This window comes from Mauremys mutica, chromosome 12 (assembly GCF_020497125.1).
Source record: "Mauremys mutica isolate MM-2020 ecotype Southern chromosome 12, ASM2049712v1, whole genome shotgun sequence".
NCBI lineage: Eukaryota > Metazoa > Chordata > Testudines > Geoemydidae > Mauremys > Mauremys mutica.
The window spans coordinates 38,282,552-38,344,745 of NC_059083.1; the positions used below are offsets into that span (position 1 = coordinate 38,282,552).

The 62,194-nt window shown below is 46.7% G+C and overlaps 3 protein-coding genes across 3 annotated transcripts; all 3 read left to right on the plus strand.

Annotated features, from left to right (window-relative positions):
• Window positions 1-17,594: 17,594 nt before the first annotated feature.
• On the plus strand, window positions 17,595-21,374 carry LOC123346760 (CMRF35-like molecule 3). Its single transcript, XM_044984223.1, has 2 exons — window positions 17,595-17,804; window positions 21,034-21,374. Exons 1-2 carry the CDS (start codon window positions 17,765-17,767, stop codon window positions 21,372-21,374), a joined length of 381 nt encoding a protein of 126 aa, XP_044840158.1. The 5' UTR covers window positions 17,595-17,764.
• Window positions 21,375-36,897: 15,523 nt separating this feature from the next.
• Window positions 36,898-48,911, plus strand: LOC123346761 (CMRF35-like molecule 7). The gene is made up of 7 exons (XM_044984224.1): window positions 36,898-36,937; window positions 38,619-38,960; window positions 41,938-42,058; window positions 42,492-42,601; window positions 46,395-46,447; window positions 48,283-48,423; window positions 48,762-48,911. Exons 1-7 carry the CDS (start codon window positions 36,898-36,900, stop codon window positions 48,909-48,911), a joined length of 957 nt encoding a protein of 318 aa, XP_044840159.1.
• A 7,843-nt stretch (window positions 48,912-56,754) lies between these two features.
• LOC123346762 (protein CD300H-like) lies at window positions 56,755-60,509 on the plus strand. The gene is made up of 2 exons (XM_044984225.1): window positions 56,755-56,951; window positions 60,160-60,509. Exons 1-2 carry the CDS (start codon window positions 56,912-56,914, stop codon window positions 60,507-60,509), a joined length of 390 nt encoding a protein of 129 aa, XP_044840160.1. The 5' UTR covers window positions 56,755-56,911.
• Window positions 60,510-62,194: the final 1,685 nt, after the last annotated feature.

Here is a 62,194-nt window from a genome sequence, read left to right on the forward strand (position 1 = left end):
GTTCGAACTCCCCGCGCGCTCTGGTCGACTCCGGAAGTCCACCACCGTGAATGGCGGTGGCGGAGTCGACCTTGGAGCCACGGAGTTTGACCCCGCCGCGTTTGGATGGGTAAGTCAGTCAAACTAGGGTACTTCGAGTTCAGCTACGCTATTTGCGTAGCTGAACTTGCATACCCTAGTTGCATACCCTAGTGCATACCTTGCGTACCCTAGTACCCCCCTTAGTGTAGACCAGGCCTAAGTCAGAGCCAGACAGTCCTGCTGTTCTACAGGCCTTCCTGTCCTGCAAACTTTTTTCTGCCCCGGAAGGTGAATTCCATTGCATTACACTGTATTAAACCCACACTTGCAAACAAAAAGAAAGCAAAAAACACCCCCACACGCTCACCACTCTTCCAGTCTGACATGGTCCAATTTTAAAGTGCTAGCACTGCATTTCCCATCACATCTGACCTGCACAACTCTTGCTATTCTATTGGGCTTTCCAGTCAGACAGGGAGATATACTGTACATGTCAATCACATGACAGAATAACTGATATTTTCATCTTGAAGTTGTTGTCCATTGTTTCCTTCACACTGTGGCAGAAGCAGTTTACAAACCCCAGCTCTGGAAGGGGTTTGTGATATTAAAAAAAATAAAGACACAATCATACAGAATTTAATCAGAAAAGCCAAAAAGTCACGGCAAAAGATGCAGTGTGTGCAAGTCTCTAATCAAATAACAACATCTAGCACTTTTCTTCCACAGATTTCCAAGCACTTTCCAAAGGAGGTTAATATCATTAACACCATTTTGTAGATGGGGAAACTGAGGCACAAGAGGTGACATGACTTGCTCAGGGTCACCCAGCAGGCCAGAGCCAGGTATAGAACGCAGGTCTTTTGAGGATGAGGCCAGTGCTTTAACCCTAGGTAACACTGCCATCTCTAAACAGAACAGGAGTTTTACCCTTATTCAGCTGAAAATTGGCTGACAGTTTTAACCTGATCATTTAATTAGCTCAATTTAATTAATAAAGAAAGAGTTTGTTTTTAAAATGCCAACCACAGTGGCCCTGTTAGGGTCACTACAATCGCACTCACTGCCGTCGCACTCTGTAGGTTTTTGCTGAGCTCAGATCTTTGTTAGGAACTATGCTGAGGCCAGCAAACTCATGTCTCGGTCACCTGGGCCTAGATCCTCAGATGCATTTAGGTGCTTAATACTCATTGAGGTAAAGGGGAGTTACACATCTAAATGTCTTTAAAGATCTAGGCCCTAGCACACATTTAAACCCAGCTGTGCAGAGAGGAAAGCTGGAACTGCTTTAGATTGCCAAATTTTCCTTTGCAGAACGGTTTCTGTTTATTTAGTTTGATGCTGAAATCCAGCGTCGCAAGGTGTCAGCCTCAGCTCTGCAATGGACTCAATGTGCTTCTTTGACGCAAGTCACTGTACTTGTGCCTCAGTTTCCCAGTTGTAAAAAACAGATAGGGGTTGGCTAATACTTGCTCCCCTCTCAAGTTGTTGGAAGGGGTGGGTAAGAGCTACATCTAATCTTTATATAACAAAGTCTGACCATTAAGAGTAGAAACAAACATTCTCTTCTCCTTTGCCTAGTACACCAAACCTCGTCCTCTACATGCTGATCCCATCCATCCTGCTGGTTCTGCTTTTCATTTTGTTCATTGCTGTAAAGTTTAGAAGAGCATCGCAGAGGAGGAGCCAAGGTAAAAATTCTCTGATCAATTTTGCTAGTAAGTGTCACTTCATTCTCCAGATGGTGCAGCCTGATTATTTTGCTTCCTTCCTAAGGACCATACTGTCCCTGTCACCAAAATAACAGCACAAGACACACTCTCTAAATTCCCACGTACTTAGTCAGTTACTCCATGCAGCAGGTCACGTGGCCCTACAATCTGGCAGATCCCCACGGCACGCCCAGCCCCAGCCACAGTGATGGAGCAGGTACCTAGCTCAGGCTCAGTACAGCAACAGGCTAGTTCAAAAGCAAACAAGTCAGTTGTTTTTGACCAAGGAGAAATCAGTTGTTTAAATAAGATTCATTAACACTCAGCAAAAGAAATAGAGAAATAAATTCCCCTTAATTACCTGCTCCTAAGAACTGCTCCTCCAGCCTGTAGTGATTCCCAGCTTTTCCTGCAAAGCTATCCACCCACAAGCCCCATGCTGCCTCAGGTTCTGGTAATCCTGTGACTTTCAATCCGCTGCAGCTGGGCTTGCCAGGTTCTGAGGGGTACTAATAACACAATCATAGAACTGGAAGGGACCTTGAGAGGTCACCTAGTCCAGTCTACTGCACTCATGGCAGGACTAAGTATTATCTAGACCATCCCTTATTATACAGAGATATAACTATCTCATAGAGCTGGAAGGAACCCCAAAAGGTCATTGAGTCCAGCCCCCTGCCTTCACTAGCAGGACTAAGTACTGATTTTGTCCCAGATCCCTCAGTGGCTTCCTCAAGAATTGAGCTCACAACTCTGATTTTAGCAGGCCAAAGCTCAAACCATTGAGCTATCCCTCCCCCACAACAGGGGCTTGTCTAACCTGCTCTTAAAAATCTCCATGATGGAGACACCACAACCTCCCTGGGCAATTTTTTCCAGTGCTTAACCACCCTGACAGTTAGGAAGTTTTTCCTAATGTCCAACCTAAACTTCCCTTGCTGCAATTTAAGCCCATTGCTTCTTGCCCCGTCCTCAGAGGTTAAGAACAACAATTTTTCTTCCTCCTCCTTGTAACAACCTTTTATATACTTGAAAACTGTTATCATGTCCCCTCTCAGTCTTCTCTTCTCCAGACTAAACAAACCCAATTTTTCGATCTTCCCTCATACGTCATGTTTTCTAGACCTTTAATCATTTTTGTTGCTCTTCTCTGGACTCTCTCCAATTTGTCCACATGATCATCCTTCCTCAAATGTGGCGTCAAGAACTTGACACAATATTCCAGTCAAGGCCTAATAAGCACAGAGTAGAGCAAAAGAATTACTTCTCATGTCTTGCTTACAACACTCCTGCTAATACATCCCAGAATGATGTTTGCTTTTTTTGCAACAGCGTTACAGTGTTGACTCATATTTAGGTTGTGGTGCACTATGACCCTCAGATCCCTCTCCGCAGTACACCCTCCTAGACAGTCATTTCCCATTTTGTATGTGTGCAGTTGATCCCAGAATGATGTTTACTTTTTTTGCAACAACACTATGCTGTTGACCCATATTTAGGATGCGGTCCTCTATCATCCTCAGATCCCTTTCCGCAGTACACCTTCCTAGACAGTCATTTCTCATTTTGTATGTGTGCAACTGATTCTTCCTTCCTAAATGGAGTACTCTGCATTTGTCCTTATTGAATTTCATCCTATTTACTTCAGACCATTTCTCCAGTTTGTCCAGATCATTTTGAATTTTAATCCTATCCTCCAAAGCACTTGAAGCCCCTCCCAGCTTGGTATCATCCACAAACTTTATGTGTACTCTCTATGCCATTATCTAAATCATTGATGAAGATATTGAACAGAACCAGACCCAGAACTGATCCCTGTGGGACCCCACTCATTATGCCCTTCTAGCATGACTGTGAACCACTGATAACTACTCTCTGGGAACAGTTTTAAAATCAGTTTTGCACCCACCTCAGAGTAGCTCCATCTACATTGCATTTCCCTAGTTTGTTTATGAGAAGGTCATGTTAGACAGTATCAAAACCTTTACTAAAGTCAAGATATACCACATCTACTGCTTTCCCCACACACAAGTCTTGTTTCCCTGACAAAGAATGCTATCAGGTTGGTTTGACATGATTTGTTTGACAAATCCATGCTGACTTGTACTTATCACCTCATTATCTTCTAGATGTTTGCAAACTGATTGCTTAATTATTTGCTCAATTATCTTTCTGGGTTCAGAAGTTAAGATGACTGCCTGTAATTCTCTGGATTGTCCTAATTTCCCTTTTTATAGATTGGCATGAAATTTGCCCTTTTCCGGTCTTCTGGAATCTCTCCCGCCTTCCATGACTTTTCAAAGATAATTGCTAATGACTCAGATATCTCCTCAGTCAGCTCCTTGAGTATTCTCTGAGGCATTTCATCAGGCCTTGGTGACTTGAAATCATCTAATTTGTCTAGTAATTTTTAACTTGTTCTTTTCCCATTTTAGTCTTTTATGATCATACCTCATTTTCACTGGCATTCACTGGTAGACGTCCAATCAGCACTAACCTTCTTGGTGAAAACGGAAACAAAGAAGTCATTAAACACCTCTGCCATTTCCACATTTTCCACAATGATTTATTCATTTCAGTTTAAGAGTGGCTTAGATGGATTTAGTTTAAGCCAGTTTTGTATTCACTTAAGCTAAACTGAAGCAAGTCATTCTCATACTGAAATACGAGTCTACCCAGAGTTCTGCCCTGGTTTATCTAAATCAGGTTTTGAACTGATTTAATTTAAACCAAAGCAATTTTTGCATGTAAATGAAGCCTAGAAGACCACAGTTTATCGGACAATGCTAATCTTCCCTCTCAGCTTCAGCTGAGCTGCAGCCACACTGCACTGTTAGCCCCCTATGTGGGGGTACAGCACAGGGTTCTCTTATTTTCTAATTCTGGGACGAGATCAGCAGCAACGCTGCAGCAGCCAGTTACAGACAGAGAAATGTTACTGACCTTTCACTTCCCCCCCATCTGTAGCTCTCTGTCTCTCTCTCATTTGCATGCTGCATGAAAGAGGAATTCTCAAAGGAGAAAGGTCCAGATCCTCAAAGGGATTTAGGTTTCTAACAAATTAGGAGCCTAAATAACTTCAAGACTCTGGGCCAAACTGCTAATCCTGAAAGGGAAACAGTCCCCAGAGAGTTGGAGAGCTCTAAAAAGACAGTGGGGATGTCTCTCCTTGCCAGACACATCCACAGAGCCCTAACCTCATGGTGTTGGTGATGAGAGGCTTCCTGAGCCATGGGAGCAGGAATGTATCCCACCAAGGAGCTGACGCTACCACCTTTCTTGGGTGCTGCAAAGCACTATGGATCTGTGCACCACGTGCAGAGCTGATCTAGAGGGCTGGGTCTGTGTTTGTCCTCAAAAGCTGACCTGGTTCATTTAGATCTACAAAGCTGGGTCCACGTGACACAGGACGGTCCCACAGGACGGTCCCAGAGTGAGTTACATACACACCCAGTCTAATGATTGACAAATTCCTTTTCAAAAGCTCCAAGATGGAAACTGTAGTAATACTCGGTCCTAGGAAGGCTTTCTTCCCTGACATTGCATTTAGGGTGCAGGATACTACCGCGGCAAGTGTCTTAGAAAGGCCTAGCCATAAATAAAAATAGCTTTACAGCAGCTTGATACATTCTCTGTTTCTGATTCTTTCAGACCTTGAGGACACACCAGGACAAAAGGATAAGAACGTCTATGCCTGTATCACGGTAAGATAGGCTCTCGGGTAAGTGGTGATGAGCACAGTACTATAACTTATACAGGACAGACTAGTGGATTGTTTAGAGTATTTCACACATTACTGAACCCCTGAAAAGGTGACACACCATTACCATTCACTTAGTGCTACTAGAATCTGTCCTAGGAAAGGTACAATGTCATAGGCTAGAGTCAATCTACACTAGCACAGAAGGTGTCTCCCTCCCTCTAGTGGCTGGTTCACATAAGAAGTTAAGCACGTGCTACCACTACCAGCCACGGGAGTTACTATTGTAGCTCAGCGTGACACTTCCCGGCAGTACCCAGGATTGTGGGGGCACCTCGCTACCCCCTGCCCTTAGCATGAGGAAGGCCTGTCTGTGCCTGTCGTGGGTCAGCTCCGCAATCCACCAGCCACAGGCAACACAATCCCTCCCCTCTAGGCCCCACAGGCCTCGCTATTCTGCTACAGGTTAGCGGTAGGTACATCCCAAACCTTGAACCCTCCAAGCATCTCCCTGGAGTGTCCAGCCCCTGATTCGCTGGAGACTCGCGCTCACAGATTCACCACTTCCAAAGAACATCGCACCCCAGCTGGCCAGTTCCACCTCAGGTCACCGCTCCACTGAACAAACAACACTTAGAGACGTTTAGTTAACAAAGCAGAGAAATTCAAGGAACAGCAAACGGAGGCGTACAAGGGTTAGCCCGGGCTCGACCCCCTCCGGGGCGGTGGAGAGCCACACCGCCTCACTACAGCAGGTATTGGAAACAAACGGTTACATATAAACCAAAATCCTAACGCATTCTGCAGCCTAGACTTAATGAACAAGCTACTCTCATGTCTCGTAGAGTGTTGCTCACCCTAAATCTGTCCAGCACCTTACACCCAGGTTGGCTGTGTTCCCCTTTCAGGAGACAAGTGCGCTGTCAGTTTGCCTCCCAGGTGAAGGATGTCACTGTACTCCAAGGGACAATCTTTTGTCTTTATTCATAAACAGGACACTCCTCTGACCCCGGCTGTTTGTTTATTCCTGTAGATTTCCTTGCTTGTAGACTTCACAGTCTCTCAGTCCTCCCCAGCTCTGGGTGTAAATAGGCACACAGTGTGTGGCATACGATACACAATATCCAAATGGACAGACAAGGAGATAGGTGCCTATTACCTCCTGCCTGCAAGAAACATCTCCGAGGTGTGTCACCTGCTGGTGACCTGCCTTAATTCCAAGACCTTAAGAACATAATTTCTGTATAGATACATAACTTCTTAAATATTTTGCAATGATTGAGGCCAAAACAGAGATGTCACATGCCATCCGTCAGTGAACTATCTTGCATATATCTGACCCAGGGGATCCTTGTAAACCCTCTGCACCCCCGGTGCCCTCTGGAACTTGGCACCAGAGTTCCTTGGGTCACACTCACCTCAGAGAGACTTGTGCTTTTAGCAGGAAATTCCCAGCCCTGCTGATTAACCGGTGGAAAGGGGGAGGGGTCATTATTTAGATCCAGACAGAAAGGGCGCCATTTTTAACATGGCTGCAGCTTAGGGCAGTACAGGGAAGGAATCACTTCCTGCCAACTCCACCCCTCTAGCTACTTAGTGTGGCATTTTGGTAAGAGGGGTCCCTTGGAGTTTCCTGTTTGCTCTGAGCACCTCCCATGTCTGTTCCAGAATCCTGGGCACAAGCCTCCCTTCAGTGCATCAGATCCTGCTGCCACTGGCCAGATGGCAATCTGTATGAATGAGCAGCACCTGCCCAGCTCAGCCGATCCAGCATCTGTGTATGAAAGCATGATCCTGCAGAGGAGTCAGGTAGGAAGGAAAGCCAGTGACAGCACACTGCTGCTGGAGGGTGTACTCCCCCGTTCTGAGACTCCCTCACTTCCAGGCCTGGAGGACACTGTTCCAAAAGGGAATCTGCTCCAGTTCAGGGGCAAAACCTTCCCTCTTCCTCTTTCTTACCAATAACCAGCCCCGTTCAATAGCAGCAACTCATGAACCCTTCAGCCAGGCACAACCTAATGAAAGCCAGGGGTCACTTGGAGGAATCAGCTGTGGTTTGCAAGGTTCTGGTCTTCTGCCTGGGCCTGCTCCAAGTTACTCCATCTCCTCTTCTTGTTGTTTCTTCTCTCTGATTCATGGTGTCCTTATTTCAGGTTTCAGGACAGAGAAAAGCAGTTTTTTCTGGCCCACAGGACTGCTCAGCCACAGGTCAGCAGGACACCTACGTCACTATGTGCCCAAACACACCCCTCCCCCCATGATGTGTCATCAAGCAAAGTATGGGAGAAAAGCTGCAGGCTGAAGCCCTTCCTACTCACGGGATATTTAGCAGCTCGTCCTTATTTTCCTACTGTCCCATGAAAGCTTCCGGACTGGCATTCCCTCTGCCCTCCTTCTGCTGAGCAATCTGCCAGTGGCAAGATGTGGTGGGGAGGTCCCACTTCCAGCACGACTGTCTTCAGAAATGTACTGGGGGCCAACAGCTACTACAAAGTGCTTCTCCTTTCCTAGACATCAGCTTGAAACTGCACAAAGTCTTGGTGGCTCCGGTTCCTGAAGGGCCGGAGGTTTTCCTCTGGCGCTCGTTGTGACATCTCTCTGCTCCAGCACCACATAATTGCTCATAAATGTTACTTGGTGCAAAGGAGCTTGGTTCTGGGGTCAGAACCTCAGGATGATGAGACAACTCTTTGGCTGGAGGTGATATGGGGAACAGGGCCTCAGGGAGGCTGTGAAAATAACAATGGGAAGATGAGGCAGAAGGAAACAGATTTGTCCTTCATTTCCCCAGTCAGCGTGGAGTTAATTGTGCTGGAATCTTTTTACAGCAATCCCATGTTAGCACAGTGGCTTAGAACAAGAAGGGCACATGGATTCCCCCATCTTATACAGGTTATAGTGAAAAGATTGAGAGCCTATTCCCAGACGTTCTTTTTGGACATCTTCGTCTTTGATCCTAAATACCCCGTGGGACACATCTAAAGAATTTGGACACCAGACCAATATCATTCTGGAGTGTAGGAACAGGAGTGTTGTATGAAAGACACGAGAGATAATGGTTCCACTCTACCTGGCACTAGTTAGCCCCGAGCTGGACATCGTGTCCAGTTCTGGGGGCCACACTTTAGGAAAGAGGTGGAAAAGCTGGAGAGAGTCCAAAGAGCTACAAAAATGATTAAAGGTTTAGAAAAATCTCACCTCTGAGGAAAGGTTTAAAACCACTAGGTGTGGTTAGTTGCAAGAAAAAAAAAAGCAGATGGGGAACCAAACTTCAAATACGTTAAGGGCTGTTATAAAAAGGACCGAAATCAATTGTTCTCCATGTCCACTGAAGGCAGGACAAGAAATAAATGGGCTTAATCTGGAGCAAGAGAGATTTAAGTTAGGCCTGTCTACACTGCGGTGGGGAGGGGAGTGAAGACATACCCTTAGATAGTAGGAAACTATACGGATAGTTAAGTAGTGGACTAGGTTACCAAGGGAGGTTGTGGAATCCCCAGCACTGGAAGTTTTTAAGAACAGGTTGGACAAAAACCTGTCCGGGATGGTCTAAGTTTACTTGGTCCTGTCTCGGGGCTGGGCTTGATGACTTCTCAAGGTCTCTTCCAGCCCTACATTTCTATGACTCTGTGTTACAAGAACTATAATTTGATTTGCTGGGCATGCAGCAAAAGTCACCTGTTGGATAAGGTTTGTGGAGCGGATTGAGGGCATGTTTCCAGAACGATAAAGGGGTGGAAAGGAATGTTTGCAGTTGGCTAGCTGGACAGCCAGGTTGGGTTTGCTGAGCTGATTTTTTTGTTCCTGTTTGAATGTTTGCTTTTAAATGCAGCTGGAGATATCATGCGGTAACATTTATTAAGTGTCTAGAGCCTTTGACAGGTGTCTTTTTTTATGAAACTCTAAATAAACAAGAACCACACAGACAGTTGTCAACACACTTGAGTGGCATGGCTAAGCATTTCTGCGGGTACATGTCAATGGCCAGACTTTGGGAAAGGATTTCAATGCCTGGAGAAGATTTCATCTTCAGCTAATTTGCAATCACTAGGCATCAGTGTCATCCTGATGTTGCACTGGTGATCTAGACATTGCTTCAGGCCGTGGGAGTGCAGCGAAGGATGCTCATGGGGGTAAAGCCCAGCACTAGGAGTCAAGAGATCTGGGTGCTCTGCCCCAGGTGACCGAGACAGCCAAAAATGACATTTCTGGGCTTCATTTCCCACCATGAAAAATAGAGAGAACACTTCCCTACCTCACAGGGGTGGTGGTGGTAGGCTAAATTCCATCAGGTTTGTGAAGAGCAGTGAGATCCTCAGAAGCTGCTTAGAGGAGAAGACAGCACAGCACTGCTCTCGCTAAGCCGCAAGGTGAAGGTTTTGAAAGATGAAATCGTGACAACTCCAGGCTCCCACACTTAGGAGCAGGTGGGAGCTCCTGCCCATTTGCTCAAAGGAATGAACCGTGCACTTCTTCTAGGTGGTTGGGGGTGGAGGTCTATAGCCTCCTCTCACCTCTAGGCTCCATTCAGTGAGAAGTCAGGCCCCCATCCTGCACCCACTGCTGTCAAACGGCAGTTTTGTCGATGCCTATCATGAGAGCAGGCCCCAGGCAGATGCAGAGCTTGCACTGCCGCTGGGTTCCTACAGCAACACAACTTGTAGACAAAAGCTAAGTAAATTCAGCCCCCTGCCTAATGCACAGGCAGGTGCAATGAACCAAAACCATCCACCTGACCACGAAGAACAGACTGAAAGCAGGGAAGGGTGGCAGCCGAGAGATAAACAACTGGGCACCGAGTTCTCTGGATTTCGCTTTGGACCCTTAGAGCAGAATGGGGGACCCAGCACCTAACACAGAACTAGTGAGATTCTCCTGCTGGAAGCATTTCACAGCCCGCAGAGGGGCTATGCTGCTGCTGTTTTAACACATTTTCTCCTTTAGCCTGCAAAACCCTGTGTGTCCCTGGGATGTGGGTGCTAGAGACAGGAGGGGGTGAGGAACTGGAGAATCTAGTCCTTTGCTTCCCCAGGAAAAAAGGCACTGAGTTTATTGAAAGGAAGCAGATTCAAGGCACGTTGCAAACCAGAAAACTTGGGCTACAGTTCATGACAAAACACGACATTAACATGTAACATGAGTAAAGTTAAGCATGTGCATAAGTCTCTGCAGGATCAGGGCCTTCATTTCTTCAGTTTTACTACCAGCCCTCCCCCACTTCTAGCATCATACAGCAAACACCCCGTGAGAACAGGCCAGGCCGGGCGAGTGCAGTATGGAGACGCTCATGACTCTTGTCAGGAAATAGCTCTGACAGCTACTCTATCCCACAGCCTGTCCCCAGCACGCACAGCCCTGGGATACAGTGTTCAAACAGCAGCCAACCATCACCATTTCCTGAACGTGCAAGTTTGAGTTGAAGAGAAACCAGCAAAACTAGCAACATTCAAAAGTTCGCTAAGTGCATCATGGGGTTATTTTGTTTCCAGTCCCATGACTTCCCATAGCCCTGGTGCCGTCATGCCAGTATAGTTGGTTATTACTTTATAAAAAGCAGCTGAATTTCGCTGAAACTGACAATACAACCACAACAACTAAAATAGCAGCTACCTCGCACCCTTCTGCACATACTGTACAAGCCTTCTTGGAAGGAAACAGGGTCCTGATCTCTCAGCTATTTCTTCATTTCAGTACTGGACAACATGACTCAGGTTATCAGTGTAGAATGCAAGTGTGGCTGCAGGGATGTGCCTGCACCTTCGAATGCCCAGGAGCAGGATTGTTTGGAGAGAGTGTCACTTACAGTGAGTCTCCTACTGAGAACCAGAGCAATAACGAGGATCCTGATAATGAATGAGCTGCTGTTTCCAGGTGAGCCTGAAATGGACACTGGGTGTGAGTGGAACTGGAAGGAATTAAGTTCCCCCTTCAGGTTCTTCTTGCTTCTAGGATTGGTGGGTATTATTAGGAAGGAGACTTTGAGGACGTCAGGAAATAGGGCATGCAAGACCCATTAAAAGATTTAAAAACTGGCTAAATGATAGATCTCTGTCATAAACAGATAGTTAAGGGTTAAGGTCTCTTTTACCTGTAAAGGGTTAACAAGCTCAATAAACCTGACGGACACCTGACCAGAGGACCAATCAAGGGACAAGATAATTTCAAATCTCTGTGGAGGGAAGTCTTTGTTTGTGTTCTTTGTTTTGGGGGCTGTTCTCTCTTTGGATCTAAGAGGGGCCAGACGTATATCCAGGCTCTCCAAACTTCCTGAAGTATTCTCTTCTATTCAGTATAGTGAGTATTAGAAAGGCGGATTAGTCTTTTTGATTGATTTCTGTATTTGCAAATGTGTGTTTTGCTGGAGAAATATTTTATTTTTGGTTGCTGTATTTGTACTGATGCTAGCTCTCTAGTTTCATAAGCTGTACCCTGTAAACTTCCATCCGGATTTTACAAAGTTAAATTTTACCTTTTCTTTTTTTCTTTAATTAAAAGCTTTTCTTTTTAAGAACCTGTTTGATTTTTCCCTTGTTTGAAACCTCAGGGGATTAGTTTGACTCACCAGGGACACGTGGGGGGAAAGAAAGGAGTGGGGGGAGGTGAATCCCTCCTTGTTTAGATTCAAGGAGTTGAATCAAGGTAATCTCTCCCAACGACTAGGGGAGGGGGAAGAAGGTGGGGGAATGGTAAATTTCCCCTTGTGTTAAGATCCAAGGAGTTTGGATCTGGGTTCCCCCTGGGAAAGGTTTGGGGGAACAGAGAGTGTGCCAGACACTGAAACCTGGCTGGTGGCAGTGGTACCAGATCTAAGCTAGGATTTAAGCTTAGAAGGATCCATGCAGGTCCCCACCTTTTGGACGCTAAAGTTCAAAGTGGGGAATAAACCTATGACAATCTCAAAGCAAAATTATTGGCAAAGGCTCATTGTGATGGGTTTCCCCCCTTGGGGTGCCACCTGGATCTGGGGTACCACTGAGCCCCCCAACCCACCAACCTGGGCTCCCACTCCCCCTGTAATGCTGTGACAAGCTGCAGACATGCTCCCGGTCTCACACTTTGACCAGCACACAGGTAGGGCCACACCCAGCTGCAGCTTCACACAGATGCTGAGATCAGCTGTATACGGGAAGAATCGGCTAAGGAACTGCCCAGTTACACCCCCTTTGAAAGGTAAACCCAAAATTATACCGTCTTGCACTGCACAGGGAACTCCTACAAAAGGAGAAGATGTCTGATGCTGCGGAGGTGTTTAATTTAACGGTCAGAGGCTTGATCAGATCCAATAGCTGGAAGTTGAACCTAGACAAATTGAACTTGGAAATAAGGTACAGATTTTTAACAGTGACGATAATCAACTATTGGAACAACCTAGTCATTGGAGTGAGGGCTTTAAACCAGAACGGATCTCCCTCTAAAACAGTGGCTCTCAACTTTTCCTGACTACTGTACCCCTTTCAGGAGCCTGATTTGTCTTGCGTACCCCAAGTTACACCTCATTTAAAAACTACTCGCTTACAAAATCAGACATAAAAATATAAAAGTGTCCCAGCCGCACTATTCCTGACAAATTGCTGACTTTCTCATTTTTACCATATAATTATAAAATAAATCAATTGGAATATAAATATTGTACATACATTTCAGTCTATAGTATATAGAGCAGTATAAACAAGCCATTGTCTCTATGAAATTTTAGTTTGTACTGACTTTGCTAGTGCTTTTTACATAGCCTGTTGTAAAACTAGGCAAATATATAGATGAGTGGATGTACCCCCTGGAAAGCTTTTGCATATCTCCATGGGTACATGTACCCCTGGTTGAGAACCACTGCTCTAAAAAGTATGCCCTCATTCAACCAGAAGTTACTTGGCTGGATATAGGAATCACTGGGTGAAATCCTCTGGCCTGTGCTGTGCAAGAGCTCAGAGTAGATGATCCCCAGGGTCCTTTCTGAACTCAAAATGTATGCATTGGTAAGATTCTCATCTTACTTAGCTAGGTGTAAATCTGGACTCCACTTTTAAAATCTGGACTCTGCTCCAACCCCTCAGACAGAGATCAACACCTACAAAATCTTCACCAAGCATTCTCAAAAACTACAATACCTGCACAAGGAAATAAGGAAACAGATCAACAGAGCCAGACGTGTACCCAGAAGCCTCCTACTGCAAGACAAACCCAAAAAAGAAACCAACAGAACTCCACTGGCCATCACATACAGTCCCCAGCTAAAACCCCTCCAACGCATCATCAGGGACCTACAACCCATCCTGGACAATGATCCCTCACTTTCACAGGCCTTAGGTGGCAGGCCAGTCCTCGCCCACAGACAACCTGCCAACCTGAAGCATATTCTCACCAGTAACTGCACACCGCACCATAGTAACTAACTCAGGAACCAATCCATGCAACAAACCTCGATGCCAACTCTGCCCACATATCTACACCAGTGACACCATCACAGGACCTAACCAGATCAGCCACAACATCACCGGTTCATTCACCTGCACATCCACCAATGTAATATACGCCATCATATGCCAGCAATGCCCCTCTGCTATGTACATCGGCCAAACTGGACAGTCTCTACGGAAAAGGATAAATGGACACAAATCAGATAGTAGGAATGGCAATATACAAAAACCTATAGGAGAACACTTCAACCTCCCTGGACACACAATAGCAGATCTAAAGGTAGCCATCCTGCAGCAAAAAAACTTCAGGACCAGACTTCAAAGAGAAACTGCTGAGCTTCAGTTCATCTGCAAATTTGACACCATCAGCTCAGGATTAAACAAAGACTGTGAATGGCTTGCCAACTACAAAAGCAGTTTCTCCTCCCTTGGGGGGAGGGATAGCTCAGTGGTTTGAGCATTGGTCTGCTAAACACAGGGTTGTGAGCTCAACCGTTGAGGGGGCCACTTAGGGATCTGGGGCAAAAATTGGTTCTGCTAGTGAAGGCAGGGGGCTGGACTCAATGACCTTCCAAGGTCCCTTTCAGCTCTAGGAGATTGGTATATCTCCAATTATTACCTAACTACAAAAGCAGTTTCTCCTCCCTTGGTTTTCACACCTCAACTGCTAGAAAAGGGCCTCATCCTCCCTGACTGAACTAACCTCGTTATCTCTAGCCTGCTTCTTGCTTGCATTTATATATACCTGCCCCTGGAAATTTCCACTACATGCATCCGACAAAGTGGGTATTCACCCACGAAAGCTCATGCTCCAATACATCTGTTAGTCTATAAGGTGCCACAGGACTCTGCTGCTTTTACAGATCCAGACTAACACGGCTACCCCTCTGATACTTGAAACCATTAATTGCAACACCTAAAAGTTCAGAAATGTATTTACTTATTATTATTATTAGTATTAAGAATTTGGGAAACTACAACCTCTCACCAGTTCTTGGAAACTGTTTTTTGAGGATTTTTTGGGTGGGAGGGGAGAGGTTATATACAGGATACATTTTATAATTTAGTTCTGCACAGCTGAATATTTAAAAGTCTCACTAACTAGCCATTTCCTGCATCTGTGAGAAGTCTTTGGCTTTGGCTACACTTGCAGATTTGCAGCGCTGGAGCAGGGTGTGAAAAAACACCCCCTCCAGCGCTGCAAGTTGCGGCGCTGCAAAGCGCCAGTGTGATGAGAGCCCCAGCACTGTACGTTATTCCCCACAGGGAGGTGGAGTACGGACAGCGTTGGGAGAGCTCTCTCCCAGCGCTGGCGCTCCGACCACACTCGCTGCAGATAGCGAGATTAGATAAATAACCTGAGCATATTGCTAGTACAGGGCAGAAGGCACTTTTCCAAGTGAGGAAATAAAGCATCTGACCTGGGGAGAAAAGTCCAATCCACAGTGACACCTCAGGCTCATAGATCAACTAGCTGCAGCAATCCCAGCATTGCACTTGCTCACAGTTTCCTCTGCCAGCTCTACAGCTCCCCCAAAGGCCCAGTTTCATCTCTTCACTGCATCCCCAGCCTCTGTAAAGAAGGTCTTTCCATGTTCAAATTGTCTTTTGCCTGTGTAGGCAGCAGCCAGAACCAGCCTTGCACTGACTTGTGTAAGGAAGGATAATCCTGCAACCAAACTGCAGAAAATCCTCCCTTTTGAACAGTCAGGAAGTGAAGGTGGCTCCTTGCTACAGTCCTGCTGGGGAGCTGATGGGGGGGGGGGGGAGGTGAATTCTCTGCCTCTGCTGGAGTCAGCTCCTCTCTCACCTGCTGGGGAGAACTTATCCCTGAGCTTCACACCACCACCTCTGACCAGGACAGGTGAAATTCTGTGCTCTGCCTCTAGGAGGTGCAGCCCAGGGGTGGGGTGGCAAAGGTGACTTTAAGCAACCATTGCATCCCCAGATTAAGGTGACCTGGGGACCAGTGCTGAGTCCCTGTTCCCTTGGCGTGGCCTGGAAAACAAGGATTGGGGCATGAATCACACAAGGCAAGGCAGGGATGAGCGCCCTGGAGGGCACAGTGTGATGTTTATTAGCCAGGAATGGGAAGGGACAGCCAGAGGGCACTGGAGATCAGGAACACGAAGAGAGAGCAGGGGGGCAGGGACTGCAGAGGCAGGACCAAGCAGCAGGAGCTGAGGGATGGCTGCAGGTAGAGCTGGAGCCAGGAGGCGCTGGCCTCGATGGGCTGGTGGGAGGGGTCAAGTGGCCTAGGGCAGGACTGAGCAGGGGACAGCAGCCCAGCACCACGACAGTACACGGTGGGACTAGGCGAGGCCAATGGGAATTGCTGAGGAGGAGCAGAGTTAGTCATGGGGGCCACCAGCCCAGCGACTGAACGGGGATGGCACGGGAGGGGTAAACAGTCCCAAGGCCACAGTGGCTCAGGCAGCGGCTGCTGCGGAGAGGTGTGGCCTAAGCAGAGGCTCAGGGGAGCGGAGTCAATGTGCTCCCATCAGGCAAAGTGTCCTAGGACAGGGACAGTCTTCAGCGCAGAGGTGACGATAAGCTGGTACGGTGCACGGGTAAGGAAGCCGGTACACAGCCAACGTACCGGCAGGGCTGCTGCTGTGGGTGGGGTGGGGCAAAAGGGGCAGCTGCCCCTGGGACCAGCGATTTAAAAGGCCCTGGGGCTCCAGCAGTGATTTAAAGGGACCGGGGCTCCAGTGGCGATTTAAAGGGCCTGGGGCTCCGGCCGCTGCTGCTGCTGCCACTACCGCACCAGCAGCTGGAGCCCCAGGCCCTTTAAATTGCTGCCGGAGCCCCAGTCTGGGCAGCACTGAAGGGCTGGCTGGGGGAGTCTGGCCCCAGCCCCGTTCCTTCCATCAGAGGCCCTGCCCCTTCTGGAGGCCCAGAGCTGCCCTCCCCCACCTTGCCCAGGGCCCTGGCAGCCCTGCATACTGGTAAGTCTGTTAAATTACTTTCACCCCTGCTTCCAGGCACTAGAATACGCCAATAGCCAGGAGGGTCACTAGGGAAATTGGAGACAGGAAGGAATGCTCAGCTTTGAAGAGACAAGGACTCTGGTCTGGGGAACAGGTCTTTGCCACCGAATGTGCTTAAAATCATACTAAAGGTCCAGAGAAAAGACCATAAGGAAGAAACTTAAGGGAGCAGAACCTCTACTGAGGACATGATTTTCACTGGTGCAGCAGATCTACACTAGGAGTTTGTATGATGCCAATTCCTGTGATTTTATCACAAGTGTCATGATATTTAGTGCTTGTCTTTAAGCACCCAGCTCCTGGAGCCATGTGATTACCAGAGAATCTCAGCTTTGTTTTAAAAGAAAAGTATGTTTCTGGTCCTTAAGGTTGTGGAGAAAAGTTTGAAACAATCACAGAAGTGCCTCATAAAGGTCCTAAGCCAGAAGACAAATACAAAGATCCCAAAAGATGTTTTTTGAAAAAATCATGTGATTTTTGAATTCTTGAAGTTGGCAGTCCTGGGTTTGCACCAGTTCAGCACTAATCGCTGTAGCTATGTCCGCCGCTAAATTGCAGCGTAGACAAAATCTTAGCATGGCACTCAGAAAAACCTTTCAGAAACCTTCAAATTATGGGAACTGTGGCCCAGCTTTTCTCCAAAAGATATGACACTTCCTTTAATCATGCTTCTCCTTTTTTTTAAAAAAGAAGCAAATACCAATCATCGGAGAATGCAGGTTGGGCAACTTCTTTCTACAGTGAAAAACCAGCCTTTTCAGAGAGACGTGGGTCGGCTGACACATCTAGAAACTTGACACCATAGAACTGGTCAGTGAGTCTTCGCATTTCATTCTCAACTCTCACAAAAGGAAGAGGGTCCCTTCGATCTCCCGGAGAACCCAGATCTACCAAAAGAGAGATTCACCCGCCAAGGGAACCAGGACCATGAGGATTTTCTCGGTTTTGCTTTGGATTCTTTTCCCAGGTGAGAGTGACATGGTCTTTTTGTGGCTCACTAGAAATACAATGCAAATATTGGGTTTGCCCAGGGTTTGCCAGCTTCACCAACAGAGCTTGAAAGTCTCAGCTATGCTCTTGCTGTGGTTCTAACTCACCCAGGAGATGGAACTTACAAAGTGGGCAGGTCAGTGAAGATTTCAGCACAGAATCTGTGTCTGTTTATGCGGAGAAAGTTTTCTTTGAAAACAAAACAAGGGAAATTTCAGCTGAAAAGGAGAATTTTTCAGAATGTTCTCAGCACAGCTGGATAAAGAACAGCAAACAATATTCATTACAATTATTTGATGAAAACATTGCCAGCATTTGCAACCAATATTATTTGCAACAAATATTGAGGCTAAGAATGTAGCCAGATTCTAAAAGGGATTGGAGATTTAGATGGATATTGAGAATATGCAGTTATCATAATTAGCATCAACCAAAATTTTGGACAAGAAAAGACAGCACACACTTCTGGGCTTAAGGCAATGCCTAGCTATTCCAGATCAGGAAGAGACCGGTGTGGGGGGCAGATTGTCCCACAGCTGCACACTGCAGGGTTCTCACACTTTTCTCTAAAGCACGTGTCTCTGGCCACTGTTGGAGACAGAATACTGGATGTTGGGTCTCATCCAGTCTGGTTATTCCAATGCTCCTATAAGATGAATTCTAGCTATGAACATATGAAAACAGGAAGTTATAATAAAAGTCATGTTGTAACCTTGACCATATGGGGCACTGCCCATGTGATAGTTATAACTAATTCTATAGGGTGTGATTATTTCTAGCTACAGAAAATTGCTTTCCTCACTGTAGAGTCTGAACATCTTTCAAAGAATGTTTGCAAAAGTGCACCAAGTAGTACAGTTTGGAACTTTTCAGACTTTCTATGAGACAACATCACACTGCAGATGAGTTCTGCGGTAGGTGTGGCATCCCAGCCTGGTGCATTTTGGGGCATCACATTATAGTAGGAACTAGCTGAATCAGTGTGTAGGTAATAGTGCACTGCTTCCCCCTGACTGGTTATTGGGGCCATTCAGCACCAGCGACTGAAGTTCCTGGTGTGTGATCATTTATCTGTGTAGTACACACACACACACACACACACACGCACGCACGCAGAGAGAGAGAGAGAGAGAGAGAAAATGGAATAGTTATTGAAAGGGCCCATAGCCAGAAAAGGTCCCTAAAGAGACAAGAGCTGGGAAAGATTGATCAGTCACTGATGAGACAAGGCCTCTGGTTTGGGGAACAGGCCTTCACCACAATATGGAGCTAAAAAAACCTGTAGCTCCAGGGTGAGGGCCACCAGGAGTGAGCTCAAGGGAGCAAACCCCTAATGTAGACACGCTTTGCACTGGTGCATCCTGTCTACATTAGGTGATTGCGGTGTTGCTATTGATTGAGGTTTTATTGCAATTCTCTCAATAGTTGGTGTTTTTTCTTAACACTCCAGTTTCTAGATACCTGTGATTTGGGGAGAGTTTCAGCTTTCATTTAAAAAATGTTTCTATCTGTCATAGTTGTGGAGAAAAAGCTTGAAAACATGATGCAAGTGCAACCTAAAGGCTCAAAATCCAAAAGGCAAAGAAAAACAAACACACATTAATTACTTAAAAAAACAAAACAAAAAAACCTTCATGACTTTTAAGCCAATCTCATTATTGGGGGCGGGGGGGGGATGTTGCCTCATGACTTTTGATTACACTTGGGTATGTCTATACTTAAATTGTTTCTGTGTCACAGCTATGCCGCTGTAGCACTTCACTGTAGACACTACCTATGCCAACGGGAGAAACTCTCACATTGGCGCAGGTAATCCACCTCCTAAGAGGTGGTATCTAGGTTGACAGAAGAATTCTTCTATTGACCTAGCACTGTCTACACAGGGGGTTAGGTTGGCATAGGTACTTCTCTCAGGGTGTGGATTTTTCATACTCCTGAGCAGTGTAGCTACGCCAATGTATGTTCCCAGTGTAGACTAGTCCTTTTTTAAAAGCGGAAAATGTATTTTCAAAATGATTAAACTAAAAATCGCTGATGAGATTTTGCACAAAAACATCGTCTCTGGTCTCACACAAAGCCAGGATAATTTTGGCTGAAGAGGAAAATTATTCAGAACATTATCAGCAGAGACAGTTAACTAATGGAAAACCTTATTTACTAATAACTACTTGACGAAAAGATAGCCAGATTTTTTGACAAATATTATTCACAACAAACTGTTTGACCAGCTCTGGCGACGAGCATGTGAAAATAGGATGGGATAATGGAAGCCCTACTGAAACCTTGATAGAAGGGACACCATCAAGTATTTGATGTAATTAGTTTTCTAGGCTGTGTTTTGTCTACCTAGTTGCTAATATGGCCCTTACTGTCAAAGTATCTTTCAAGCAACTTTCAAAGGCTGGGTTTAAAAATTAAATAAATACCGGTAAATAAATAACAAAAGTGAACCAAACAATACCAATGTAGGGCCTAATCCTAGAAACACTTCCACATGCTTAATTTTAAGCACATGATTGAGCCCACTGATTTACTCTAAGCATGAGTGCCAATGAAACTAAAAGGAGTTCTCCTGTACTTAAAAGGAAGCTCATAAGTAAATATTTGCAGGATAGAGAGGTGGCACTTTTCTGACCCCTTGTCTAGACTAGCATTTATAGATATGTTAGATCAAGCTAGCTAGCTCTATTTAACTAACACCTTCCAAATTGTATTTTAGAAAGGGCTAAACCAGCCAGGTTGCTGAGCTATCCCAGCATGGTGCATGTTGGAGCATCACAGTGGAGCATGGAGGGGAGGGGGAGAGAGAGAACCCCTGAAATGGAAAACGAAAACATAATGTCATTTTAGGTGTAAATGAAAAAAGAAAATTTCATTTTGAAAAGTCAGTTTGAAATTGAACTCCTCTTTCAATGTTCAATTTTCCCACACGGAAAATCCAAATATTGTTTTGAAACAGAATTTTTCCTGCCCCATTCACCTGCTCCCACGCAGCCCCAGGGGAGAGGCACTATTGCTCTTAGTCCCTTTGCACAGATTTAAAAAGTCAGGTTTTGGGACAGGTGAACCTGGAAGCTGCAGGCTCTGACCCCCCCTGTCCGCCCCGCAAAAGGCTGAAGCATCACCCATAACCCCTCCCCCCCTCACACACACACCCGGACATGTGGGGGCAGGTCACCGGGTCTCACTGTCTCTGTCCCTCGCAGGCTGCTGGGCGGTGACGGGCCCCGGGGCAGTGCGCGGCCCCCCGGATGGGTCGGTGGCGGTGCGGTGCCGGTACCAGGCAGGCTATGAGCATTATCCGAAGTTCTGGTGTCGGGCAGGAGGTTGGTTCTGTTCCGACGGTCACATCGTTGAGACCGACGGGTCGGAGGTGGAGGTGACGTGGGGCAGAGTCTCCATCCGAGACAATCACACCCAGCGCGCGTTCACCGTGACCGTGGAGAACCTGACACTGGCAGACGCCGGCACGTACCACTGCGGGGCGGGGAAGAACTGGAAAGTTGATCCCACGGCCACTGTGACACTGACCGTCTCCCCCAGGTAAATCCCAGCGCTGCCCCGTGGCAGTGTCGGGGCTGCCGCGCTCGGGGCAGGGCCAGGGCCAGGGGGCGCTGGGTGGGGGAAGGGGGTGGGTGTCTAGACCGGCAGATCTGCTGTAACCCGGGCAGGGCCAAGCGCCGCAGCCAGCTCTGTGCAGCGCCCGGCCGGGAGCTGCGAGGGGCCGGAGCAGCCCCCGGACCGGCCATCGATCCCCTCCGCGGCTCCCCGCAGCGCCCTTTGCCCAGCGCGCCCGGCCCCTGTCCAGCCCCGCAGCGCTAATCACCCCACTACTGAGACCCCCAGGCTCAGCCCCCCTCCCCAGTGGCTGCCAGGCCCTCTCACTGGACACTCACAGAAAAGTTATTGTTTGCTGGCTCCAAAGAGACAGAACACGCACCAGCCTGTTTAACTGAAGACTTAACCTCTCAGTTTGATACAAAGCCCTGAGCTGGTTTTGTAATAAAACCAGAGTAGCTTTGTGAACAAAGAGCAGATATGCAGGCGATATAAGGAAGAACAGAAGACAAAAGTCACACAAAACAAAAACAGGCTTTCTAGTGACTGAAATTTAACTCAGCAAGTTGCAATGTTGGTCTAAGCAGGTTTCTCACCTATAGTCAGTTCCCAGAGACATCAACCCCCTTGGGTGAAGGATCCACTTTTGTCCCATTACCAGAGCTCTGGCCTCTTGTGTCCCATGAGTGATGGATGCCAAAATGGCTTTCTGCTTCTATTTCCCAAAGTCTATAGTCTCTGTTTCAAGTGGTAGGAAGGCATCCTGGGGGTGCAGGCTCCCTCCACACTCATGATTGTTAAGCTGTCTCCACCCTCTGCCCCCGCAGCCCCTCGTTAAGATTGATGGTGCATTGTTTACCTTATATGTAGATGTACTTTCCATTGTCCTCTGCGGTATCACCTAGTTTAGTTCAGATTGGAGACACAAACGACATTCCTTTGTCTGGGACAGGCTGGGTTTATGCACGGCTTGGAAACCACCTTTGAAGAACATATTTTCCAGCACACGTCTATAGTTCTTTGTACACTGCCCATACCTCCAGCACGCAATAATATTAACGAGCAGCTTGTTACCAGTTCACACAGGATACCATATATGACACCGTTCAGAGACAGATTCTAGCAACAGTGTGTAGGGACAATGAGTGTGTCGTGCCTGACATGAATTATGGCCTGGGGTGCCCTGTGCCAGATGGCATTGAGGGGCTCCCTGGGTCACAAGTGTCTCTTGTCTTGTCTTGACCAAGGGCACGTATTTGGTGAATAGAGGGGGTCTTATCCAGACATGAACTATCCAACTCTGCTAATCTTCTGTCACCCCCTTCACAACCTTGAGAAACTCCCACTTGTTTCCTAGATTTTCCCACACAACTGTCTGATTTCCCCCTCACCCCGTCCCCCATGCAGGAGAGGAATTAATGCTGGAGGATGCAGCCTCCCATTACATCTGCCAGTTCTTACTCGGGCAAAACTCCCATTGAAATTCATGCCGAGTCTGCCTGAGTGAGGACTGTGGACTCAGAAGAACAGTTAGACCCAGGATCAAGACAGGCCCAGAGAGGTGGGAGGGAGGTGAGATAAGCGAGTAGTTTTAAATGCCACTGAATTGCAAAGATTTGTGCAAAGTAAGGGGGGTAAAAAGACTTTGCTATGAATGACAGGGTCATTATTCATGAATATTTGGCCGCCTCCTGGATACTTATGACAAAAGTCGTCAGTCCTAAAAAAGTGTCATGACTTTTAGCAGAGATGCTTGTTAGTCCCAAAAGACACATTTTACAGGAATTCTTCACTATTTGTTATTAGCTAGTCTCACACTGAAAATTGTTAAAGTCATCCACTGGGGAGGTAGGGCCGAGATATTCCTGAGCTCTGTGTTAGGTAGGTTATAAAATAAATAGAGGTGGCCATTCAGCCCTACAGTGATCAGTGCAATCTCCGCCAGTGGGTGTCAGAATGGAGTGGAGAAGAACATGGACTGAGATGTAGGTGCAGAGGGAAAGGGAGGAGAAGCCAGGGCCTGTCTGCAGGAATTTCCTTTCACCATAGTATGTTTTCCCTCAGTGAAAGCTTCTCTGATTTTCCACTGCTAACCCTATTCCTTGAGCAGTGACTGAGAAATGAACTATAATAAAATACTCCAGAGCAGGGGTCAGCAACCTGCGGCTCGTGGCTCGCCAGGGTAAGCATGCGAGTCGAGGGATGTTCTGGCCGCGGCTTCCTGCCTCCCGCATTGGCCTGGGACCGCGAACCGCGGCCAGTGGAAGCCGCGATCGGCCGAAGTTGCCGACGCGGCAGATAAACAAACCGGGCCGGCCCGCCAGGGTGCTTACCCTGGTGAGCCGGGAGCCGCAGGTTGCCGACCCCTGCTCCAGAGCTTCAAGATACAGCAAAGAGGAAAAAAGAAACAGCAACATCATCAGGAGAACAAGGGGATAGCCAAAGCATTTTAAAGGCAATAAATTTGTGGCTGATAGAGGGGAATGTAGTATCCATAATACATAATTAACCCGTGGAACTCACTATCACAAGATATTGAGGTCAAGAGTCTAGCAGGATTCAACCTTCTTATGGATAATTAAGCCATCCAGTCACCCTGGCTAAGGACAGAATTATGTCCAGGGGCTTCAAAGCATAGAATCAGCCATGAAGTGACAGGAATTAGGAGGAAGCTGCCCGTATGGTTATGTTATTTCAAAATGGTCCATAATGGGTTTTTTCTGAAGCATCTGATATTGGCCACTGTCACACAGGCTCCCTGGCTAGATGGACAGTTTATTTGACTCAGCGTGATGATTCCAATGTTCCTATCTAGATGGATGTGTCAATGGAGTGGGGAAGAATATGGACAGAGATGGAGGTACAGAGGGAAGGGGAGGAGAAGCCAGAGGCTATCTGCTCACTTGTTGGCCAATAATGCAGGATGAGGCATTTAAACACCATGTGCTCATGTAAGAATAGTTCTGTCTCATTTCCTACCTCTGCTGCCACCATTGATCCCTGCAGAGGAAGCCAAGTCTTGCTCACTCTCCCCAGTCCCTCAATATTGTTGGAGTTCCCCCCAAACCTCTTCCATTTAGCTCCCCAAGAACTCAGTCAGACTCCTGTCTCGTCCCTCAGGTTCCTTTATTTGGCATACAGCAAAGCTACATTATCTCACTGGTTTCAGAGTAGCAGCCGTGTTAGTCTGTATCCGCAAAAAGAACAGGAGCACTTGTGGCACCTTAGAGACTAACAAATTCATTTGAGCATAAGCTTTCATGGACTACAGCCTACTTCATTGGATGCCTAGAATGGAACATATAGTGAGGAGATATATATACACCTACAGAGAGCATGAAAAGGTGGGAGTTGTCCTACCAATTCTAAGAGGCAAATTAAGTAAGAAAAAACTTTTGTAGCCATTACAAACATTGAATCTATTTCCCCATGTTAAGTATTCTCACACTTCTTATCCAACTGTCTGTAATGGACTATCTTGAGTATCACTACAAAAGTTTTTTCTCTTACTTAATTAGCCTCTTACAGTTGGTAGGACAACTCCCACTTTTTCATGCTCTCTGTATGTGTCTATATCTCTCCATTATGTCACTGGGGGCCATCAGCAGTTGAAGTAGGATACAGAATTACAGCTACTGTGTTAAACGACCACCACACCACCTTTCTCCGCTGCAAGGGCCTAGCTAGTACACACGTCAAGGAGCTTTAATAGCCCAGCCACCATGCAGGCAGGTGCCAGCTCAAACAGGAAATCAACGAACAAGGGCGTGGTAATACAGCTCTGTCTGCTTTCATTTGCTGCTGTGCCTACCTCACCACCGACGACACCAGAAAAGGACCTGACCGTTGCCACCTCCCCATGGACTGAAGTAGATGTTCTTGCCAGGTGAGTGCCCCAACTCACGCTAGAGGCACTGTGAGGTCTCCTTTCACCAACTCTAGGGCAGGTTTGGGGTTTCTACACTGTGCTCGAAGTCCAGGCTACAATCCCTACAGAGGCCAAGGCTTTAGGTCAAACTCACGCAGCACGGAGGATTCTAGAACTCACAGGTCTCTGCACACCAGAGGCATTGAATAAAAGGATTTTTAGCTGAGTTCACAAGTTGAGACAGAGGCATTTATCAGCTAAGTCAGAGCCAGACAGTCCTGCTGTTCTACAGGCCTTCATGTCCTGCAAACTATTTCCTGCCCTGGAAGGTGAATTCCATTGCATTATACTGTATTAAACCCGCACTTGCAAACAAAAAGAAAGAAAAAAACACCCCCACACGCTCACCACTCTTCCAGTTTGACATGGTCCAATTTTAAAGCACTTGCACTGCATTTCCTGTCACATCTGACCTGCAGGACCCTTGCTATTGTATTGGGCTTTCCAGTTAGGCAGGGAGATATACTGTACATGTCAATCACATGACAGAATAGCTGATATTTTCATCTTGAAGCTGTTGTCCATTGTTTCCTTCACACTGCGGCAGAAGCAGTTTACAAACCCCAGGTCTGGAAGGGGTTTGTGATATTAAAAAAAAATTAAAGACACAATCATACAGAATTTAATCAGAAAAGCCAGAAATTTACAGCAAAAGATGCAGTGCGTGCAAGTCTCTAATCAAATAACAACATCTAGCACTTTTCTTCCACAGATTTCCAAGCACTTTCCAAAGGAGGTCAATATCATTAACACCATTTTCTAGATGGGGAAACTGAGGCACAAGAGGTGACATGACTTGCTCAGGGTCACCCAGCAGGCCAGAGCCAGGTATAGAACGCAGGTCTTTTGAGGATGGGGCCAGTGCTCTAACCTTAGGTAATACTGCCATCTCTAAACAGAACAGGGGTTTTATCCTTACTCAGCTGAAAAGAGGCTGACAGTTTTAACCTGATCATTTAATTAAGTCAATTTAATTAATAAAGAAAGAGTTTGTTTTTAAAATGCCAACCACAGTGGCCCTGTTAGGGTCACTACAATCGCACTCACTGCTGTCGCACTCTGTAGGTTTTTGCTGAGCTCAGACCTTTGTTAGGCACTATGCTGAGGCCAGCAAACTCATGTCTCCAGTCACCTGGGCCTAGATCCTCAGATGCATTTAGGTGCTTAACTCTCATTGAGCTCAGGGGGAGTTACACATCTAAATGTCTTTAAAGACCTAGGCCCTAGCACACGTTTAAACCCAGCTGTGCAGAGAGGAAAGCTGGAACTGCTTTAGATTGCCAAATTTTCCTTTGCAGAATGGTTTCTGTTCATTCAGTTTGATGCTGAAATCCAACGTCGCAAGGTGTCAGCCTCAGCTCTGCAACGGACTGAATGTGCTTCTTTGACGCAAGTCAGTGTACTTGTGCCTCAGTTTCCCAGTTGTAAAAAACAGATGGGGGTTGGCTAATGCTTACCCAGCCCTTCCAACAACTTGAGAGGGGAGCAAGAGCTACGTCTAATCTTTATATAACAAAGTCTGACCATTAAGAGTAGAAATAAACATTCTCTTCTCCTTTGCCTAGTACACCAAACCTCGTCCTCTACATCCTGATCCCATCCGTCCTGCTGGTTCTGCTTTTGATTTTGTTCATTGCTGTTAAGTTTAGAAGAGCATCGCAGAGGAGGAGAAAAGGTAAAAATTCTCTGATCAATTTTGCTAGTAAGTGTCACTTCATTCTCCAGATGGTGCAGCCCGATTATTTTGCTTCCTTCCTAAGGACCATACTATCCCTGTCACCAAAATAACAGCACAAGACAGACACTCTCTAAATTCCCACATACTTAGTCAATTACTCCATGCAGCAGGTCACGTGGCCCTACAAACTGGCAGATCTCCATGGCACGCCCAGCCCCAGCCAGAGTGATGGAGCAGGTACCTAGCTCAGGCTCAGTACAGCAACTGGCTAGTTCAAAAGCAAACAAGCCAGTTGTTTTTGATCAAGGAGAAATCAGTTGTTTAAATAAGATTCATTAACACTCAGCAAAAGAAATAGAGAAATAAATTCCCCTTAATTACCTGCTCCTAAGAACTGCTCCTCCGGCCTGTAGTGATTTCCAGCTTTTCCTGCAAAGCTATCAACCCACAAGCCCCATGCTGCCTCAGGTTCTGGTAATCCTGTGACTTTCAATCTGCTGCAGCTGGGCTTGCCAGGTTCTGAGAGGACCTTGAGAGGTCATCTAGTCCAGTCCCCTGCACTCATGGCAGGACTAAGTATTATCTAGACCATCCCTTATTATACAGAGATATACCTATCTCATAGAGCTGGAAGGAACCCCAAAAGGTCATTGAGTCCAGCCCCCTGCCTTCACTAGCAGGACTAAGTACTGATTTTGCCCCAGATCCCTCAGTGGCCCCCTCAAGAATTGAACTCACAACACTGATTTTAGCAGGCCAAAGCTCAAACCACTGAGCTATCCCTCCCCACAACAGGGGCTTGTGTAACCTGCTCTTAAAAATCTCCCATGATGGAGACGCCACAACCTCCCTAGGCAATTTTTTCCAGTGCTTAACCACTCTGACAGTTAGGAAGTTTTTCCTAATGTCCAACCTAAACCTCCCTTGCTGCAATTTAAGCCCATTGCTTCTTGTCCCGTCCTCAGAGGTTAAGAACAACAATATTTCTTCCTCCTCCTTGTAACAACCTTTTACATACTTGAAAACTGTTATCATGTCCCCTCTCAGTCTTCTCTTTTCCAGACTAAACAAACCCAATTTTTCGATCTTCCCTCATACGTCATGTTTTCTAGACCTTTAATCATTTTTGTTGCTCTTCTCTGGACTCTCTCCAATTTGTCCACATGATCATCCTTCCTCAAATGTGGCGTTAAGAACTGGACACAATATTCCAGTCGAGGCCTAATAAGCACAGAGTAGAGCAAAAGAATTACCGGTACTTCTCGTGTCTTGCTTACAACACTCCTGCTAATACATCCCAGAATGATGTTTGCTTTTTTTGCAACAGCGTTACAGTGCTGACTCATATTTAGGTTATGGTGCACTATGACCCTCAGATCCCTTTCCGCAGTACTCCTTCCTAGACAGTCATTTCCCATTTTGTATGTGTGCAACTGATTCTTCCTTCCTAAATGTAGTACTCTGCATTTGTCCTTATTGAATTTCATCCTATTTACTTCAGACCATTTCTCCAGTTTGTCCAGATCATTTTGAATTTTAATCCTATCCTCCAAAGCACTTGAAGCCCCTCCCAGCTTGCTATCATCCACAAACTTTATGTGTACTCTCTATGCCATTATCTAAATCATTGATGAAGATATTGAACAGAACCAAACCCAGAACTGATCCCTGTGGGACCCCACTCATTATGCCCTTCTAGCATGACTGTGAACCACTGATAACTACTCTCTGGGAACAGTTTTAAAATCAGTTTTGCACCCACCTCAGAGTAGCTCCATCTACATTGCATTTCCCTAGTTTGTTTGTGAGAAGGTCATGTTAGGCAGTATCAAAACCTTTACTAAAGTCAAGATATACCACATCTACTGCTTTCCCCACACACAAGTCTTGTTTCCCTGTCAAAGAAAGCTATCAGGTTGGTTTGACATGATTTGTTTGACAAATCCATGCTGACTTTTACTTATCACCTCATTATCTTCTAGATGTTTGCAAACTGATTGCTTAATTATTTGCTCCATTATCTTTCCGGGTTCAGAAGTTAAGATGACTGCCTGTAATTCTCTGGATTGTCCTTATTTCCCTTTTTATAGATTGGCATGAAATTTGCCCTTTTCCAGTCTTCTGGAATCTCTCCCGTCTTCCATGACTTTTCAAAGATAATTGCTAATGACTCAGATATCTCCTCAGTCACCTCCTTGAGTATTCTCTGATGCATTTCATCAGGCCTTGGTGACTTGAAATCTTCTAATTTGTCTAGTAATTTTTAACTTGTTCTTTTCCCATTTTAGTCTTTTATGATCATACCTCATTTTCACTGGCATTCACTGGTAGACGTCCAATCAGCACTAACCTTCTTGGTGAAAACGGAAACAAGGAAGTCATTAAACACCTCTGCCATTTCCACATTTTCCACAAGGATTTATTCATTTCAGTTTAAGAGTGGCTTATATGGATTTAGTTTAAGCCAGTTTCGTATTCACTTAAGCTAAACTGAAGCAAGTCGTTCTCATACTGAAATACGAGTCTACCCAGAGTTCTGCCCTGGTTAATCTAAATCAGGTTTTGAACTGATTTAATTTAAACTGGAGCAATTTTTGCATGTAAATGAAGCCTAGAAGACCACATTTTATTGGACAATGCTAATTGTCTTCCCTCTCAGCTTCCCTCTCAGCTTCAGCTGAGCTGCAGCCACACTGCACTGTTAGCCCCCTATGTGGGGGTACAGCACAGAGTTCTCTTTTTTCCTAATTCTGGGACGAGATCAGCAGGAACGCTGCAGCAGCCAGTTAGAGACAGAGAAATGTTACTGACCTTTCACACACACACACATCTGTAGCTCTCTGTCTCTCTCTCATTTGCATGCTGCATGAAAGAGGAATTCTCAAAGCAGAAAGGTCCAGATCCTCAAAGGGATTTAGCTTTCTAACAAATTAGGAGCCTAAATAACTTCAAGACTCTGGGCCAAACTGCTAATCCTGAAAGGGAAACAGTCCCCAGAGAGTTGGAGAGCTCTAAAAAGACACTGGGGATGTCTCTCCTTCCCAGACACATCCACAGAGCCCTAACCTCATGGTGTTGGTCATGAGAGGCTTCCTGAGCCATGGGAGCAGGAATGTAGCCCACCAAGGAGCTAATGCTACCACCTTCCTTGGGTGCTGCAAAGCACTATGGATCTGTGCAACACACGCAGAGCTGATCCAGAGGGTTGGGTCTGTGTTTGTCCTCAAAAGCTGACCTGGTTCATTTAGATGTAAAAAGCTGAGTCCACGTGACACAGGACGGTCCCCCAGTGAGTTACATACACACCCAATCCAATGATTGACATATTCCTTTTCAAAAGCTCCCAGATGCAGACTGTAATAATACTCATTCCTAGGAAGGCTTTCTTCCCTGACATTGCATCTAGGGTGCAGGATACTACTGCGGAAAGTGCCTTAAAAAGACCTAGCCATAAATAAAAATAGCTTTACGAAAGCTTGATACATTTCCTGTTTCTGATTCTTTCAGCCCTTGAGGACACACCAGGACAAAAGGATAAGAACGTCTATCTCTGTAACACGGTAAGATAGGCTCTCGGGTAGGTGGTGATGAGCACAGTACAATAACTTATACAGGACAGACTAGTGGATTGTTTAGAGTATTTCACACATTACTGAACCCCTGAAAAGGTGACACACCATTACCATTCACTTAGTGCTACTAGAATCCGTCCTAGGAAAGGTACAATGTCATAGGCTAGAGTCAATCTACACTAGCACAGAAGGTGTCTCCCTCCCTCTAGTGGCTGGTTCACATAAGAAGTTAAGCACGTGCTACCACTACCAGCCACGGGAGTTACTATTGTAGCTCAGCGTGACACTTCCCGGCAGTACCCAAGATTGTGGGGGCACCTCGCTACCCCCTGCCCTTAGCATGAGGAAGGCCTGTCTGTGCTGTCCTGAGGCAGCTCCCCAATCCACCAACCACAGGCAACACAATCCCTCCCTTCTAGGCCCCGCAGGCCTCGCTATTCTGCTACAGGTTAGCGGTAGGTACATCCCAAACCTTGAACCCTCCAAGCATCTTCCTGGAGCATCCAGCCCCTGATTCGCTGGAGACTCGCGCTCACAGATTCACCACTTCCAAAGAACATCCCACCCCAGCTGGCCAGTTCCACCTCAGGTCACCGCTCCACTGAAGAAACAACACTTAGGGCAGGTCTACACTAAGGGCGGGGGTCGAATTAGGGTACGCAAATTCAGCTACGTGAATAGCGTAGCTGAATTCGAAGTACCCTAATTCGAACAACTCACCCATCCAGACGTGGCGGGGTCGAACTCCGCGGCTCCCCCGTCAACTCCGCCAACTCCTTTTGCCGAGGTGGAGTACCGGAGTCGACCGCGGCGCTTCCGGAGTTCGAACTATCGCGTCTAGATCAGACGCGATAGTTCGAACTCCGAAAAGTCGAACTCTCCGCGTCGAACCGGCAGGTAAGTGTAGACGTACCGTTAGAGACGTTTAGTTAACAAAGCAGAGAAATTCAAGGAACAGCAAATGGCGGTGTACAAAGGTTAGCCAGAGCTCGACCCCATCCAGGGCGGTGGGGAGCCACACCTCCTCACTACAGCAGGTATTGGAAACAAACGGTTACATATAAACCAAAATCCTAATGCATTCTACAGCCTAGACTTAATGAACAAGCTACTCTCATGTCTCATAGAGTGTTGCTCACCCTAAATCTGTACAGCACCTTACACCCAGGTTGGCTGTGTTCCCCTTTCATGAGACAAGCGCGCTGTCAGTTTGCCTCCTAGGTGAAGGATCCAGTGTGTCACTTTGTACTCCAAGGGACAATCTTCTGCCTTTATTCATAAACAGGACACTCCTCTGTCCCCGGCTGTTTGTTTATTCCTGTAGATTTCCTTGCTTGTAGACTTCACAGTCTCTCAGTCCTCCCCAGCTATAGGTGTAAATAGGCACATAGTGTGTAGCATACGATACACAGTATCCAAATGGACAGACAAGGAGATAGGTGTCTATTACCTCCTGCCTGCAAGAAACATATCCGAGGTGTGTCACCTGCTGGTGACCTGCCTTAATTCCAGACCTTAAGAACATAATTTCTGTATAGATACATAACTCCTTAAATATTATCCACACACACATTTTGCAATGATTGAGGACCAATGGGCAACAGGTGCTCAGCAGAGATGGCACATGCCATCCGTCAGTGAACGATCTTGCATATATCTGACCCAGGGGATCCTTGTAAACCCTCTGCACCCCTGGTGCCCTCTGGAAGTTGGTACCAGAGTTCCTTGGGTCACACTCACTTCCTGCCAACTCCACCCCTCTAGATCCTTAGTGTGGCATTTTGGTAAGAGGGGTCCCTTGGAGTTTCCTGTTTGCTCTGAGCACCTCCCATGTCTGTTCCAGAATCCTGGGCACAAGCCTCCCTTCAGTGCATCAGATCCTGCTGCCACTGACCAGATGGCATCCTATATGAACGAGCAGCACCTGCCCAGCTCAGCTGATCCGGCATCTGTGTATGAAAGCATGATCCCGCAGAGGAGTCAGGTAGGACGGAAACCCAGTGACAGCACACTGCTGCTGGAGGGTCTACTCCCCCGTTCTGAGACTCCCTCACTTCCAGGCCTGGAGGACACTGTTCCAAAAGGGAATCTGCTCCAGTTCAGGGGCAAAACCTTCCCTCTTCCTCTTTCTTACCAATAACCAGCCCCGTTCAATAGCAGCAACTCGTGAACCCTTCAGCCAGGCACAACCTAATTAAAGCCAGGGGTCACTTGGAGGAATCAGCTGTGGTTTGCAAGGTTCTGGTCTTCTGCCTGGGCCTGCTCCAAGTTACTCCATCTCCTCTTCTTGTCGTTTCTTCTCTCTGATTCATGGTGTCCTTATTTCAGGTTTCAGGACAGAGAAAAGCAGTTTTTTCTGGCCCACAGGACTGCTCAGCCACAGATCAGCAGGACATCTACATCACTATGTGCCTAAACACACCCCTCCCCCCATGATGTGTCATCAAGCAAAGTATGGGAGAAAAGCTGCAGGCTGAAGCCCTTCCTACTCACAGGATATTTAGCAGCTTGTCCTTATTTTTCTACTGTCCCATGAAAGCTTCTGGACTGGCATTCCCTCTGTCCTCCTTCTGCTGAGCAATCTGCCCGTGGCAAGATGTGGTGGGGAGGTCCCACTTCCAGCACGACTGTCTTCAGAAATGTACTGGGGGCCAACAGCTACTACAAAGTGCTTCTCCTTTCCTGGACATCAGCTTGAAACTGCACAAAGTCTTGGAGGCTCCGGTTCCTGAAGGGCCGGAGGTTTTCCTCTGGCGCTCGTTGTGGCATCTCTCTGCTCCAGCACCACATAATTGCTCATAAAACTTACTTGGTGCAAAGGAGCTTGGTTCTGGGGTCAGAGCCTCAGGATGATGAGGCAACTCTTTGGCTGGAGGTGATATAGGGAACAGGGCCTCAGGGAGGCTGTGAAAATAACAATGGGAAGACGAGGCAGAAGGAAACAGCTTTGTCCTTCATTTCCCCAGTCAGTGTGGAGTTAATTGTGATGGAATCTTTTTACCCCCAATCCCATGTTAGCACAGTGGCTTAGAACAAGAAGGGCACATGGATTCCCCCATTTGATATAGGTTATAGTGAAAAGATTCAGAGCCCATTTCCAGAAGTTCTTTTTGGACATCTTCATCTTTGATCCTAAATACCCCGTGGGACACATGTAAAGAATTTGGACACAAGACCAATATCATTCTGGAGTGTAGGAACAGGAGTGTTGTATGAAAGACACGAGAGATAATTGTCTCACTCTAGCCTTCCTAGCCTCATCTCCACCATGTGCACCATTACGGTTCCTCATACCACCCACCCCCTAGCACCTCCAGTAACCCCACGTTGAGTCATGATGCTGGAGTGGCGGGGAGTGGGGAATTGGCTCCTTCTCTCTATTTTGCCCACAGGAGCTCCACTCTTCTTTAAACTCTGCCGCCCGACACCTCCATGATAACCCCCCCTGCCTGCACAGCTCCCACCAGATCCGCTCGGCTCCTGCAATATTACCAGCTCTCATGGTTTTAGTGCAAGTCTCACAACGTTTGCTGCTTTGTTTAAAGCCCCAACTCCTGGATTCTTGGGATAATGGGAGAATCTCAGCTTTCTTGAGATGATGGGAGAATCTCAGCTTTCCTTAGAAAAGAAACAATATGTTTCCAGCCCACCCCACAGCAGAGAAAAAATTGAAAAGGTGACCCAAGTGCACCCTTAGGTTTCAAAAAGTGGAAGATTAAAAAAAGAACCCAAAAGGCATCTTTAAATGAACAAAACTCTTGAGATTTTAAAACCTATCTCATGGTTGCTGAGGCCCTACTCATGATTTTTAAATGCTTGAGGGGGAGGGACAATATCAGTGCTGCCATATAGAAATAGTTAGTGATGCAGACACACAGGTAGCTGAATCCTCAGCTGGTATGTCTACACCAGTGGTTCTCAACCTATTTACCATTGTGGGTGGTATATTCAGCTCTCTGTGTGTTATGTGAGCCACATCCACACAATATATATACACTACCTGTATGGCCCTGAGGATTAGGGGTGGGGAGGGCAGGCCTCCAAGGGGGAGTGTGGCTGGCTTGGGGGGCAGAGGGGAACTGCCCCCTAGCACTCACCGGCAGCACGGCTGGGGCAGGGGCTTTGGGGTAGGGGTGGAGTGGGGGCAGGGCTGGTGCAGAGCAGGGGCAGGAAGAGGTGGGGCTGGAGCAGCTGCGTACTTTGCCTATGGGTCGGGACGGCCCTGCTGAGGATGTCAGACGGGCCACAGCTGTGTGCTGAGTGGGCCGAAAGCAGCCTGTGGGCCACGGGTTGAGAACCACTGGTCTCCACTGCAATTAAAAACCTGTGGCTGGCCTGTGCCAGCTGCCTGGGGCTCGCAGGGCTCAGGCTAAGGGTGTGTTTAGATGCACTGTAGGTGTTCAGGCTGGGGCTGGAGCCGGAGCCAGGGTTCCAGGACCCTGCAACGTGAGAGGGTCCCAGAGCTCAGGCTGCAGCATGAGCCCACGTGTCTATACTGCAGTTACACAGCCCCGTAGCCGCGCTCCTTAGCCCGGGTCGCCGAGCACAGGCCAGCTGGGTGAACTTGTATTTTTGCGCCCTTTGAGTCGAAGTGTGTAGTAGTGTTAGTGAACATGTCAGAAATAAAGCTGCAATCTCAAAAGTTTTTATAATTTACTAAAAAATAACAAAAGAGGAAATGACCCAAAAATTGATTCCGTTGCATTCCATTGTATTCAAATAATGAGCTATGTAAGTCATAAAAATAACACTATAGCTAAGAGACACATAAACTAAACATTAAACTAATGAACAACAAATAAAATATTTTGTTCACCAAGAGTCTAAGATTCAGAAGGCAAAACCCTGTGTGCCTTTGCTGCTGCAAACTCTGATATTGCTGGGGACAGGTCTATATTTCGAGCCACAGCACTCTCGCTAGACAGGGTGGCCGGTGAAGATAGCCTGTCATCTCCCAGGGTCAATTGCAAATATGTTTTTATGAGCGTCAACTTCAAAAAGCTCCATTCACTGCTCGCCACTGATACAGGCCTGGCTAACAGGATCATAGTGCGGGGGGGGGGGGTCAGAGTGGATCACAAATTAAATAGGAGTCAGCAGTGTCACACTGTTTCAAAAAAAGCAAACATCATTCTGGGATGTATTAGCAGGAGTATTGTAAGCAAGACATGAGAAGTCATTCTTCCTCTCTACTCCACCAGGGGCAGCTCTAGGAATCCTGCCGCCCCAAGCAAGGCGGCACGCCGCGGGGCGTGCTCTGGCGGTCACCGGTCCCGCGGCTCGCGGGACCTCCTGCAGACATGCCTGCGGAGGTTCCGCTGGTTCCGCGGCTCCGGTGGAGCATCTGCAGTCATGCCTGTGGGAGGTCCACCCGAGCCGCGGTACCAGCGGATCCTCCGCAGGCATGACTGCGGAAGGTCCACCGGAGCAGCCTGCCGCCCTGCCGGCAAAAGGCCGCCGCAAGCACGCGCTTGGCGCGCTGGGGTCTGGAGCCGGCCCTGTACTCCACGCTGATAAGGTCTCAACTGGAGTATTGTGTCCAGTTTTGGGTTCCACATTTCAGGAAAGATGTGGAGAAATTGGAGAAAATCCAGAGAAGAGCAACAAAAATGATTAAAGGTCTAGAAAACATGGCCTATGAGGGAAGATTGAAAAAATTGGGTTTGTTTAGTTTGGAGAAGAGAAGACTGCGAGGGGACATGATTGTTGTTACAAGGAGGAGGGAGATAAATTGTTGTTCTTAACTCCTGAGGATAGGACAAGAAGCAATGGGCTTAAATTGCAGCAAGGGCGGTTTAAGTTGGACATTAGGAAAAACTTCATTTGATCATGTTGGTACCTGGAGATGAGAGCCACAAGCTTGAACTCTTTGATCCTGTGATTTTTGAATGTTTGAAGTTGGCAGTCCTGGGTTTGCACCAGTTCAGCGCTAATGTCCATAGCTATGTCCACCACTAGCAGTGTAGACAAAGTCTTAGCATGGCAATGAGTAAAACTTATCAGAAACCTTCAGATTATGGGAACTGTGACCCAGCTTTTCTCTCAGTGATCCTGACATTTTCTTTAATCATGCTTCTCCTTTTTTTAAAAAGAAGCAAATACCAATCACCGGAGGATGTAGGTTGAACAACTTTTTTCTGTGGTCAAACAGCAGCCTTTGCAAAGGGAAGTGGGGTGGGGCAGCTGATAGATCTAGAAATTTGGCACCATAGAACTGGTCAGTGAGTTTTGGGGTTTCATTTTCAACTCTCACAAAAGGAAGAGGGTCGCTGCGATCTCCTGGAGAACCAAGATCTGCCAGAGGAGAGATTCACCCACCTAGGGAACCAGGACCATGAGGATTTTCTCTGCTTTGCTCTGGATTCTTTTCCCAGGTGAGAGTGACATGGTCTTTTTGTGGATCACTAGAAATACAATGCAAGTATTAGGTTTGCCCAGGGTTTGCCAGCTTCCCCAACAGAGCTTGAAAGTCTCAGCTATGCTCTTGCTGTGGTTCTAACTCACCCAGGAGATGCAACTTACAAAGTGGGCAGGACAAAAACAAAGCAAGGAAAAATTCAGCTGAAAAGGAGAATTATCCAGAATGTTCTCAGCACAGCTGGTCAAGGAACTGACAAGAATACCCTTTTAAATGGGGGGAAATGCATTTTTAAAATGACTAAACTAAAAACTGCTGATGAAACTTTGCACAAAAACATCTCTTGTCTCAGACAAAGCCAGGATAATTTTGGCTGAAGAGGAGAATTATTCAGAACATTATCAGCAGAGACAGTTAAATAATGGAAAACCTTATTCACTAATAACTACTTGATGAAAAGATAGCCAGAATTTGTAACAAATATTATTCAAAATGAACTGTTTGACCAGCTCTGGTGATGAGCATGTGAAAATAGGATGGGATAAGGTAAACCCTTCTGAAACCTTGATAGAAGGGACACTATCAAGCATTTGATGTAATTAGTTTTCTAGGCTGTGTTTGTCTACCTAGTTGCTAATATGGCCCTTATCGTCAAAGTATCTTTCAAGCGACTTTCAAAGGCGCTTTTTAAAAATAAATAAATAATAACTGTAACAAAACTGAACCAAATAATACCAATGTAGGTCCTAATCCTAGAAACACTTCCACATGCTTAATTTTAAGAACATGATTAATCCCACTTATTTACTCTAAGCATGAGTGCCAGTGGGGGTTCTGCTCTACTTAAAATGAAGCACATGGGTAAATATTTGCAGGATAGAGGGGTGGCACTTTTCTCACCCCTTGTCTAGACTAGCATTTATAGATATTATGTTAGATCAAGCTAGCTAACTCTATTTAACTAATACCTTCCAAACTGTATTTTAGAAAGGGCTAAACTAGTCAGGTTTCTATTGCTGGGATATCCCAGCATGGTGCACATTGAAGCATCACAGTGGAGCAGAAAGGGGGTGGGGAGAACCCCCCAAATATGAACCTGAAATGGAAAACCAAAACAAAATGACAAGTTGAAAATGAAAAAAGAAAGTTTCATTTTGAAAAGTCAGTTTAAAACTGAACTCGTCATTTCAATGTTCCATATTCCCCACGCAGAAAATCAAAATATTGTTTTGAAACAATTTTTCCTGCAGCAAATGTTTCTACTGGCAAATATATTAGTTGAAAATACAATTGACACCTACATTCACTCTAAGCCTCTGTGCGTTGCCAGAGTGGTGCAAAGGGACCTGCCGCCTGCGTGTAAATAAGAATCAAGTCTAATTTTGAGCCCCTTTTATAGTTAATTAATCTGCTGAGAGCAGCCCAGCCCACTCTCTGGCCACGCCAACCCCCGCCCCATTCACCTGCTCCCACCAAGCCCCAGGGGACACGGGCAATTGCTCTTGATCCCTTTGCACAGTTTTAAAAAAAGTCAGGTTTTGGGACAGGTGAACCTGGAAGCTGCAGGCTCTGACCCCCCTGTCCAGCCCCCAAAATGCTGAAGCATCGCGCACAACTCCCCCCACCCCCAGGGGCAGGTCACAGCTGGTGGCAGACGGAAGCGGCGCCCCGGGTCTCACTGTCTGTATCCCTCGCAGGCTGCTGGGCGGTGACGGGCCCCGGGGCAGTGCGCGGCCCCGCGGGCGGGTCGGTGGCTGTGCGGTGCCGGTACCGGGCGGGCTATGAGGATTATCAGAAGTTCTGGTGCCGGGAAGGAGGAAGTTGGCGCTGTTCCAACGGGCGTCACATCGTCGAGACCGACGGGTCGGAGGCGGAGGTGACGCGGGGCAGAGTCTCCATCCGAGACAATCGCACCCAGCGCGCGTTCACCGTGACCGTGGAGAACCTGACACCGGCAGACGCCGGCACGTACCACTGCGGGGTGGGGAGAACAGGGCTCCTTGATCTCAGGGCCACTGTGACACTCTCCGTCTCCCCAGGTAAATCCCAGCGCTGCCCCCTGGCAGTGTCGGGGCTGCCGGGTTCGGGGCAGGGCCGGGGGGTGCTGGGCGGCGGAAGGGGGCGGGTGTCTAGACACCGGCAGATCTGCTGTAACCCGGGCGGGGCCAAACGCCGCAGCCCGCTCTGCACAGGGCCCAGCCCGTGGCTGCGAGGGGCCGGAGGGCGGGGGCTGCCCCGGACCGGCCATCGAGCCCCTCCGCGGCTCCCCGCAGCGCCCTTTGCCCAGCGCGCCCGGCCCCTGCCCAGCCCTGCAGCACTAATCACCCTGGTACCAAGCCAGGCTCCGAGCTCCCCAGTGGCTGCCAGGCCCTCTCACTGGACACTCACAGTTATTGCCTTTGCTGGCTCCAGAGACAGAACACGCGCCAGCCTGTTAGTTTACCTGAGGACTTCACCTCTCAGTTTGATACACAGCCCTGAGCTGGTTTTGTAATAAAACCAGAGTAGCTTTGTGAACAAAGAGCAGATATGCAGGCGACATAAGGAAGAACAGAAGACACAAGTCACACAAAACAAAAACAGGCTTTCTAATGACTGAAACTTAATTCAGCAAGTTGCAATCTTGGTCTAAGCAGGTTTCTCCCCTATAGTCAGTTCCCAGAGACATCAGCCCCCTTGGGTGAAGGATCCACCTTTGTCCCATTACCAGAGCTCTGGCCTCTTGTGTGCCATGAGTGATGGATGCCAAAATCTGCTTCTATTTCCCAAAGTCTATAGTCTCTGTTTCAAGTGGTAGGAAGGCATCCTGGGGGTGCAGGCTCCTTCTACACACATGATTGTTAAGCTGTCTCCACCCTCTGCCCCCGCAGCCCCTCATTAAGCTTGATGGTGCATTGTTTACCTTATATGTAGATGTACTTTCCATTGTCCTCTGCGGTATCACCTAGCTTAGTTCAGATTGGAGACACAAACGACATTCCTTTGTCTGGGACAGGCTGGGTTTATGCACGGCTTGCAAACCACCTTTGAAGAACATATTTTCCAGCACACGTCTATAGTTCTTTATACACTGCCCATACCTCCAGCACGCAATAATATCAACGAGCAGCTTGTTACCAGTTCGCATAGGATACCATATATGACACCATTCAGAGATAGATTCTGACAACAGTGTGTTGGGGCAATGAGTGTGTTGTGCCTGACATGAATTATGGCCTGGGGTGCCCTGTGCCAGATGGCATTGAGGGGCTCCCTGGGTCACAAGTGGCTCTTGTCTTGTCTTGACCAAGGGCCTGTATCTGGTGAATAGAGGGGGTCTTATCCAGACATGAACTATCCAACTCTGCTAATCTTCTGTTACCCCCTTCACAACCTTGAGAAACTCCCCCTTGTTTCCTAGGTTTTCCCACACAACTGTCTGATTTCCCCCCACCCCACCCCATCCCCCATGCAGGAGAGGAATTAATGCTGGAGGATGCAGCCTCACATTACATCTGCCAGTTCTTACTCGGGCAAAACTCCCATTGAAATTCATGCAGAGTCTGCCTGAGTGAGGACTGTGGAATCAGATGAACAGTTAGACCCAGGATTAAGACAGGCCCAGAGAGGTGGGAAGGAGGTGAGATAAGCGAGTAGTTTGAAATGCCACTGAATTGCAAAGATTTGTGCAAAGTAAGGGGGGTAAAAAGAAACTTTGCTATGAATGACAGGGTCATTATTCATGAATATTTGGCCGCCTCCTGGATACTTACGACAAAAGTCGTCAGTCCTAAAAAAGTGTCATGACTTTTAGCAGAGATGCTTGTTAGTCCCAAAAGTCACATTTTACAGGAATTCTTCACTATTTATTATTAGCTAGTCTCACACTGAAAATTGTTAAAGTCATCCACTGGGAAGGTAAGAATTTCTTTTCACCACAGTATCTTTTCCCTCAGTGAAAGCTTCTCTGGTTTTCCATTGCTAACCCTATTCCATGAGCAGCGGCTGAGAAATGGACCATAATAAAATACTCCAGAGCTCCAAGATACAGCAAAGAGGAGACAAGAGACAGCAACATCATCAGGAGAACAAGGGGATAGCCAAAGCATTTTAAAGGCAACAAATCTATGTCTGATAAGAGGGGAATGTAGTCTCCAGAATACATAATTAACCCATGGAACTCACTGCCACAAGATATTGAGGTCGAGAGTCTATCAGGCTTTAACCTTCTTATGGATAATTAAGCCATCCAGTCACCCTGGCTAAGGACAGAATTATGTCCCGGGGCTTCAAAGCTTAGAATCAGCCATGAAGTGATGGGAGTTAGGAGGAAGCTGCCCGTATGGTTATGCTATTTCAAAATGGCCCATAATGGGGTTTCTTGCACCCTTTTCTGAAGCACCTGGTATTGGCCACTGTCACACAGGCTTCCTGGCTAGATGGACAGTTTATTTGACTCAGTGTGATGATTCCCATGTTCCTATCTAGATGGATGTGTCAATGGAGTGGAGAAGAATATGGCCGGAGATGGAGGTACAGAGGGAAGGGGAGGAGAAGCCAGGGCCTATCTGCTCACTTGTTGGCCAATAATGCAGGATGAGGCGTTTAAACACCATGTGCTCATGTCAGAATAGTTCTGTCTCATTTCCTACCTCTGCTGCCACCACTGATCCTTGCAGAAGAAGCCAAGTCTTGTTCACTGTTCCCAGTCCCTCATATTGTTGAGGTTCCCCCCAAACCTCTTCCACTTAGCTCCCCAAGAATTCAGTCTAACTCCTGTCTCGTTCCTCAGGTTCATTTGATATATAGCAAAGCTACGTTATCTCTCTGAGGGCCATCAGCAGTTGAAGTAGGATACAGAATTACAGCTTCTGTGTTAAAACACCACCACACCACCTTTCTCCGCTGCAATGGCTTAGCCAGTACACACGTCAAGGAGCTTTAATAGCCCAGCCAGCATGAAGGCAGGTGCCAGCTCAAACAGGAAATCAACGAACGAGGGCTTGGTAATACAGCTCTGTCTGCTTTCATCTGCAGCGGTTTCTACCTCACCACCGACGACACCAGAAAAGGACCTGACCGTTGCCACCTCCCCATGGACTGTTCCTGAAATAGAAATATCCACCTTCTCCTTTAACAGTAGTCATGCTCCTGCTGGGTGAGTGCCCAAACTCACGCTAGAGGCACTGTGAGGTCTCCTTTCAGCAACTCTAGGGCAGGTTTGGGGTTTCTACACTGTGCTCGAAGTCCAGGTTACATTCCCTACAGAGACCAAGGCTTTAGGTCAAACTCATGCAGCATGGAGGATTCTAGAACTCACAGGTCTCTGCACACCAGAGGCATTGAAGAAAAGGATTTTTAGCTGAGTTCACAAGTTAAGAAAGGGGCATTTATCAGTTAAGTCAGAGCCAGATAGTCCTGCTGTTCTACAGGCCTTCCTGTCCTGAAAACTTTTTTCTGCCCCTCACCCCTACACTGCTTACCCAGCCCTTCCAACAACTTGAGAGGGGAGCAAGATCTACGTCTAATCTTTATATAACAAAGTCTGACCGTTAAGAGTAGAAACAAACATTCTCTTCTCCTTCGCCTAGTACACCAAACCTCGTCCTCTACACCCTGATCCCATCCGTCCTGCTGGTTCTGCTTTTCATTGTGTTCATTGCTGTAAAGTTTAGAAGAGCATCGCAGAGGAGGAGAAAAGGTAAAAATTCTCTGATCAATTTTGCTAGTAAGTGTCACTTCATTCTCCAGATGGGCAGCCCGATTATTTTGCTTCCTTCCTAAGGACCATATTGTCCCTGTCACCAAAATAACAGCACAAGACAGACACTCTCTAAATTCACCCCACGTACTTAGTCAGTTACTTCAGGTCACGTGGCTGTTCAAACTGGCAGATTCCCCACGGCACGCCCAGCCCCAGCCACAGTGATGGAGCAGGTACCTAGCTCAGGCTCGATACAGCTGCTGGCTAGTTCAAAAGCAAACAAGCCAGTTGTTTTTGACCAAACAGAAATCAGTTAAATAAGATTCATTAACATTCAGCAAAAGAAACAGAGAAATAAATTCCCCTTGATTACCTGATTTCATCAGCTGCTCCTAAGAACTGCTCCTCTGGCCTGTAGTGATTCCCAGCTTTTCCTGCTGCCTCAGGTTCTGGTAATCCTGTGACTTTCAATCCGCTGCAGCTGGGCTTGCCAGGTTCTGATGGGTACTAATAACATGGAAACAGCTGACAAAGTCTTTTCCTCCGTCCCCTCAGCCAGAGGGGGTGCAATCGCTGCCTCAGCAAAAGAACCGAACCAAAGCTGCACCAGTTTAACTTAAAATTGGGTCAAGAAATGATTTAGCTAAACTGGAGCAAAGTCTCTGTAGACATTTATTTTATTATTGATTTATAAGGCTGCTGGCGTGTGGAGATGGTGGCCTATCATGCTGGCAACTATTGTCACAGAGTTTCCTGGTCCTCCCATGTCTGTAAGAACCCATCTGTTGTCCCTCGTCTTCTACTTAGATTGTACTTTGGGTCTCCTTGTTCTGTGTTTGTAGAGCACCTAGCACAGTGGGGGTCCTCAGCCAAGACTGGCGCTTCTAGACCCTACGATAATACAAATAACACAATCATAGAACCATAGACCTGGAAGGGACCTCGACAGGTCATCTAGTCCAGTCCCCTGCACTCGTGGCAAGAGTAAGGATTATCTAGACCATCCCTGACAGATGTTTGTCTAATCTGCTCTTAAAAACCTCCAGTGATGGAGACTCCACAACCTCCCTAGGCAATTTATACCAGTGCTTAACCACCCTGACAGTTAGGAAGTTTTTCCTAATGCCCAACCTAAACCTCCCTTGCTGCAATTTAAGCCCATTGCTTCTTGCCCCGTCCTCAGAGGTTAAGAAGAACAATTTACCTCCCTACTCCTTTTAACAACCTTTTACATACTTGAAAACTGTTATCATGTCCCCTCGCAGTCTTCTGTTTTCCAGAAGAAACAAACCCAATTTTTTCAATCTTCCCTCATAGGCCATGTTTTCTAGACCTTTAATCATTTTTGTTGCTCTTCCCTGGACCCTCTCCAATTTGTCCACATGATCATCCTTCCTCAAATGTGGCATCAAGAACTGGACACAATATTCCAGTCAAGGCCTAATCAGCACGGAGTAGAGCAAAAGAATTACTTCTCGTGTCTTGCTTACAACACTCCTGCTAATACATCCCAGAATGATGTCTGGAGCCATTCCTGCTCAGATCCCTCTCCGCAGTACTCCTTCCTAGACAGTCATTTCCCATTTTGTATGTGTGCAGTTGATCCCAGAATGATGTTTACTTTTTTTGCAACAACACTATGCTGTTGACTCATATTTAGGATGTGGTCCTCTATCACCCTCAGATCCCTTTCCGCAGTACGCCTTCTTAGACAGTCAGTTCTCATTTTGTATGTGTGCAACTGATTCTTCCTTCCTATGTGGAGTACTTTGCATTTGTCCTTATTGAATTTCATCCTATTTACTTCAGACCATTTCTCCAGTTTGTCCAGATCATTTTGAATTTTAATCCTATCCTCCAAAGCACTTGAAGCCCCTCCCAGCTTGGTATCATCCGCAAACTTTATGTGTACTCTCTATGCCATTATCTAAATCATTGATGAAGATATTGAACAGAACCAGACCCAGAACTGATCCCTGTGGGACCCCACTCATTATGCCCTTCTAGCATGACTGTGATCCACTGATAACTACTCTCTGGGAACAGTTTTCCAACCAGTTTTGCACCCACTTTAGAGTAGCTCCATCTACATTGCATTTCCCTAGTTTGTTTATGAGAAGATCATGTAAGACAGTATCAAAACCTTTACTAACGTCAAGATAGACCACATCTACCACTTTCCCACATACACAAAGCTTGTTTCCCTGTCAAAGAAAGCTATCAGGTTGATTTGACACAATTTGTTTTTGACAAATCCATGTAGACTGTTACTTGTCACCTTATCTTCTAGATGTTTGCAAATTGATTGCTTAATTATTTGCTCCATTATCTTTCCGGGTTCAGAAGTTAAGATGACTGTCTGTAATTCCCTGGATTGTCCTAATTTCCCTTTTTATAGATGGGCACGATACTTGCCCTTTTCCGGTCTTCTGGAATCTCTTCCGTCTTCCATGACTTTCAAAGATAATTGCTAATGACTCAGATATCTCCTCAGTCAGCTCCTTGAGTATTCTCTGAGGCATTTCATCAGCCCTGGTAACTTGAAGTCATCTAATTTGTCTAGTAATTTTTAACTTGTTCTTTCCCCATTTTAGTCTCTTATGATCATACCTCATTTTCACTGGCATTCACTGGTAGATGTCCAATCAGCACTAACCTTCTTGGTGAAAACCGAAACAAAGAAGTCATTAAGCACCTCTGTCATTTCCACAATGATTTATTCATTTCAATTTAAGAGTGGCTTATATGGATTTGGTTTAAGGCAGTTTCGTACTCACTTAAGCTAAACTGAAGCAAGTCGTTCTCATACTGAAATACGAGTCTACCCAGAGTTCTGCCCTGGTTTATCTAAATCAGGTTTTGAACTGAATTAATTTAAACCGGAGCAATGTTTGCATGTAAATGAAGCCTAGAAGACCACATTTTATTGGACAATGCTAATCTTCCCTCTCAGCTTCAGCTGAGCTGCAGCCACACTGCACTGTTAGCCCCCTATGTGGGGGTACAGCACAGGGTTCTCTTATTTTCTAATTCTGGGACAAGATCAGCAGCAACGCTGCAACAGCCAGTTAGAGACACAGAAATGTTATTGACCTTTCATCCCCGACCCCATCTGTAGCTCTCTGTCTCTCTCTCATTTGCATGCTGCATGAAAGAGGAATTCTCAAAGCAGAAAGGTCCAGATCCTCAAAGGGATTTAAGTTTCTAACAAATTAGGAGCCTAAATAACTTCAAGACTCTGGGCCAAACTGCTAATCCTGAAAGGGAAACAGTCCCCAGAGAGTTAGAGAGCTCTAAAAAGACACTGGGGATGTCTCTCCTTGCCAGACACATCCACAGAGCCCTAACCTCATGGTGTTGGTGATGAGAGGCTTCCTGAGCCATGGGAGCAGGAGTGTAGCGCACCAAGGAGCTGACGCTACCACCTTCCCTGGGTGCTGCAAAGCACTATGGATCTGTGCCCCACTTGCAGAGCTGATCCAGAGGGCTGGGTCTGTGTTTGTCCTCAAAAGCTGACCTGGTTCATTTAGATCTAAAAAGCTGGGTCCACGTGACACAGGACGGTCCCCCAGTGAGTTACATACACACCCCGTCCAATGATTGACAAATTCCTTTTCAAAAGCTCCCAGATGGAGACTGTAGTAATACTCGGTGCTAGGAAGGCTTTGCTTCCCTGACATTGCATCTAGGGTGCAGGATACTACCGCGGCAAGTGCCTTAGAAAGGCCTAGCCATAAATAAAAATAGCTTTACAGCAGCTTGATACATTTCCTGTTTCTGATTCTTTCAGCCCTTGAGGACACACCAGGACAAAAGGATAAGAATGCCTATCTCTGTAACACGGTAAGATAGGCTCTCGGGTAGCTGGTGATGAGCACAGTACAATAAGTTATACAGGATAGACTAGTGGATTGTCAGTGGCTCTCTGAGTTTAGAGTATTTCACACATTACTGAACCCCTGAAAAGGTGACACACCATCACCATTCACTTAGTGCTACCAGAATCTGTCCTAGGAAAGGTACAATGTCATAGGCTAGAGTCAATCTACACTAGCACAGAAGGTGTCTCCCTCCCTCTAGCAGCTGGTTCATATAAGAAGTTAAGCACGTGATACCACGATCAGCCACAGGAGTTATTACTGTAGCCCGGCGTGACACTTCCCGGCAGTACCCGGAATTGTGGAGGCACCTCGCTACCCCCTGCCCTTAGCATGAGGAAGCCCTGTCTGTGCCTGTCGTGGGTCAGCTCCGCAATCCACCAGACAGAGGCAACATAATCCCTCCCCTCTAGGCCCCACAGGCCTTGCTATTTTGCTACAGGTTAGCGGTAGGTACATCCCAAACCTTGAACCCTCCAAGCATCTCCCTGGAGTGTCCAGCCCCTGATTCGCTGGAGACTCGCGCTCTCAGATTCGCCACTTCCAAAGAACATCGCACCCCAGCTTGCCAGTTCCACCTCAGGTCACCGCTCCACTGGACAAACAACACTTAGAGACGTTTAGTTAACAAAGCAGAGAAATTCAAGGAACAGCAAACGGAGGTATTGGAAACAAATGGTTACATATAAAACAACATCCTAACACATTCTGGAGCCTAGACTTAATGAACAAGCTACTCTCCTGTCTCGTAGAGTGTTGCTCACCCTAAATCTGTCCAGCACCTTACACCCAGGTTGGCTGTGTTCCCCTTTCATGAGACAAGCGCGCTGTCAGTTTGCCTCCCAGGTGAAGGATCCAATGTATCACTTTGTACTCCAGGAGACAATCTTTTTTCTTTATTCATAAACAGGACACTCCTCTCCCCTGGCTGTTTGTTTATTCCTGTAAATTTCCTTGCTTGTAGACTTCACAGTCTCTCAGTCCTCCCCAGCTCTGGGTGTAAATAGGCACACAGTGTGTGGCATATGATACAGAGTATCCAAATGGACAGACAAAGAGATAGGTGTCTATTACCTCCTGCCTGCAAGAAACATCTCCGAGGTGTGTCACCTGCTGGTGACCTGCCTTAATTCCAAGACCTTAAGAACATAATTTCTGTATAAATTATGGAGATATACCAATCTCATAGAGCAGGAAGAGACCTTGAAGACAGCCCCCTGTCTTCACTAGCAGGACCAAATACTGATTTTTGCTCCAGATCTCTATATGGCCCCCTCAAGGACTGACCTTACAGCCCTAGGTTTAGTAGGCCAATGCTCAAACCACTGAGCTATCCCTCCCCCCTAAAGATACATAACTCCTTAAATATTATCCACACACACATTTTGCAATGATTGAGGACCAATGGACAACAGGTGCCCAGCAGAGACGGCACATGCCATCCATCAGTGAACTATCTTGCATATATCTGACCCAGGGGATCCTTCTAAACCCTCTGCACCCCCGGTGCCCTCTGGAACTTGGCACCAGAGTTCCTTGGGTCACACTCACCTCACAGAGACTTGTGCTTTTAGCAGGAAATTCCCAGCCCTGCTGATTAACTGGTGGGAAGCGGGAGGGGTCATTATTTAGATCCAGACAGAAAGGGTGCCATTTTTAACATGGCTGCAGCTTAGGGCAGTACAGGGAAGGAGTCACTTCCTGCCAACTCCACCCCTCTAGCTCCATAGTGTGGCATTTTGGTAAGAGGGTCCCTTGGAGTTTCCTGTTTGCTCTAAGCACCTCCCATGTCTGTTCCAGAATCCTGGGCACAAGCCTCCCTTCAGTGCATCAGATTCTGCTGCCACGGGCCAGATGGCAATCTATATGAACGAGCAGAACCTGCCCAGCTCAGATGATCCGGCGTCCATCTATGAAAACATGATCCCGCAGAAGAGTCAGGTAGGAAGGAAACCCAGTGACAGCACAATGCTGCTGGAGGGTCTACTCCCCTGTTCTGAGACTCCCTCGCTGCCAGGCCTGGGGGACACTGTTCCAAAAGGGAATCTGCTCCAGTCCAAGGGCAAAACCTTCCCTCTTCCTCACCAATAGCCAGCCCTGTTCAGTAGCAGCAACTCGTGAACCCTTCAGCCAGGCACAACCTAATTAAAGCCAGGGGTCACTTGGAGGAATCAGCTGTGGTTTGCAAGGTTCTGGTCTTCTGCCTGGTCCTGCTCCAAGTTATTCCATCTCCTTTTCTTGTCGTTTCCTCTCTCTGATTCATGGTGTCCTTATTTCAGATTTCAGGACAGAGAAAAGCAGTTTTTTCTGGCCCACAGGACTGCTCAGCCACAGATCAGCAGGACACCTACGTCAATATCTGCCCAATCACACCTCGTCCCCCCATGATGTATCATCAAGCAAAGTGTGGGAGAAAAGCTGTAGGTTGAAGCCCTTACTACTCACGGGATATTGAGCAGCTTGTCCTTATTTTCCTACTGTCCCATGAAAGCTTCCAGACTGGCATTCCCTCTGCCCTCCTTCTGCTGAGCAATCTGCCAGTGGCAAGATGTGGTGGGGAGGTCCCATTTTCAGCACGGTTGTCTTCAGAAATGTACTGGGGGCCAACAGCTACTACAAAGTGCTTCTCCTTTCCTGGACATCAGCTTGAAACTGCACAAAGTCTTGGTGGCTCCGGTTCCTGAAGGGCTGGAGGTTTTCCTCTGGCGCTCATTGTGACATCTCTCTGCTCCAGCACCACGTAATTGCTCATAAAACTTACTTGGTGCAAAGGAGCTTGGTTCTGGGGTCAGAACCTCAGGATGATGAGGCAACTCTTTGGCTGGAGGTGATATGGGGAACAGGGCCTCAGGGATGGTGTGGAAATAACAATGGGAAGATGAGGCAGAAGGAAACAGCTTTGTCCTTCATTTTCCCTGTCAGCGTGGAGTTAATTGTGCTGGAATCTTTTTACCACCAATCCCGTGTTAGCACAGTGGCTTAGAACAAGAAGGGCACATGGATGCCCACATTTTATACAGGTTATAGTGAAAAGATTGAGAGCCTATTCCCAGACGTTCTTTTTGGACATCTTCGTCTTTGATCCTAAACACCCTGTGGGACACATCTAACGAATTTGGACACCAGACCAATATCATTCTGGAGTGTAGGAACAGGAGTGTTGTATGAAAGACACGAGAGATAATGGTCCCACTCTACCTGGCACTAGTTAGTCCCGAGCTGGACATCGTGTCCAGTTCTGGGGTGCACACTTTAGGAAAGAGGTGGACAAGCTGGAGAGAGTCCAAAGAGCTACAAAAATGATAAAAGGTTTAGAAAAATCTCACCTCTGAGGAAAGGTTAAAACCACTAGGTGTGATTAGTCGCAAGAAAAAAAAAGCAGAAAAAAAACTTCAAATATATTAAGGGCTGTTATAAAAAGGACCGAAATCAATTGTTCTCAGTGTCCACTGAAGGCAGGACAAGAAGTAAATGGGCTTAATCTGGAGCAAGAGAGATTTAAGTTAGGCCTGTCTACACTGGGGTAGGGGTGGGGGAGAGGAATCAATCTAAGTTACGCAACTTCAGCTACATGAATAACGTAGCTGAAGTCGACCTACTTAGATGGACTTACCGTGCTGTCTTCACTGCGGTGAGTTGACTACTGCCGCTCCCCCATGTACCCTGCCTGTGCCTCTCGCCGAACTGGAGTACAGGAGCCGATAGGAGAGTGCTCGGGGACTGATTTATCATGTTTAGATTAGACATAATAAATTAATCCCCGCTGGATCGATTGCTGCCCGCCAATCCGGCTGGTAGTGAAGACATACCCTTAGATAGTAGGAAACTATATAGATAGTTAAGTAGTGGACTAGGTTATCAAGGGAGGCTGTGGAATCCCCAGCATTGGAAGTTTTTAAGAACAGGTTGGACAAAAACCTGTCAGAGATGGTCTAGGTTTACTTGGTTCTATCTCAGGGCAGGGGGCTGGGCATGATGACTTCTCAGGGTCTCTTCCAGCCCTATATTTCTATGACTCTGTTACAAGAACTATAATTTGATTTGCTGGGCATGCAGCAAAAGTCACCTGTTGGATAAGGTTTGTGGAGCGGATTGAGGGCATGTTTCCAGAACGATAAAGGGGTGGAAAGGAATGTTTGCAGTTGGCTAGCTGGACAGCCAGGTTGGGTTTGCTGAGCTGATTTTTTTGTTCCTGTTTGAATGTTTGCTTTTAAATGCTGCTGGAGTTGTTCTGTGGTAACATTTATTAAGTGTCTAGAGCCTTTGCAGAGGTGTCTTTTTTTTTTTATTAAACTCTAAATAAACAAGAATTGCACAGCCAGTTGTCAACACACTTCAGTAGCATGGCTAAGCATTTCTGCGTGTACATGTAAATGGCCAGACTTTGGGGAATGCCTGGAGAGGGGTCCATTTTAAGCTAATTTGCAATCACTAGGCATCAGTGTCATCCTGATGTTGCACTGGTGATCTAGACATTGCTTCAGGCCATGGGAGTGCAGCGAAGGATGCTCATGGGGGTAAAGCCCAGCACTGGGAGTCAAGAGATCTGGGTGCTCTGCCCAAGGTGACCGAGACAGCCAGAAATAACCTTTCTGGGCTTCATTTCCCACCATGAAAAATAGAGAGAACACTTCCCTACCTCACAGGGGTGGTGGTAGGCTAAATTCCATCAGGTTTGTGAAGAGCAGTGAGATCTTCAGAAGCTGCTTAGAGGAGAAGACAGCACAGCACTGCTCTTGCTAAGCTGGAAGGTGAAGGTTTTGAAAGATGAAATCATGACAACTCCAGGCTCCCACACTTAGGAGCAGGTGGGAGCTCCTGCCCATTTCCTCAAAGGAATGAACCGTGCACTTCTCCTAGGTGGTTGGGGGTGGAGGTCCATAGCCTCCTCTCACCTTCAGGCTCCATTCAGTGAGAAGTCAGGCCCCCATCCTGCACCCACTGCTGTCAAATGGCAGTTTTGTCGATGCCTATGATGACAGCAGGCTCCAGGCAGATGCAGAGCTTGCACTGCCGCTGGGTTCCTACAGCAACACAACTTGTAGACAAAAGCTAAGTAAATTCAGCCCCCTGCCTAGTGCAAAGGCAGGTGCAACGAACCAAAACCACCCACCTGACCACGAAGAACAGACTGAAAGCAGGGAAGGGTGGCAGCTGAGAGATAAGGAACTGGGCACCGAGTTCTCTGGATTTCGCTTTGGACCCATATAGCAGAATGAGGGACCCAGCACCATGACACAGAACTAGTGAGATTCTCCTGCTGGAAGCATTTCACAGCCCGCAGAGGGGCTATGCTGCTGCTGTTTTAACACATTTTCTCCTTCAGCCTGCAAAACCCTGTGTCCCCCTGGGATGTGGGTGCTAGAGACAGGAGGGGGTGAGGAACTGGAGAATCTAGTCCTTTGCTTCCCCAGGAAAAAAGGCACTGAGTTTATTGAAAGGAAGCAGATTCAAGGCACGTTGCAAACCAGAAAACTTGGGCTACAGTTCATGACAAAACACGACATTAACATGTAATATGAGTAAAGTTAAGCATCTGCATAAGTCTCTGCAGGATCAGGGCCTTCATTTCTTCAATTTTACTACCAGCCCTCCCCCGCTTCTAGCATCATTCAGCAAACACCCCGTGAGAACAGGCCAGGCCGGGCGAGTGCAGTATGGAGACGCTCATGACTCTTGTTAGGAAATAGCTATGACAGCTACTCTACCCCACAGCCTGTCCCCAGCATGCACAGCCCTGGGATACAGTGTTCAAACAGCAGCCAACCATCACCATTTCCTGAACGTGCAAGTTTGAGTTGAAGAGAAACCAGCAAAACTAGCAACATTCAAAAGTTCGCTAAATGCATCATGGGGTTATTTTGTTTCCAGTCCCATGACTTCCCATAGCCCTGGTGCTGTCATGCCAGTATAGTTGGTTATTACTTTATAAAAAGCAGCTGAATTTCACTGAAACTGACAATACAACCACAACAACTAAAATAGCAGCTACCTCACACCCTTCTGCACATACTGTACAAGCCTTCTTGGAAGGAAACAGGGTCCTGATCTCTCAGCTATTTCTTCATTTCAGTACTGGACAACATGACTCAGGTTATCAGTGTAGAATGCAAGTGTGGCTGCAGGGATGTGCCTGCACCTTCGAATGCCCAGGAGCAGGATTGTTTGGAGAGAGAGTCACTTGCAGTGAGTCTCCTACTGAGAACCAGAGCAATAACGAGGATCCTGATAATGAATGAGCTGCTGTTTCCAGGTGAGCCTGAAATGGACACTGGGTGTGAGTGGAACTGGAAGGAATTAAGTTCCCCCTTCAGGTTCTTCTTGCTTCTAGGATTGGTGGGTATTATTAGGAAGGAGACTTTGAGGACTTCAGGAAATAGGGCATGCAAGACCCATTAAAAGATTTAAAAACTGGCTAAATGATAGATGTCAAAGCAAAATTATTGGCAAAGGCTCGTTGTGATGGGTTCCCCCCCTTGGGGTGCCACCTGGATCTGGGGTACCACTGAGCCCCCCAACCCACCAGCCTGGGCTCCCACTCCCCCTGTAATGCTGTGACAAGCTGCAGACATGCTCCCGGTCTCACACTTTGACCAGCACACAGGTAGGGCCACACCCAGCTGCAGCTTCACACAGATGCTGAGATCAGCTGTATACGGGAAGAATCGGCAAAGGAACTGCCCATTTACACCCCCTTTGAAAGGTAAACCCAAAATTATACCGTCTTGCACTGCACAGGGAACTCCTACAAAAGGAGAAGATGTCTGATGCTGCGGAGGTGTTTAATCTAACGGTCAGAGGCTTGATCAGATCCAATAGCTGGAAGTTGAACCTAGACAAATTGAACTTGGAAATAAGGTACAGATTTTTAACTGTGACGATAATCAACTATTGGAACAACCTAGTCATTGGAGTGAGGGCGTTAAACCAGAACGGATCTCCCTCTAAAACAGTGGCTCTCAACTTTTCCTGACTACTGTACCACTTTCAGGAGCCTGATTTGTCTTGCGTACCCCAAGTTACACCTCATTTAAAAACTACTCGCTTACAAAATCAGACATAAAAATATAAAAGTGTCCCAGCCGCACTATTCCTGACAAATTGCTGACTTTCTAATTTTTACCATAAAGTTATAAAATAAATCAATTGGAATATAAATATTGTACATACATTTCAGTCTATAGTATATAGAGCAGTATAAACAAGCCATTGTCTCTATGAAATTTTAGTTTGTACTGACTTTGCTAGTGCTTTTTATGTAGCCTGTTGTAAAACTAGGCAAATATCTAGATGAGTGGCTGTACCCCCTGGAAAGCTTTTGCATATCTTCATGGGTACATGCACCCGTGGTTGAGAACCACTGCTCTAAAAAGTATGCCCTCATTCAACCAGAAGTTACTTGGCTGGATGCAGGAATCACTGGGTGAAATCCTCTGGCCTGTGCTGTGCAAGAGCTCAGAGTAGATGATCCCCAGGGTCCTTTCTGAACTCAAAATGTTTGCAACGGTAAGATTCTCATCTTACGTAGCTAGGTGTAAATCTGGATTCTACTTTTAAAATCTGGACTCTGCTCCCACCCCTCAGACAGAGATCAACACCTACAAAATCTTCACCAAGCATTCTCAAAAACTACAATACCTGCACAAGGAAATAAGGAAACAGATCAACAGAGCCAGACGTGTACCCAGAAGCCTCCTACTGCAAGACAAACCCAAAAAAGAAACCAACAGGACTCCACTGGCCATCACATACAGTCCCCAGCTAAAACCCCTCCAACGCATCATCAGGGACCTACAACCCATCCTGGACAATGATCCCTCACTTTCACAGGCCTTGGGTGGCAGGCCAGTCCTCGCCCACAGACAACCTGCCAACCTGAAGCATATTCTCACCAGTAACTGCCCACTGCACCATAGTAACTCTAACTCAGGAACCAATCCATGCAACAAACCTCGATGCCAACTCTCCCCACATATCTACACCAGCGACACCATCACAGGACCTAACCAGATCAGCCACAACATCACCGGTTCATTCACCTGCACATCCACCAATGTAATATACGCCATCATATGCCAGCAATGCCCCTCTGTTATGTACATCGGCCAAACTGGACAGTCTCTACGGAAAAGGATAAATGGACACAAATCAGAGATTAGGAATGGCAATATACAAAAACCTGTAGGAGAACACTTCAACCTCCCTGGACACACAATAGCAGATCTAAAGGTAGCCATCCTGCAGCAAAAAAACTTCAGGACCAGACTTCAAAGAGAAACTGCTGAGCTCCAGTTCATCTGCAAATTTGACATCATCAGCTCAGGATTAAACAAAGACTGTGAATGGCTTGCCAACTACAAAAGCAGTTTCTCCTCCCTTGGTTTTCACACCTCAACTGCTAGAACAGGGCCACATCCTCCCTGATTGAACTAACCTGGTTATCTCTAGCCTGCTTCTTGCTTGCTTATATATACCTGCCCCTGGAAATTTCCACTACATGCATCCGACAAAGTGGGTATTCACCCACGAAAGCTCATGCTCCAATACGTCTGTTAGTCTATAAGGTGCCACAGGATTCTTTGCTGCTTTTACAGATCCAGACTAACACGGCTACCCCTCTGATACTTGAAACCATTAGTTGCAACACCTAAAAGCTCAGAAATGTATTTACTTATTATTATTAGTAGTATTAAGGATTTGGGAAACCACAACCTCTCACCAGTTCTTGGAAACTGTTTTTTGAGGATTTGTTTTGGGGGGAGGGGAGAGGTTATATACAGGATACATTTTATAATTTAGCTCTGCACAGCTGAATATTTAAAAGTCTCACTAACTAGCCATTTCCTGCATCCGCAGGAAGTCTTGCTTTATTGTCTGTAGACAGTGAGATTAGATAGATAACCTGAGCGTATTGCTAGTACAGGGCAGAAGGCACTTTTCCAAGTGAAGAAATAAAGCCTCTGACCTGGGGAGAAAAATCCAATCCATAGTGACACCTCAGGCTCATAGATCAACTAGCTGCAGCAATCCCAGCATTGCACTTGCTCACAGTTTCCTCTGCCAGCTCTACAGCTCCCCCAAAGCCCCAGTTTCATTTCTTCACTGCATCCCCAGCCTCTGTAAAGAAGGTCTTTCCATGTTCAAATTGCCTTTTGCCTGTGTAGGCAGGCAGCCAGAACCAGCCTTGCACTGACTTATGTAAGGAAGGATAATCCTGCAACCAAACTGCAGAAAATCCACCCTTTTGAACAGTCAGGAAGTGAAGGTGGCTCCTTGCTACAGTCCTGCTGGAGAGCTGATGGGGGGTTTGAGGTGAATTCTCTGCCTCTGCTGGTGTCAGCTTCTCTCTCACCTGCTGGGGAGAACTTATCCCCGAGCCTCACACCGCCACCTCTGTCCAGGACAGGTGAAATTCTGTGCTCTGCCTCTAGGAGGTGCAGCCCAGGGGTGGGGTGGCAAAGGTGACTTTAAGCAACCATTGCATCCCCAGATTCTAAGGTGACCTTTCACCCCTGCTTCCAGGCACTAGAATACACCAATAGCCAGGAGGGTCACTAGGGAAATTGGAGACAGGAAAGAATGTTCAGCTTTGAAGAGACAAGGACTCTGATCTGGGGAACAGGTCTTTGCCACAGAATGTGCTTAAAATCATACTAAAGGTCCAGAGAAAAGACCACAAGGAAGAAACTTAAGGGAGCAGAACCCCTACTGAGGACATGATTTTCACGGGTGCAGCAGATCTACACCAGGAGTTTGTATGATGCCAACTCCTGTGATTTTATCACAAGTGTCATGATATTTAGTGCTTGTCTTTAAGCACCCAGCTCCTGGAGCCATGTGATTACCAGAGAATCTCAGCTTTGTTTTAAAAGAAAAGTATGTTTCTAGTCCTTAAGGTTATGGAGAAAAGTTTCAAACAATCACAGAAGTGCCTCATAAAGGTCCTAAGCCAGAAGACAAATACAAAGATCCCAAATTTTTGAATTCTTGAAGTTGCCAGTCCTGGGTTTGCACCAGTTCAGCTCTAATCGCTGTAGCTATGTCAGCCGCTAAATTGCAGTGTAGACATAATCTTAGCATGGCACTCAGAAAAACCTTTCAGAAACCTTCAAATTATGGGAACTGTGGCCCAGCTTTTCTCCAAAAGATATGACACTTCCTTTAATCATGCTTCTCCTTTTTTTAAAAAAAGAAGCAAACACCAATCATCGGAGAATGTAGGTTGGGCAACTTCTTTCTACAGTGAAAAAGCAGCCTTTTCAGAAGGACGTGGGTCGGCTGACACATCTAGAAACTTGACATCATAGAACTGTTCAGTGAGTCTTCGCATTTCATTTTCAACGCTCACAAAAGGAAGAGGGTCCCTGCGATCTCCCGGAGAACCCAGATCTACCAGAAGAGAGATTCACCCGCCGAGGGAACCAGGACCATGAGGATTTTCTCGGTTTTACTTTGGATTCTTTTCCCAGGTGAGAGTGACATGGTCTTTTTGTGGCTCACTAGAAATACAATGCAAGTATTGGGTTTGCCAGCTTCACCAACAGAGCTTGAAAGTCTCAGCTATGCTCTTGCTGTGGTTCTAACTCACCCAGGAGATGGAACTTACAAAGTGGGCAGGTCAGTAAAGATTTCAGCACAGAATCTGTGTCTGTGTCTGCGGAGAAAGTTTTCTATGAAAACAAAACAAGGGAAATTTCAGCTGAAAAGGAGAATTTTTCAGAACATTCTCAGCACAGCTGGATAAAGAACAGCAAACAATATTCATTACAATTATTTGATGAAAACATTGCCAGCATTTGGAACCAATATTATTTGCAACAAATATTGAGGCTAAGAATGTAGCCAGATTCTAAAAGGGATTGGAGATTTAGATGGATATTGAGAATATGCAGTTATCATAATTAGCATCAACCAAAATTTTGGACAAAAAAAGACAGCACACACTTCTGGGCTTAAGGCGATGCCTAGCTATTCCAGATCAGGAAGAGACCAGTGTGGGGGGCAGATTGTCCCACAGCTGCACACTGCAGGGTTCTCACACTTTTCTCTAAAGCACGTGTCTCTGGCCACTGTTGGAGACAGAATACTGGATGTTGGGTCTCATCCAGTCTGGTTATTCCAATGTTCCTATAAGATGAATTCTAGCTATGAGCATATGAAAACAGGAAGTTATAATAAAAGTCAGTCATGTTGTAACCTTGACCATATGGGGCACTACCCATGTGACAGTTATAACTAATTCTATAGGGTGTGATTATTTCTAGCTACAGAAAATTGCTTTCCTCACTGTAGAGTCTGAACATCTTTCAAAGAATGTTTGCAAAAGTGCACCAAATAGTACAGTTTGGAACTTTTCAGACTTTCTATGAGACAACATCACACTGCAGATGAGTTCTGCGATAGGTGTGGCATCCCAACCTGGTGCATTTTGGGGCATCACATTATAGTAGGAACTAGCTGAATCAGTGTGTAGGTAATAGTGCACTGCTTCCCCCTGACTGGTTATTGGGGCCATTCAGCACCAGTGACTAAAGTTCCTGGTGCGTGATCATTTATCTGTGTAGTACACACACGCACGCAGAGAGAGAGAGAGAGAGAAAATGGAATAGTTATTGAAAGGGCCTATAGCCAGAAAAGGTCCCTAAAGAGATAAGAACTGGGAAAGATTGATCAGTCACTGATGAGACAAGGCCTCTGGTTTGGGGAACAGGCCTTCACCACAATATGGAGCTAAAAAAACCTGTAGCTCCAGGGTGAGGGCCACCAGGAGTGAGCTCAAGGGAGCAAACCCCTAATGTAGACACGCTTTGCACTGGTGCATTCTGTCTACATTAGGTGATTGCGGTGTTGCTATTTATTGAGGTTTTATTGCAATTCTCTCAATAGTTGGTGTTTTTTCTTAACACTCCAGTTTCTAGATACCTGTGATTTGGGGAGAGTTTCAGCTTTCATTTAAAAAATGTTTCTATCTGTCATAGTTGTGGAGAAAAAGCTTGAAAACATGATGCAAGTGCAACCTAAAGGCTCAAAATCCAAAAGGCAAAGAAAAACAAGCATACATTAATTACTTAAAAAAACAAAACAAAAAAACCTTCATGACTTTTAAGCCAATCTCATTATTGGGGGCGGGGGGGGGGGGATGTTGACTCATGACTTTTGATTACACTTGGGTATGTCTATACTTAAATTGTTACTGTGTCACAGCTATGCCGCTGTAGCACTTCACTGTAGACACTACCTATGCCAATGGGAGAAACTCTCACATTGGCGCAGGTAATCCACCTCCATAAGAGGTGGTACTAGGTTGACAGAAGAATTCTTCTATTGACCTAGCACTGTCTACACAGGGGGTTAGGTTGGCATAGCTACTTCTCTCAGGGTGTGGATTTTTCATACTCCTGAGTGGTGTAGCTACGCCAATGTATGTTCCCAGTGTAGACTAGTCCTTTTTTAAATGGGGGAAAATGTATTTTCAAAATGACTAAATTAAAAATCGCTGATGAGATTTTGCACAAAAAACATCGTCTCTGGTCTCACACAAAGCCAGGATAATTTTGGCTGAAGAGGAAAGTTATTCAGAACATTATCAGCAGAGACAGTTAAATAATGGAAAACCTTATTCACTAATAACTATTTGATTAAAAAAATAGCCAGAATTTGTGACAAATATTATTCACAACAAACTGTTTGACCAGCTCTGGCGACGAGCATGTGAAAATAGGATGGGATAATGGAAGCCCTACTGAAACCTTGATAGAAGGGACACCATCAAGTATTTGATGTAATTAGTTTTCTAGGCTGTGTTTTGTCTACCTAGTTGCTAATATGGCCCTTACCATCAAAGTATCTTTCAAGCAACTTTCAAAGGCTGCATTTAAAAATTAAATAAATAAATAACTGTAACAAAAGTGAACCAAACAATACCAATGTAGGGCCTAATCCTAGAAACACTTCCACATGCATAATTTTAAGCACATGATTGAGCCCACTGATTTACTCTAAGCATGAGTGCCAATGAAACCAAAAGGAGATCTCCTGTACTTAAAAGGAAGCTCATAAGTAAATATTTGCAGGATAGAGAGGTGGCACTTTTCTGACCCCTTGTCTAGACTAGCATTTATAGATATTACGTTAGATCAAGCTAGCTAGCTCTATTTAACTAACACCTTCCAAACTGTATTTTAGAAAGGGCTAAACTAGTCAGGTTTATATTGCTGGGATATCCCAGCATGGTGCATGTTGGAGCATCACACTGGAGCATGGAGGGGAGGGGGAGAGGGAGAGAACCCCTGAAATGGAAAATGAAAACAAAATGTCATTTTAGGTGAAAATGAAAAAAGAAAAATTCATGTTGAAAAGTCAGTTTGAAATTGAACTCGTCTTTCAATGTTCAATTTTCCCATGCGGAAAATCCAAATATTGTTTTGAAACAGAATTTTTCCTGCCCCATTCACCTGCTCCCACGCAGCCCCAGGGGAGAGGCACTATTGCTCTTAGTCCCTTTGCACAGATTTAAAAAGTCAGGTTTTGGGACAGGTGAACCTGGAAGCTGCAGGCTCTGACCCCCCTGTCCGCCCCGCAAAAGGCTGAAGCATCACCCATAACCCCTCCCCCACACACACACACCCGGACATGTGGGGGCAGGTCACCGGGTCTCACTGTCTCTGTCCCTCGCAGGCTGCTGGGCGGTGATGGGCCCCGGGACAGTGAGCGGCCCCGCGGGCGGGTCGGTGGCTGTGCGGTGCCGGTACCGGGCGGGCTATGAGGATTATCCAAAGTTCTGGTGCCGGGAAGGTTTGCTAGCAGGCTGGAGCTGTTCCAACGGTCACATTGTTCAGATCAACGGGTCGGAGGCGGAGGTGACGAATGGCAGAGTTTCAATCCGAGACAATCGCACCCAGCGCGCGTTCACCGTGACCGTGGAGAACCTGACACCGGCAGACGCCGGCACGTACCTCTGCGGGATAGGGAATTATTCGGAACGTGATCCCAGGACCACTCTGACACTCACCGTCTCCCCCAGGTAAATCCCAGCGCTGCCCCCCAGCAGTGTTGGGGCTGCCGGGCTCGGGGCAGGGCCGGGGGTGCTGGGCGGGGGAAGGGGGCGGGTGTCTAGACCGGCAGATCTGCTGTAACGCGGGCGGGGCCAAGCGCAGCAGCCCGCTCTGTGCAGGGCCCGGCCCAGGGCTGCAAGGGGCCGGAGCTGCCCCCGGACCGGCCATCGATCCCCTCCGCGGCTCCCCGCAGCGCCCTTTGCCCAGCGCCTCCCGGCCCCTGCCCAGCCCCGCAGCTCTAATCACCCCACTACTGAGCCCCCCAGGCTCAGTCCCCCTCCCCAGTGGCTGCCAGGCCCTCTCACTGGACACTCACACAAAAGTTATTGTTTGCTGGCTCCAAAGAGACAGAACACACACCAGCCTGTTTAGCTGAAGACTTAACCTCTCAGTTTGATACACAGCCCTGAGCTGATTTTGTAATAAAACCAGAGTAGCTTTGTGAACAAAGAGCAGATATGCAGGCGATATAAGGAAGAACAGAGGAAACAAGTCACACAAAACAAAAACAGGCTTTCGAGTGACTGAAACTTAACTCAGCAAGTTGCAATCTTGGTCTAAGCAGGTTTCTCACCTATAGTCAGTTCCCAGAGACATCAGCCCCCTTGGCTGAAGGATCCACTTTTGTCCCATTACCAGAGCTCTGGCCTCTTGTGTCCCATGAGTGATGGATGCCAAAATGGCTTTCTGCTTCTATTTCCCAAAGTCTATAGTCTCTGTTTCAAGTGGTAGGAAGGCATCCTGGGGTGCAGGCTCCATCCACACTCATGATTGTTAAGCTGTCTCCACCCTGTGCCCCCGCAGCCCCTCGTTAAGATTGATGGTGCATTGTTTACCTTATATGTAGATGTACTTTCCATTGTCCTCTGAGGTATCACCTAGTTTATTTCAGATTGGAGACACAAACAACATTCCTTTGTCTGGGACAGGCTGGGTTTATGCACGGCTTGCAAACCACCTTTGAAGAACATATTTTCCAGCACACGTCTATAGTTCTTTGTACACTGCCCATACCTCCAGCGTGCAATAATATTAACGAGCAGCTTGTTACCAGTTCACACAGGATACCATATATGTCACCGGTCAGAGACAGATTCTAGCAACAGTGTGTAGGGACAATGAGTGTGTCATGCCTGACATGAATTATGGCCTGGGGTGCCCTGTGCCAGATGGCATTGAGGGGCTCCCTGGGTCACAAGTGGCTCTTGTCTTGTCTTGTCTTGACCAAGGGCCTGTATTTGATGAATAGAGGGGGTCTTATCCAGACATGAACTATCCAACTCTGCTAATCTTCTGTCACCCCCTTCACAACCTTGAGAAACTCCCCCTTGTTTCCTAGATTTTCCCACACAACTGTCTGATTTCCCCCTCACCCCGTCCCCCATGCAAGAGAGGAATTAATGCTGGAGGATGCAGCCTCCCATTACATCTGCCAGTTCTTACTCGGGCAAAACTCCCATTGAAATTCATGCAGAGTCTGCCTGAGTGAGGACTGTGGAATCAGATGAACAGTTAGACCCAGGATCAAGACAGGCCCAGAGAGGTGGGAGGGAGGTGAGATAAGCGAGTAGTTTTAAATGCCACTGAATTGCAAAGATTTGTGCAAAGTAAGGGGGGTAAAAAGACTTTGCTATGAATGACAGGGTCATTATTCATGA

Bases quoted from the DNA above. Each gene is read 5' to 3' on its own strand.
- LOC123346762 (XM_044984225.1), top strand. From the start codon at position 56,912: ATGAGGATTTTCTCGGTTTTACTTTGGATTCTTTTCCCAG. The intron at 56,952-60,159 runs GTGAGAGTGACA...TGTCCCTCGCAG, and splicing joins ACTTTGGATTCTTTTCCCAG to GCTGCTGGGCGGTGATGGGC.
- LOC123346760 (XM_044984223.1), top strand. From the start codon at position 17,765: ATGAGGATTTTCTCGGTTTTGCTTTGGATTCTTTTCCCAG. The intron at 17,805-21,033 runs GTGAGAGTGACA...TGTCCCTCGCAG, and splicing joins GCTTTGGATTCTTTTCCCAG to GCTGCTGGGCGGTGACGGGC.
- LOC123346761 (XM_044984224.1), top strand. From the start codon at position 36,898: ATGAGGATTTTCTCTGCTTTGCTCTGGATTCTTTTCCCAG. The intron at 46,448-48,282 runs GTAAGATAGGCT...TGTCTGTTCCAG, and splicing joins ATGCCTATCTCTGTAACACG to AATCCTGGGCACAAGCCTCC. The intron at 48,424-48,761 runs GTAGGAAGGAAA...TCCTTATTTCAG, and splicing joins TGATCCCGCAGAAGAGTCAG to ATTTCAGGACAGAGAAAAGC.